Raw genomic sequence first — 72,089 nt, 5'->3', positions numbered from 1 at the left:
TTACTCCGGCATATCGAAGGGGCGTTAACCGGGACTCTACACAGACAGGTTACTCCGGCATGTCGAAGGGTCGTTAACCGGGACTCTACACAGACAGGTTACTCCGGCATATCGAAGGGGCGTTAACCGGGACTCTACACAGACAGGTTACTCCGGCATATCGAAGGGGCGTTAACCGGGGCTCTACACAGACAGGTTACTCCGGCATATCGAAGGGGCGTTAACCGGGACTCTACACAGACAGGTTACTCCGGCATATCGAAGGGGCGTTAACCGGGGCTCTACACAGACAGGTTACTCCGGCATATCGAAGGGGCGTTAACCGGGACTCTACACAGACAGGTTACTCCGGCATATCGAAGGGGCGTTAACCGGGGGTCTAACCTGTTGGAGTAACAGACAGGTGCAATAGCGGGTCTTGTTTTCCATTATAAGAGACCTAGATCCGCCGATATGCTTGCATTTATTGATACTAGGGATAATCAACTTGATGCATATCCATGATTTGTATTGATAAACATTCATTTTGGGTGTATTTCTACAGAGCCTAGTTACGATTAATTTCTGTGGAAAGATCGAATATAAATAACCCCCTCGTTTCCACAGAAATTAAGTTGCGATAACAAACGTACACGCTGTACAGGCTAGCTCTGTGTATTTCAGTTAGGATCTAACCAGAAGTTCTGTCATTCGGAATGTGGACCTTACGTAGCTTTAATAATTTCATTAGGATAAAACTTGGTCTCGTGGTAACGTTCATTTGTTGAATCAATCTTTCTCCACTTTATACATAGTAATATAAGAATATTTATTCCTGTACATGTTGTATATGCAGTATTCTGTATTTTCCAACCTCCTCTCTGTAACGTATGACTGTATTATTTATGAGAATACAGCATTAATTGATTGATTGATTGATTGGAATGAATTTAAAACACAGTATCGATTAATCCGCAAAATGTCATTGGTTCTAGCTTCTCATATCATGAATCATACTTCAGGACAATAAAAAATGTGAATTTAGAAGTGAATCACATTTAAGTACTGTGAACAAGTTCATAGAGAAATAGTAAAATAGTTAATAAATTTAATAAAACTTTCACTCGCACATGTACAACAGTTATATAATTCTGCTATTTAAAAATGCATGACAGCTGGTATATATAAGGAAAGGAACTACATGTATAATAAACTTGCCAGAACTTGTTTCACATCAACAACATGATTTTAAAACATGAATAAACCAGCACTACTTGAGTACAGGTACTTACATGTATAAGATAATTCAAGGAATTCAGATTTTAATAAATTCAATCACAAACTGTATGCTTTACATTTTCTATCTTTTCTCTTTCCCTTATCCTTTCTTTCTCCTTTTTTGTGTAGATCTATATAACAAAACGACGTGCACGTCATGACGTAGTGACGTATAAAGTAAAACAATCAATGAATAATATACGGTTATTGAACTTATATCGGTGAATATTGGCACGAGTTGGCTGTGAAAATGCCGAGCTTGCGAGTGCATTTTGACAGCCAACGAGTGCCAATATTCACCTATATAAGTTCAATAACCCTTTTATTATATAGCTAAAGTATTTGGTTGTTAAGTTATATCCATTTTCACTCAAACTACTCCAAAATAGACGAGAATTCATCAATATTGCCAGTGTGCAATAACAGCATGCATTTCTTAACTGTTCAATATTTAACCCGTCATTAATGCATGAAGCAAACTGATTTTGTAAATGGGGACATCATAATTTATGTACAGTAAAACATAATGCTTAAGTAAATATCAAATACCGGCTCTGTCAAATTTGGAGGACCGTCGTTTGCCAATTTTGCTTGTTTACGTCGTTACGATAACGTCAATATTGAACGCTCATACTCGGAATGTTTCGGACGCATACAATTTACGCAATGTAAAGTTAGCGTTCAATAAATTCTCAGGATATTGAACGCTAACATTCTCTAGATTTTACGCAGATTTTAAATTAGACTATTTATTAGCTATATAATAAATCCTAATTATTATATACTTTCAATTTCATCTCTTCTTTTTTCTTTAAAAGTCACACGATATATGCCCGGAAACATTCCGGCCCGCAAACATTACGTCACAATTAAATTTCTACGCCTTTAATTTTCAAATTTTTCGTGTTTTTCATCCTTTACTCAGTTAAACCGATAAAGTTATTGTTAAAAATAAAATTATTGTTAGTTTCTAAATGAAATTGAAAGTATATAATATAAAGGTTATAGACTTTGTATGGAAAATATGACGACCTCGTTTTTTGTCGCGAACGGACCTCGCAAGCTCGGTCCGTCTACGCGCCAAAAAACTCGGTCGTCATATTTTCCCATACAAAGTCTATAACCTATAATAATCACGAGATAGTTAACGTCTGCTCCGCCACGTGATATGTTTTACTACTACAAGGTAATATCTACATTCACTGAATCTTGCTTTGTACAGATATCTTCGTGCAGTTCCTTCTGTTGATTCAGAGTTTATCATAACCGTATCACCTTAAATAAACACAGCGAGTCTCCCTAATAATCTAAACTATCATCAATGTCCTGTAACGTCGTATGTCGCCACTGGTGAGTCATTTTATACTAATTCAAAAATATTGAACACGGTACACGGAACACATAACTATCCCCATAGTCAAATGTGCATTGACCATAGTTTGGAGACAATATATCGACCATATTAATGAATTATAACAATTGAATTATAGCTTCAAGTATGTACTACTTGTATCACGGATTACAAAATTGAAATCCACGTTTAGGGCTAAAAATATCGACGATATATAATGGTGTTGGATAAAACAGAAACTATCAAGTCAAGCAAATTTAGAACATTTTGATTAATGTAGTTCTTTCCAAACCTGGATAGGTGTAAGTAAGAAAAACATAATGTTTTTCAATCTGATCAAATCAAATCCTATGATCCGCTCATGTAAATCGCTAACATGGGGATGCCTCAATACAGTACCATGTTGTTTTGGAGAGGGTCAAGGTCACAAGGTCAGAGTATGAATTGAAAGGCCTTGGCATAAGATATCTATTTACAAAATATGAAAACTCTACTTTAAAAAGTTCAAGGGATTTTGACTAGGATAGGTTTTCTTAAAAAGTAGATCAAACTCCAAGATCAAGGTTACAAGGTAAAAAAAAAAAAATATAGTCATAAAAACGTCATGTCACAAAGAATTCACATATGAAAGAACAGGGTACGATTGTGTACATAAAAGGGCCCAAAAATTTCTCTGTTTTAAATATGTCTTGAATTAAGCTTGATCTGTGTTTTAAGTAAGTTAAATATATGCCAAGTATTCTATGTAAGTATTTTTATTTGATAACATTAATAACGTCACGAATAAGACTTTTTCCCTTATTATTAGGTTTTTTTTCAAAAAGAGCTTGATAACTGCTACGTTTCATCCAGATTATTGCTTAGGAAAAGGTGTGCCCGTCTGTCGAGCAAAATGAAATTAATATACATATACTATATATTGTGTAGTACTAGAAGATGAAAAATGTATTTGAATATTAATTTGCTCGACTCATGGGCTGTATGTTTTCTGAAAGGAACCCCCCCCCCCCTGAATTTATGAAAGTTTTCATTGATTTTGGCATTATTACAATTTTTTGCTAACTTCATTCTCCTGTCGTACAACACAAAGCGATTTTGGATTAAATTAAACGTAGTTTGAGTTTGCTTATACATTCCTTATTTCAATGCCAGATTTTGAGACTCCTACTGAAATTATTCATTTTCTGGGCCAGATGTCTTCACAAATTGTACCCGCTTCTATGATTTCCTATTGTGACCTATGATTTCCTATTGTGACCCAATCCTAATTCCGGAGGTCATAATTTGAACAAAACTGTGAATCTGCACAACCTGGGAATGTTTGCACACCATTATTTTTCACTTAATTACATACTTAACATACCGATATTATTTAATTACTTCTTACCATGCTATATTTTACTTTTTTTAAACACTATATGGAGCAATCAAAGAAATGCTTAAAATGTAAATACATTCTGTAGGCTTTTTATATTGTAAAAATTAGCTGCAAGGGTCATTCTTAACATCAGGGATTTTCAAACACCACCAAATGGCATGTTTAAATAACTCTACTGGTTGCCTCTTTCAGATTACTTTGTATATTGAAAAGCCATTCTGGTGTATAAAGTTTTACATGGTTTGATACCAGATTATTGAATTTCAAATGTTTTCAAATATGTATCAGAAGTTACTCAGACGCAAACTAGAAATTCTAATTCAAATGTATTGTATGTACCCAGGGAAAAAAACTTAATATTATAGATCTTTCAGTGTTTCGGGGAGCACTATGTGGAATGTATAATAATAATAATAATAATAATGTATTGAGTGAAGATATCAGATATATATTATACTAATTATAGTCCTGTTGTTCTTGAGAAGATTTTTCTTATACCTGCATGTAAAACTTTGTCTCCCTATTGTGGCCACACTCTAACCCTTAGGGTGCATGCTTTCAACAAACTAGGATCTGCTCTATGTCAGGAAACTTTCGTGTAAAGGTGTTGCACGTCTCATGTTCATTTCCCTAAAGATGTTGCATGAAAGATCGATAAAATTAAGTTATTCAAATATATAAAACCAATTGAAACTTATGTCTTGATTCAAACATTTGTGAAAATAAGTTTAAAAGACGTGTATTGACAAAAAATAGCCAAAATGATTCGAGTTTAAATCAAGCAATAAGCAATTTATATGATTTTTAGCGTTAAAATTGAGGGGTATCCCCGAATTTCAGAAAAACTGCCTCTGTGAATTTTTTTTTTAGCATGAACATGTTCTTCAAGTTCTTCACAAAAAAATGGCGCTTTGAAATTTTGTTTCACGAAGGCATCTTTTTTTGTAAATTTCAAAAAATCGAATCGACTTCACTGATATTATTTTCAGCTTCACCTGTGCGTTATTGTTCTTAGAAAAGTGTGGTCTACTGCGTGGTTCAGTGGGTAAGGTTATTGACTTTTATGGGTAACGATGTTTTCTATTTTAAATCGACCAGGTTCGAATCCCTCATTAATACATTTTTTTTTATATTACGTTTTCTATCTAGATTTTTTTTTCTTAATTGAAACACACATCTAGTTTTTATAAATGTTTCATGTCACATCTCTGTGTATTACAACGTGCCGAGTTTGAAATAAGCTTCCAAACTGGACACTGTGTAGTTTGTGAATAGGACTCGCAACAAACACGCCGAATACAGCATCCAATACTTGTGTTTTGATAGTCAAGTTTGTATGTTTTTCTGAGTGAAAGGTGTTGACAAAAAGCGTGCTGCCATTTACGAAAAACCGTTGTGAACTTTGTGAAGCTTTGAAAGAAAAACCGTAAGGTCAAACCGTTTTAAATATAGTTTAAGTGAATAAGATATGTACTCCAGTAGCAAATTGCTATAATGGTGAATCAATGTTTTCAGATGCATGTACGTCGAATTATGTTGAACTTTATTAATGCGTATTAAACTTCCCATTTTTTGTTTTGTGGTCAGACTTATGTACAGTTATCAACTGTTAGTTGTAGAAAAGAATACATACGTGACGAGTATAAGAGCTTTTAGACTGTAGTAGTAGAGAATATTAGAATTTGATACACTCGTAACATGTAACCGTATACATGTACATTGTATTCGATACTCAGAAAAAAAAACACCACAATTTGATTTTCACGATTTCAAATATTACGTTTAGACTACATATATAATGTTTTAACACATAAAATGTATTAGGCTTGTCCTTACTACTGGGGAATCCTACATGTATTTAAATGGCAAATACGCAATAAGAGTATAAATATGGATGAAGGCCAGTTCTACGTCACGAGCTCCGATTTGGAAAAATTCCCGCTTCAGTGCAACACCCCTTTTAAATTTTTCTGGTCCAGTGGTTCTTGAGAATAATATTTTAAAGAATTTTCCTACATATCCCATGTAAAACGTTGAGTTCCTATTGTGGCCGCAACCTATCCCGGGAACGATGATTTAAACAAACTTGATTCTGAATTATTTTAAGAAGCTTTTCCCTTTTCTACACCTCAATGATTCTTGAAAAGAAAATGACCCTATCCTTTTTTTTTTTTCTTTTTTTTTTATTACATTTTCTTGATTATCTCCCCTTTCAAGTGGGCATATTTCTTCCTTTGAACAAATGTTAATCCTCTTTACCCAAGGATGCTTTATATCAAGTTTGATTGCAATTGAACTAGAGGTTCTGAAAAATTTGAAAATGTTTTTAAAAGTTAACGGACGGACAGACATGCAAACAAAATGTGATAAGCCCTCGGCGCAGGTGAGTTAACCCTTTCTCTACCGGCACATTTTAGAGGTTTTTAAAGACTAAATGACAATATTTTACATCGAATAAAATCTGCATGTATCACGATTTGGGATAGGGATATGACATATAATTTTGTTAGGAATTTGACAGGGAATAATTTCTTATAAAGTTTGTCAGGGTATCCCATGACCTCAAAGAGATCTACGGGGTCAAAGGTCATATATGTGCACATTTTTGCAATTTTTTTTGTCTGAAATATATATATATTACGACCCCTCTCACTAGATTAGAGTCAAAAATAGGAAATTCTAAATGTATGAGCTGATGTGCCTTTAAAAATACTACAAACGCATCACAATCAAATTAACCAATTTTATTGACAAACAAATATTTTTGGTTGCTAAGTAACAACACTCGTAGTACAATTTTGACCATAATTTGCCTTTCTACATGCATTTGACACAATTTAAACACAATTACATTGAATGATGATTAGTAAATGTCCCAGTACAGTGTATCAGGAATGATGTCTAGAAATAAGTTTTAAGAGGTTGAATATAAGAACATTTTTGTTAAATATGATGCAAGTACATTTAAATCTAGTGATTGCAAGTAATTTTAAAAATATAATCTTTAAATAAATCTTAATCATTTTAAAAGGTTTTTAACAAAAAATATGATGAAGAGAATTAAGGTCAAAGGTCATAAAATGGAAACTTTGTACTTTATATACATTGTACATATCCATCATTTTATAATAATATGACGTTTTGCCATTATGTTCCACTAAATAGAATAAATATTGCAACATTAAAACAAAGATCTTTATTGTTAATCTAAAATAATTTAATTTTTTGCATTCAAATATATTTGGTTGCTAATCAACAGCAGTTACAGCACCTTATCAAAGAGTACTACTCGTTTTTCCTCTGTAAGTTCAACGCATACGAATGTTCAAGTTGATCTACATTTACTACTTCTTCAATAGTTCGCGTACCTAGAAGAGTAGGATGATGACATCGGCAATATTCCGTGGCTACTCTCTCTCTCTCTCTCTCTCTCTCTCTCTCATCAGGGACCTCTTTCCTACAAACATCAGTCGTCCAATTTGTTTCTTTATTCTTCTTTTAGAAAATAGGCGAGCAAACTACAGGGGGAAGAGGTGGGTGGTGCCCCCCCCCCCGCCCCCCGCACCCCCACCCCCGCTTTTGTAACTCATAATGCTATCCCTCTCCTATAAATTATATAAAAACGACTGAGTCAAATTTCGAAAATTTGTGAATTTGAATTTTATTTTTGTCACGTTATTTCGTCTGATTAAGAGCCTATTTAAAAGTTCTTTGACATACTAAGGTATTTGGAATATGTAACCAGAGCATTAATTTTCGGACAACGAATATAGTTTACAAAAAGTGTCAATATCTGACGTCCAAAATTATTACCTGATGTATCAAAATATCAGAATTGGAAAAAAAAGAAAAATGTTTACACTTTACATTTTTCTCAACTTATGTCTTAAATCAACAATATAATTGGTACTGTGAAATATACAAACTTATATATTACATGTAAATCAACAATATATGCCAAAAATGAGGAACATGGCTATAAAACATAGCTTTGGAAATTCAACTTGTGCAACCTTCAGATGTTAACAAAAATTGATGCATTGAAAATTCTATATATATGTAAGACCTAAATACACATAATCTCCGACTAACTTAACCGATACAGTTAAGTATGTTTATCACAAGTCTGCATATAGAATATACGTATATGAATTTAAGGATATGCCAATTGCAGTTAGAATACGTTTCTAAATATTAGAATATTCCACTATCGTGTCAACAGAACCATTCTGAAGTAGTAGAACAAGGGAACTCTTCCACTTGTGTAGTGCCTGTCCTGAGTGACGTTAATAACGTTACAAGAATGGCGTGACGTTATACAGTAGGTATATAAAGTTAGCATGACTTAGAATGTAAAATTATAGACTTTAGAGATGGAGTAGGATCATGAAATATCATTCATATATTACATATTCTACCTATTATCTGTCAAAATGTGAAAAATTGGTGATAAGCATCTCTTATCATGGGCGCAATCATATGCATTCTGCATTTTGAATGTTAAATTTATTATACATGTACATTTATGATTATCATATATCTTTTACACTTTTTGTTTGATCCATCCGAATCGGGGGAATTCGATTTCTCCGGTTTTCAGTACTTACGATGGTCAAGCGTAAAAATAAACGTGACACCGCAAAAGGAATACTACGGAAGCCGATAGGTGTCAGGGTATAGAATTAATGTTCATTTAACTGGCGGCCGCCACTTAATTTAACTGGCGGCCGCCAGATAAACTAAGTGGCGGACACCACTTAATTTACACATGCTGGCTGCCAATTTCAAAAACAATTTAATTCATATTGCTGAGTGATTATTTTGGAAAGATTTAGAATAGTACGCAATCACATAGCATCGTTTTTCAAATTGTAGGGACAGTCGGGGTGAAATTGCCTTCTACAATTGTTAGCAAGCAGAAAAGGAACCTGAAAAAATACTTTTGCCTAAACTTCGTACTCCTAAATTGGAGGTGGCTCAGGTAGCCATTCAATTCATCAGTTCACTCATTACTCACATTTTCTCACTATGTTTTGATTCTGATATGCTATTGTCATCTGTTGACATCATATTTGACACGTGAACATAATAATCTGAAAGGAAGACATAATCATCTGACATGTCAACATAATCACCTGATAAATCGACAAAAAGATCTGACAAACCCCTTACTCTAACTCAAAGCCTTTAATCAGATCATTACGTCGACTCGTCAGAAACATTATGTTGCTATGTGGATGACATATTTTGGGCATTTTTACCGTTACATTTTTCAACTTTTTATCATTCGACATGTGGTCAAAGTCATCTGACAAGTCGACATGATTAACTGACAACTCGACAGTTGACTGACAACTCGACATCATTATCTGACAAGTGATGGCAAAAATATGACACCATATGGATGAGATAATCACATTGGTCAGTTAATTTGAGGCTATACATCACCAACCCTTGGCGTATCGCGCTAACATATGCACACCGATACAGTCCTGTGTACATCATGGCACACTGGGTTATCGCGCTAACACGTGCACTCCGATACAGTCCTGTGTACATCATGGCACACTGGGTTATCGCGCTAACACGTGCACTCCGATACAGTCCTGTGTACATCATGGCACACTGGGTTATCGCGCTAACACGTGCACTCCGATACAGTCCTGTGTACATCATGGCACACTGGGTTATCGTCCTAACACGTGCACACCAATACAGTCCTGTGTACATCATGGCACACTGGGTTATCGCGCTAACACGTGCACTCCGATAAAGTCCTGTGTATATTATGGCACACTGGGTTATCGCCCTAACACGTGCACTCCGATACAGTCCTGTGTACATCATGGCACACTGGGTTGTTTGATAATATAAAGAAAAACAATTGCGTTTATTTTCAAGAATTACAATGAAATAAGACTAATTGATTCAAAAATGCTGTTTAGCTTCTAACTAGAGTATGATAAACCCGATACTTGTTTTTCCGAGGTTTAGGGGGGGGGGGGGGGGGGGCTAGAATAAAACAAATGCATTCGGCCACTCATCTTCAGAACCCACAGGTTTTCTCTTCGTTACAATAAAGTGGAGAGGACTGGAGGGAAAATTCATGGGTGCTGACGATGTCGATTACTGGACGTATAATTTATATAATCCATTTCATCAATGCATCAAAGGATATTTAAGCAATGAATATCTTACTTCTTTTTTTTTTTTTTTTTTTGAAATTATCATTACTATTTCTTTGATTGTGTTTTATCTTTGTAAATAAACACTAGGTGAGAAACACAATACGTCGTTTTATTATATACTTTCAATTTCATCTCTTCTTTTTTCTTTAAAAGTTTGCGGGCATATATCACACGATATATGCCCGGAAACATTCCGGCCCGCAAACATTACGTCACAATCAAATTTCTACGCCGTTAATTTTCAAATTTTTCATGTTTTTCATCTTTTACTCAGTTAAACCGATAAAGTTATTGTTAAAAATAAGATTATTGTTACTTTCTAAATGAAATTGAAAGTATATAATAAAAAGGTTATAGACATTGTATGGGAAATATGACGACCTCGTTTTTTGTCGCGAACGGACCTCGCAAGCTCGGTCCGTCTACGCGCCGAAAAACTCGGTCGTCATATTTTCCCATACAAAGTCTATAACCTATAATTCTAGACTGGCTAAATAATTTCGCTCTTTTTTTCTTCCTTTTTATTATTTTTATATTTTTCAGTTTCTTAGAAACAGTTAGAATAAACTCAATGTACTAACACCAAAAGAGAACCTCTAGTATAAAGTCCGGTATATCGAACTCTTATCTTCTTTTAAATACTTAATAATGCATAAAAATGAAAGTCTACATCGATTATATAAAATCCAAGGTCACGTGGTCGAGAGTACTAGTACTGTATATGCTACAATATCAAACCAAGACGGTACTTTACGTGACTAAGTGTAACAACTATTGCTACCTCAACTGTAGAGAAACGATATATATTGAAAGAACTCTCTCAATATTAACATTAAATCATCCCTCTCCCGCACTACTTTTTCCCGTTTTGATGAAAGAACAAGGACGATACTGATTGGTTGATTTCCACGAACTACTGGTACATGTACATTAAAGAAACAAGAGGTACTGTGGGCAATGCTCAACAAGAATATCCCCGCTTAACTCAATCTCTAAAAGGGTGTTGTTAATAGGTATAAATTGCTCCTTTCCTGAGTGTAAAAAAGAAAGGGCATGCCAAAACCCTGGGTAGTCTCTTCTCTAGGAGTGCATTTGACCTTTTGATCCCAAAGTTGATAGGGAACATCTTCGTCCCATGTGTAGTCCATATGTATGATATGGTGAGTGTAGGTGGAAAAGAAAACGCTTTACAACCCGGAAACCATTGCGTCTACAGACGGACGGACGGACAACCTGATTCCAATATACCCCCTCCACCTCCACAACTTTGTTGCGGGTGGTATAATCAATGTCAGTTTTGAATGAACAGCAAAGCTTTACGCCAGCTGTTCACATCGTCACGTATTTCTAGAAAAAAATAAGATGAATTTTCTATATTTACATTTGGAATATTCCCGGCCGTAAAATAGACGTATACTTTATAAAGTAAATTGAGCAATATCCACACGCACATCCAATCTAATTAAAATCAGATTCTAGAATATGCTCACAATCGCTACTTCTTGCCCAGAGTATACGGCGCGGATCTAAGAAGTCTGATTTTAATTAGATTGACGTACATCATGCACAGTCATGAGGAAATGGCTATCATTCAAACATCGGAATTATACATAATTGGAAATATCGGATCCGATTCACGTGATCCCACCTCTGGTATATCCTGGGGTCCGTGTTTGCCCAACTCTGAATTTTGTATTGGTTATAGCAGCTATGAGATTGGCCACTGTTTGTTATTGTCACCTTTCATCAGTGAGAGATCTCTGGTACGTGCTAATTTATACAAGTTTCAAAATGTTTGAGCTCTCGACATTCACTTATTGATACAGATGTAATATAGTTCATTCCACTCTGTTCACTGTTGAGTCCCATGACCGTTTTCTTTGGGGGGAAACCCATGCAACAACAAAGGCTTCATGACTTATCAACATTTGACATATACCGGAATTCTTTTGGCAGTTTGTAATTAAAAAGGGGAAAAAATCATAAAACAATAAAATTTGATTGATACAAGCTTAGATCTTTGGCAGAATATAGAATATTTAATCAACTGCGAAAACTTCGAGGTGTATTCCTACATGTACTGTAATCCGAGCAACGTGTCGATTCAACTTGATCACAATAACGCTGTTTCATACTACATTGAAAATAAACATATTGATTAATGTTCGTTATCTTCACCTTTCATGCTTGATGAAGATAACTATTGCAAAGACCAACACGTTCACCTTTTATATTTATACCTGTTTATTGGTGTATGTAAACATCATATTCAATTTCCACTTCTCCTTTGACGGGTCAACATAAATACATTTATTTGCCTATAATAGCTCTAAAACTTCATAGTTATTTTGGATTTCAAACATTTCGGTTGAGCATCACTGAAGAGACATTATTTGTTGAAATGCGCATCTGGTGCATCAAAATTAGTACCGTATAAGTTTTACATTATGACCCCTGGATCGAGGCCTCTGCTGGTGGACTGTTGGTCCCCGAGGGTCTCTACAGCCCAGTAGCTAAGTACTTCGTTACTAGCTTGAAAATACGGATGTACATTTAATTGCTGTTATAAAATTTAGAAATTCATTTCAAAATTAAGGATTATCTCCCTCGTGCATAGCTCTTATCCTTGGACGAATTTGGCTCCACTTTTTTTGGTTATATTTAGCTCTAAAACTCCATAGTTATTTCGGATTTCAAACATTTCGGTTGAGCATCACTGAAGAGACATTATTTGTCGAAATGCGCATCTGGTGCATCAAAATTGGCACCGTATAAGTTTTACATAGTTAACTTTTTAGAGATGGGGTTCATACATACAGATGCAAATCTTAATACGTTAATAACAAAAGGAGGGGGTGGTGAGAATCACTTCCATCGTCTCCGAGTTTTCAATGCCTATGTTGATGTATACCCATGTTTTTGTACTTTTTGTAAATATCCTTATTCAGAAAACAACAATGGGCATTACAAAAGTAAATCTGTTGTAGGGATCAATAAATGCAATTCAAAGTATTGTCGGAAATATGTTTTAAAATTGCTACTTTCATTTTTGAAATAAACACGTGGGTATGAACTGTGCCGCTTTACGCCTGCATACCTCATCAAGCGCGTTGATTTCGTACCAATGCTATAAAATTCAAGAACATCAATGATAAATGTAAAATTCAACCGCTAATGCATTTTCTTTTTTTATCATTTGTGGATGAAACTGCATATTTTCCGATATAAGTTTTTAAGAATAGTGGACGATTTGTCTGTCCTCCAATGAAAAAAAAAAAGTTTTTCATTAGTGAATAATTTATCTTAACGAACGCAAACGCATCCGTTAATGCGAAATTTATCAGTAGTGGTTGCTACAGAGACTCTGCCTGAAGCAGGCATCTCACCAAACACCTGAATCACTACGTATTCTCTTTGGAGAAGTCGAGAGGCATAGCCTACATCGATGTAGGCTATGCCTCTCGACTTCTCTAAAGAGAATAAGTCACTACCATGACTACGCTGTCACCATTTTGAAACGTGCAGAGATCTGAACACGCTCGTCTTTGCTTAACTTGCGTGATCCAGAGAAATCACTAGAAAAGCTAGCTCAAGAGCGAGGCAGTTGATTTTCACTATGTACTGCCCGCTATACTATGTATGTCAATAATTCGATATTCATATATTCAACGATATCGTGCTTCCATGCCATACGCAGGTTTAAATGTACAAGTCCTCCTTTGACTGTACAAGTCAGCACTTCTCGCAAAAGTCCAGTAGGATAACTATATATGCTACATTAATATGATGCGCATGTTTACATAGTTAGAATAAAAGCTTATCGCGAGTAACATTTCTAACAAATGAGTTATTTGTCATGTGACACTTATAATATAATTCTTTTTATATTCAGATGAACGTATTGTAGGAATGTGACTGATTCCTCAGATATCAGAGGAAAACCGATCAAAAAGGGGAGGAAAACACCTCACCCTACCTGGGAAAATATCCCTTTCTGCCACTTTAGATCAAATCCAGAGCGTTTCAGTTTTCGAAAACAGAACAAATCAGAGGATTTCCTCTGAAAACAGGAAAAATCACACCCCTGGTATTGAGATAGAATATCAAGTTCAGTTCTTGTTCAATTCAACTCTCAGACATCTCCAGTCAGCCTTAGTTGTATATGACATGCATTGCACTCATCCTCTTTAAACGTGGTCAAAACAAAATATCGGCCAATCTGAAATTTGAGTTTAAAGGAACAGGCATGTAGCATAGTCGTTTCAGGGGATTGTTGCTTTCTCTGATCATATATAAACCTCCATAATACAAATAGCATAGAATTTCCCTTATTACAAACATTTTTTCTTGATTCATGTTCTAATTCACCCAAGATATTCATGAAATAAAACTCGGAACACGTGATATAGGATAAGCTCGCTTCCGCGAGTGCAACAAAATTTTAATCATACACGTGTACATGTACATAGACATCTGGAGGCTTAATATTCCACTCAACTCAACCTACAACAGAAAAAAGGTGAAATATTAACAAACCACAAATGTGTAACATATTGCAGTGTAGCATACCATTATCTCACCAGGGTGCGCGTAACGCAATCAACTCAAGGGTTTACTTCGATTGGAAAATCCGAGTTTCATATGTAAAAGACACGTCATTCACAAGCACAAACAAATTAGCAACAGAACGGATTTTTTCTATAAGTCATGATTAATCCGAGTTGTATCGCATGTAAACAAAAATGGCGTCACTGAGCACTCAGAGCGAGCCAGCGCGCTGCGATATCTAATGCTTTAGCACGATAAAGAATCCTAAATATGTAAAGTTAGAGGTCTGGGTGAGTGTGTGTGCGCGTGGGTGTTTGTTTGTGTGAGAAAGAGGCCTAACCCCCCCCCCCCCTAATTGATATCGCCGTCTTTGTACATGGGGTCGAATTTCAATATACACGGGTGTAATGAAGGAATTTAGAATTTATATATATATTCAATCTAATCAAAAATTAAATCTTTTGATCCATTCACCTACGATCATAAGTGAATTAGATTGTACAGTACATACATTGTATCAGGTCTGTGTGTGCAATACAATTTATGTTTCTTTTATGAAAGAAAACAAGTATAGAGTATTAGACCCTATCAACTGACGTCACCGACATGAACTAGGTCAAACAAACTTTAAAGCTATTTAAACACGAGATATCACGCAGTGTATACAAGCCGCACAGGACTAGACTGGAGGTCGAAAGAACAGGGAGGCCATGTTGGATTTACAGGTGAGACAAAATTTTATATACACCTTCTGACATTGCTGTGTCATTAATATCAATATTCAAGTGATCAATGAGATAGATCTCTTCACTTAAATTATAATTTCATACTATTCTGAGAAGGGGGAGAGGGTTTCGTACATCGATGCCAAATACATATCAGTCCAATTTAAAAATATTAAAATTAATGTCCGTAGTTTCCTGACAAAATCTTTCATCAAGATTCATCTTTTTATTGACAGTGAACTTCTCGTGTGACCCCGAGCTCAGAAATGCATCCCCGGCGCAGTGCCCAGGACGTCCTACTGTGTGACCTCTGTAAAACTGCCCCCCTACAGAGTCACTGTAAACTTTGTCATATAAATCTCTGTGTTATCTGTGTCGGTAAACATCTCTCCGATTCCTCTAAAGATCACAATGTCGTGCCCTTTATAAAACACATCAAGTCTACCCCTAACTACCCAAAATGTCCGAAACACGCCGAAAAACATTGTGAAATGTTCTGTGAGAAATGTGACATTCCTGTCTGTTCTACCTGCGTCACCTCAGGTGAACATGAAGGTCACAAATTTTCAGATGTTATGAAAAAACTCGGATCTAAAACAGAAAGTTTACAAAAAGATTTAGAGGAACTCGAGACCAGAATTTACCCGCAATATGAAGAAATGGCGTCCGGTGTCCAAACTGAGAAAGCCGAGTTAGAAACGAATTACGGGAAACTGACAACAGCCGCCGATCAACAAGGAGAACTCTTACACCGGGAGATTACCGCCATTGTCAACAAGAGGAAATCCGACATTACGGAGATGAAAAACAAACACCTGGCCGCTCTCAATAAAAATACAGATGAAATTACAAACCGAATTACAGAACTCAGACAGATCATTCAGGACCTGAAGAAAATACTGGACTCCAATGACGTCTCCTTAACCTCATCTTACAAATCTAGGAATTCCGAATTTAGAACATTACCGCCTAAAGTCCGAGTCACATTACCGAGTTTCTCTCCTCAGAAAATAAACAAAGATCAGCTCAATGAAATGTTCGGTTCTCTGTCGCCATTATCCATTAACATAGAACATGGCGACACAATGAAGTCAGCAGAAGCTGTATCGTCTCCTCCAGTCAAACCATTACTTGATGAGCCGCGCCTCACCGCCACCACAGACACTGGGTATAGACCACGCAGTGTTAGCTGTCTGAGTGAAGATCAAGTCTGGACATGCGGGGATAACGAAATCATGGAGCTCCTCAACCTCCGGGGTAAACTACTGACATCAATACAAACCAAGTCAGGGTACGAACCACAGGACATAGCAGTGACACGGGACGGAGATCTTGTTTATACTGACTATAATGATAACACTATAAACTTAGTTAGGAATAAACAGATACAGACCGTGATCACACTACAGGGGTGGTACCCTCTCTTTGTCTGCTGTACCGCCTCTAACCATCTCCTGGTTACCATGGACAGTGATGATGGAGAACAATCCAAAGTCGTGCGTTACTCCGGCTCCACAGAGAAACAAAGCATTCAGTTTGATGATCAGGGTCGTCCTCTCTACTCATCTGGTAACATTAAATACCTCAGTGAGAACAGGAACCTGGATATCTGTGTGGCTGACTGTGAAGCTAGTGCAGTAGTGGTGGTCAATCAGTCAGGAAAACTCCGATTTAGATACACTGGTCATCCCTCTAATACCAAGCAATCATTTGATCCAGTCGGCATCACTACAGACAGCCAGAGTCACATCCTGACAGCAGACTGTGACAATCAGCGTATCCACATCCTAGATCAGGACGGACAGTTCCTCCGCTACATTCACTGTGGTTTACGCGGTCCATGTGGTTTATGTGTGGACATCAGAGACAACCTCTTTGTGGCTAATGTAGATAATAAAGTGAAGAAAATTCAGTATCTATAAACACAGTGTTAATTACAGATCTCACCACGGTGTTAATTACAGCTCTACACAGTGTTAATTACATTTCTAAACACAGTGCAATTTACAGCCTTGTGTTAATTACAGTGCCATGTTAATTACAGTTCTGTGTTAATTACAGTTCCTTGTTAATTACAGCCCTGAGTTTGTGATGTGTAATTAACATGTTCTTGTGTTTGTGTGTGTAAGGATAGAACACTAGTCTCTCACTGCTGTTTAGTAATTATATCTTACAATATCTGTATTATAATTAATGAGACACTGTTAATCTTAGTATACTAATTACATATACTTATCTATTGACACAGTAGTTGTGTACTTGTGTTGGTGTGTGTAAGGATAGAACATTAGTCTCTCACTGCTGTTTAGTAATTATATCTTACAATATCTGTATTATAATTAATGAGACACTGTTAATCTTAGTATACTAATTACATATACTTATCTATTGACACAGTAGTTGTGTACTTGTGTTGGTGTGTGTAAGGATAGAACATTAGTCTCTCACTGCTGTTTAGTAATTATATCTTACAATATCTGTATTATAATTAATGAGACACTGTTAATCTTAGTATACTAATTACATATACTTATCTATTGACACAGTAGTTGTGTACTTGTGTTGGTGTGTGTAAGGATAGAACATTAGTCTCTCACTGCTGTTTAGTAATTATATCTTACAATATCTGTATTATAATTAATGAGACACTGTTAATCTTAGTATACTAATTACATATACTTATCTATTGACACAGTAGTTGTGTACTTGTGTTGGTGTGTGTAAGGATAGAACATTAGTCTCTCACTGCTGTTTAGTAATTATATCTTACAATATCTGTATTATTATAATTAATGAAACATGATTTATCTTAGTATACTAAGGCCAAATAATTAATCAACAGTTTCTCAGGCCCCATCACATCTGTTGAAAATTATCCACGTGGATTTTTATAAAATCTATATTAGTTTATTTAAGTAAATGAGGTAACACTTGTGTTATAGATATTTATGTAAAAGTTTCAGAAACTTTTATAAAATTTAAGGTATCTTTTTGATCAAATCCATTGTTTCATGCTACAGTCAACATAAAAACAAAAGATAACTCATGCCACAGCCAAGTAAAAACAACCAGCCTGCCTCATCAAGATTTTAATTTTTCACCTGAGAAACTACTTATTAATTTTTTGGTCCAATTACAAATTTAATTGTGTTACTAGTTTCTGATTTCTATACAATTCTTTAAACACATGTGAGTCACTGAATACAATTTGATGAAGGTAAATCAGTTATAGTGAAGTACTTAGGAATTATAGTTATAGTCAGTATTTTGTGTGTAGTCTTGAATTATAGTACATTCACAACTGAGTACTTACATGTACGTGTATACTTGTTTTCATGTGATGAACAGCTGATGGAATGTTATTCTGTTTGTTAATTATATCCTTAATTTTGTGTGCTATTTTTTATGTGGATATATGATAGATAAACATGATTTAGAGTTACAATCTTACATTATTACTGAGTACTTACTTAGATTTATAGTATTGTAGCAGTGACCCCAAACATCCTCCATCACAGATCTTCAGATTCAAGGTCACAGTCTTCTGTTTACCACCAACAAGGTCACAACACTCCACAGTTCCTACAAAATCAACACAGACAAAGTGTATTCATGTCAAACTGTATTGTCAAGAATTGTCTGCATTTCAGAACTTTTAAAATTATTTTCAAAAAGTCCAGTCTATTACAGTATCGTATGTTTACATGTTTGTATATGTGACCTTGATCTTGGAGTCTGACCTACTTTTAAGATAACATAAGCAAGGTTATATCTCCAGAACTATTCAATGTGGGGCTTTAACATTTTGTACAGATATAGATTCCTAAGGAAAGACTCTTTGTTTGATATAGTGATGTTTGACCTTGTGGCCTTGACCTTGAAAATTCACACAATTTGTTAACTATTGATTGAAACTAAAACTTGCTCATAACTTTTGAATGTTGAATGATAGAACTTTCATTTAATGCATTTCTTGTGACATCACCTTTATTTGCTACCAGAGTTTTTCAGCTTGTAACCTTGATCTTGACTTACTAGTAAGAAAAGTTAAAGACAATATATACTGTTTTAGGTTTTCATACTTTGTTTATGTACTTCTTATGGCGAGGCCTTCCATTTCATACCATGATCTTTGACCTTGTATCATGGTTATGTAGTGCCCTTTTGGGCTCTATTGGGGTCACAATATGAGTTTATACTTTTTATAGGAACAAGGTTACTATGTGTAGCCATGTCCACCACCATCGACAAAATTGATGCACAAAAGTCCTATAACTCCTGTAAAATTTATAAAATCAAAATTGCTGTGGAATACGATCAACTACATATGGTGAATAACAATCCTAAAAAATTTGAACAAAATCTGTTGAGTGGTTTCTGAGGAGTTGCATCGACAAATTGTTCCTTTAGTAAAGCGTGTACAGATTCAACAAAGTCCCATGAAATTTGTTGAATCAAAATGGCGGCGTAATATGATCAACTACACATGGTGACTAAGAATCCTACAAAAATATGAACAAAATCTGTTCAGCAGTTTCTGAGGAGTTGCGCCCACAAATCTTTCTATAGTGTAGAATGTGCAAATTCAACAAAGTCCCATAACCCCTATAAAATTTGTTAAATCAAAATGTCGACACAACATGATACACTATAAATGATGACTAACAATCCTACAAAATTTGAACAAAATCCATTGAGCAGTTTTCCAGTTGTGTCCACAAAGTCACGTGGGACGGACAGACACCGGTATTTTTTCTTTGTGTTGCGGTGGGCAACAATAAAGATTTACTCCGTGGCCGAGTGGTTAGAGCATCACTCTCAAAATCACACGGCCTCTCACCTCTGTCGGCGTGGGTTCGAATCCCGCTTGCGCCGGTAAGTGAGAAAGTTTCCCAGTTTACTTTCGAAAGGTCGGTGGTCTCTTCCCAGGTACATTGTATCTGGGTTCTCTCTTCCACCAATAAAAACTGGGCGCCACCATATAACTAAAAAATTGTTGAGTGTGGCGGAAAACATCAATCAATCAATTTAAAGATCACAACAGCTGCATAACAGGGGATTCACCTTGATTCAGATAAGCAAAGTGGCCCACAAAACTTTTTTTTATATGTGCATGATGAATTACCTTTCAGAATTGACAATTTAACTTGGTGTGAGAGTGGTTCTGTGCTACTCCTTAGAGCACCTGTCTAGAGATTCTGAGAGCACCTGTCTAGAGATTCTGAGAGCACCTGTCTAGAAATTCTGAGAGTACTTGACTAGAGAGCACCTGTCCAGAGATTCTGAGAGCACCTGACTAGATATTCAGAGAGCACCTGACTAGAGATTCGGAGAGCACCTGACTAGAGAGACACTGGGTTTGAATTCATATCTAGTCCATTGTATTCCCTGTTATGTACCAAATACTAGTAACTATGTCTGCAATATTCATGGGAAATGGAGTCATCATACAGTTCATATGGGACCAATGCCCCCTGCTTTTGGTACACAGAGTAAGACTAACCAGCCATTTATCAAAGTGAAACAAGAGGTACTGTGAGCAATGCTTACTAAGAATACCTCCTGCTTACCCCAATCTCCCAAAGGGTGTTGTTAATGGGTACCTATTTCCTGAGTGTAAAAAAGAAAGCACATGACAAAACCATGGGTAGTCTCTTCTCTAAGAGTGTGCTTAAGCTTTGACCTTTTAACCCCAAAATCAATAGGGAACATCTTCGTCCCATGGGTAATCCATAGGTATGATATGGTGACTAGGTGGAAAGGATAACACTTTAGAGCCCGGATACCATTGCATCTACAGATGGATGGACGGACTTATTATACTCCCTGCAGCAAACCGGGTTGATTCTAATATACCCCCACACCTTTGTTGATAAGTGACTCCCACTGCCCCTTCCCCCTACAATTGTATATTGGTGTTTTACCAGATGTTTATGACATTCTACAGCTTTAGGTTTAAGTCCAGCAGACTGACCTTATGTTTCCCTGGATCTGAGAGAACTTTAAAAATTCTGTACAACCAATCACTTCATCTTGAATTCTTCAATCAATTTGTACAAGAATACATAGTGATGCATTTATAATATGTCCACGCTAATTGTAGAGAGTTAATTACTCATGGTCAATTCATCACTTATAGGTCAATGACCATACTTCTTTTCTCTGTTATTGATGATTTTCTTTTACTTTAACTTTTATCCCCGATACTTTCATAGTCTTTTCAAAAAGAACGATAGAATGTGTCATAGCCATACAAGGGCCATTACTCTGACAAAATTTATCCAACTAAACCCATATAGAACTTAAACGGTGTATTCTGAACACATATCTTAAGTTTGAAAGTCCAAGTGACTGAATTCCTAAAACAATTATTTGACCAAAACCAAAACGAACAATTAAATGTGTCATAGCAATACAATTTCATCCACTCAAGGGCCATTACTCTGACAATATTTATCCGACTAAAACCATGTGTATTCTCATGCCATATCTATGTTTAAAAAGTCCAAGTGGCTCAATTCCTGACCTCCGAAACTTATTCGACCAAAACCAAATACAAACTTGACCTGCATATTCCCATATCAAAAGTATCCATATCCTGAACTTCAATTCAAAATTTCCATGCATGACTGAGGTAATGAACAAAACTGTTCAAGATTTCTAAGTCCAAGGGGCACAACTCTGTCAAAACAATCTGACTGAAACCATGCATAGAGTAACTTGTCAATGACCTGCATGAATTTTATGATATATTCATTTCTGAAATATCAATTCAAAATGTTCATGTATGACAGAGATAACTATAACTGTCCTAACAGGACTGATGCCCCCGCTGTGCAACATTGGATGGTGGGAAATAGTGAATTGTGATCATTTGCATGGGGTATAATGGGTGGAAACTATGAATTATTTAATTTTTTCTAAGTCTAAGGGGCACAACTCTGTTAGAAACCACACAAGCATAACTTAATTTGGGTTTTGTCATAATGTATCTTTATACCAAATTTCAGTGGAATATGTACATCAATAGAAGAGATGATAATTGGAAACTGAATTATGATGAAATGACAGAATGACAGAAGAACGGAATGACATAAACAGGTCAACACTACATGTCCGTGTCATTTCATAGTGGAGGCATAAAAATGGAACATTTTACATGACTTCATTAACAAACCTGACATTTTCTACAGCAAGAGAGCTCTCCAAGTCCTACAATATGCCAGAGTCTCAGGAAATTTATTCTCGTCAATCAGCCAGGCTTCTCCAGTAACCTTTATCCTGCAAAATTTATTCTCATATAAAGGATTGGAAAACCAAATAATGACCTCTCCATACCATTATATAATGTCTTTAGAACACAGACGTCTACAAAATTCCATGTAATCATTTTGAACGTACCATAATGAGACCAAACCACAATGCAAAAACTTTCATAAAACAATATCTGGTCTCTGTATCCATCAAGTGCTATACATCATCAACGAAAATAGTTCTCCACCCTTCAACTCCAAACGTAAAGTTCAGAAAATAGTTCTCCACCCCCTCACCTCCCAACGTAAACTTCATAATAGTTTTCCATCCCCTCACCTCCCAACGCAAAGATCAGAAACCCCCCCCCCCCTCCGCCCCCCACTCACCTCCCAACGTTGTTCCCCTCATCACCTCCATACGTAAAATTCAGAAAATAGTTTTCCACCCCTCACTTCCCAAGATCAAGTGCAGAAAATAGTTCTCCACCCCCTCAACTTCCAATGTAAAGTTCAGAAAATAGTTCTCTACCCCTCAACTTCCAATGTAAAGTTCAGAAAATAGTTCTCTACCCCTCAACTCCCTATGTAAAGTTCAGAAAATAGTTCTACATCCCCTCACCTTAAAATGAAAATTAAGAAAATAGTTCTCCACCCGCTCACCTCCCAACACAAAGTTCAGAAGATAGTTCTCCACCCCCGTAACTTCCAAATTAAGTTCACAAAATAGCTATCTACCCCATACCCTGCCAACATCAAGTTCAGAAAATAAATTGCCAACTCATCACTTCTCAACGTTAAGTTCAGAAATTAGTTCTCCACCCCCTCACCTTAAAAAGCGAATTTCAGAAAATAATCTCCATCCCCTCATCTCCCAAAATTAAGTTAATAAAATAGTTCTCCAACCCCTCACCTCCCAACTCAAAGTTCAGAAAATAGTTCCACACTCTCACCTCCCAACGTTAAGTTCAGAAAATAGTTCTCCATCTCCTCAACTCCCAATGTAAAGTTCAGAAAACAGTTCTCCATTCCTCACCTCAGAACGTAAAGTTCAGAAATTATATCTCCACCCTCCCAACTCCCCATGTAAAGTTCAGAAAATAGATCTACATCCCCTCACCTCCAAACGTAAAATTAAGAAAATAGTTCTCCACCCTCTCAACTTCCAAAGAAAAGTGACGAAAATAGATCTCCACCCCTCATCTCCCAAGGTAAATTTCATAAATAGTTCGCCATCCCCTCGAATCCCAACGTCAAGTTCAGAAAATAGTTCTCCACTCCTCACCTCCGAACATGAAGTTCAGAAAATAGATCACCACCCCCTCCACTCCCAATGTAAAGTTCAGAAAATAGTTCTCGACTCCTCACCTCAGAACGTGAAGTTCATAAAATAATCTCCTTTCCATCATCTCCCAAAATTAAGTTAATAAAATAGTTCTCCAACCCCTCACCTCGCAACACAAAGTTCAGAAAATAGTTCTCCACCCTCTCACCTCCCAACGTTAAGTTCAGAGAATAGTTCTCCACCCCCTCAACTCCCAACGTCAAATTCAAAAAATAGTTCTCCACTCCTCACCTCCGAACATGAAGTTCAGAAAATAGATCTCCTCCCTCTCAACTCCCCATGTAAAAGTTCAGAAAATAGTTCTACATCCCCTCACCTCCAAAATGTAAAATTAATAAAATAGTTCTCCATCCGCTCACCTCCCGACAAACTTCAGAAAATAGCTCTCCACCCCCTAAACCCCAGAACGAAAAATAACGAAAAAAGTCCTCCATCCCTCACCTTTCAACATAAAGCTAAAAAAATGGTTCTCCACCCCTCACCTCCCAATGTAACGTTCAGAAAATAAATTGACAACTCATCACCTCTCAACGTTAAGTTAAGAAATTAGTTCTCAACACCTTCACCTCCCAACATAAAATTCAGAAAATAGTTCTCTACCCCCTCATCTCCAAAAGTCAAGTTACGAAAATAGTTCTCCACTCCTCACCAATCAATGTTAAGTTAAACAATTAGTTCTCCACCCCTTCACCACCAAACGAAAAGTTCAGAAAATAGTTCTCCCAAAGTCAAGTTACGAAAATAGTTCTCAACTCCTTACCTCTCAACGTTAGGTTAAGAAATTAAATCTCCGCCCCCTCACTTCCCAATGTAAACTTCAGAAAATAGTTCTCCACCCCTCACCTACCAACGTAAAGTTCAAAAAATGGTTCTCCATTCCCTCACCTTCAAACATCAAGTTCAGAAAATAAATTGCCAACTCATCACTCCCTCACCTCCCAACGTTAAGTTAAGAAATTAGTTCTTCACCCCCTCATATCCCACCATAAATTTCAGATAATAGTTCTCCACCCCTCACCTCCCAACGTTAAGTTCCAAAAATAGTTCTCCACTCCTTCAACTCCCAATGTAAAATTCAGAAAATAGTTCTCCACCCCCTCACTTTCCAACATCAAATTCAGAAAGTATTCTCCACCCCTCAACTCCCAATGTAAAGTTCAGAAAACAGTTCTACATCCCCTCACCTTCCAAATGTGAAATTAAGAATATAGTTCTCCACCCGCTCACCTCCCGACGCAAAGTTCAGAAAATAGTTCTCCACTCCCTCAACTCCCAATAAAAAGTGACGAAAATAGTTCTCCACCCCTCACCTCCCAACGTAAATTTCATAATAGTTCTCCATCCCCTCATCTCCTAACGCAAAGTTCAGAAAATGGTTCTCTACCCCTCACCTCTCAACGTAAAATTCAGAAAATAGTTCTCCACCCCCTCACCTCCCAACACAAAGTTCAGAAAATAGTTCTCAAACCCCTCACCTCCCAACGCAAAGTTCAGAAAAATAGTTTTCCATCCTCTCACCTCCCAACATCAAGTTCAGAAAATAGTTCTCCACCCCTTCACCACCAAACGAAAAGTTCAGAAAATAGTTCTGCACCCCCTCACCTCACAAAGTCAAGTTACAAAAATAGTTCTCCACTCCTCACCTATCAATGTTAAGTTAAGAAATTAGTTCTCCACGCCCTCACCTCCCAACGTAAAGTTCAGAAAATTGTTCTCCACCCCCTCACCTCCCAAAGTCGAGTTACGAAAATCGTTCTCCACTCCTCACCTCCCAACGTAAAGTTAAAAAATTAGTTCTCCACCCCCTCACTTCCCAAGATAAAGTTCAGAAAACAGTTCTACATCCCCTCACCTTCCAAATGTGAAATTAAGAATATAGTTCTCCACCCGCTCACCTCCCGACGCAAAGTTCAGAAAATAATTCTTCATTCCCTCAACTCCCAACAAAAAGTGACGAAAATAGTTCTCCACCCCTCACCTTCCAACGTAAATTTCATAATAGTTCTCCAACCCCTCACCTCCCAACGCAAAGTTCAGAAAAATAGTTTTCCATCCCCTCACCTCCCAACATCAAGTTCAGAAAATAGTTCTCCACCCCTTCACCACCAAACGAAAAGTTCAGAAAATAGTTCTCCACCCCTTCACCACCAAACGAAAAGTTCAGAAAATAGTTCTCCACCCCCTCACCTCACAAAGTCAAGTTACAAAAATAGTTCTCCACTCCTCACCTCCCAACGTAAAGTTAAAAAATTAGTTCTCCACCCCCTCACTTCCCAAGATAAAGTTCAGAAAATAGTTCTCCATCCCCTAACCTTCCAACGTAAAATTCAGAAAATAATTCTCCAACCCCTCACCTCCCAACGCAAAGTTCAAAAAATAGTTCTCCACCCCTCCCCACACCTCCCAATGCAAAGTTCAGAAAATGGTTCTCCAACCCTTCACCTTAAAAAGTAAATTTCAGAAAATATTTCTCCATTAACTTTAAGTTCAGAAAATAGTTCTCCGCCCCCTCACCTACCAACGCAAAGTTCAGAAAATAGCTATCCACCCTTTCACCATCCAACAAAAAGTTAAGAAAATACTTCTCCATCCCCTCACCTTCAAACGCAAAGTTCAGAAAATAGTTTCACCCTCTCACCTACCAATGTTAAGTTCCAAAAATAGTTCTCCACCCCTTCAACTCCCAATGTAAAATTCAGAAAATAGTTCTCCACCCCCTCACTTTCAAACATCAAATTCAGAAAGTAGTTCTCCACCCCTCAACTCCCAATGTAAAGTTCAGAAAACAGTTCTACATCCCCTCACTTTCCAAACGTGAAATTAAGAATATAGTTCTCCACCCGCTCACCTCCCGACGCAAAGTTCAAGAAATAGTTCTCCACCCCTCACCTCCCAACGTAAATTTCATAATAGTTCTCCATCCCCTCACCTCCTAACGCAAAGCTCAGAAAATGGTTCTCTACCCCTCACCTCTCAATGTGAAATTCAGAAGATAGTTTTCCACCCCCTCACCTCCCAAACTCAAGTTACGAAAATAGTTCTCCACTCCTCACCTCCCAATGTTAAGTTAAGAAATTAGTTCTCAACCCCTCACCACCCAACGTAAAGTTTAGAAAATAGTTCTCCACCCTCTCACCTCCCAGCGTAAAGTTCAGAAAATAGTTCTCCGCCCCCTCACCCACCAAAGCAAAGAGTTCAGAATATAGCTATCCATCCCTTCACCTCCAAACGTAAAGTTCAGAAAAAAAAATGCCAACTCATTACCTTTCAATGTTAAGTGCGGAAAATAGTTCTCGACCCCCTCAAATTAAAACGTGAATTTCAGAAAATAATCTCCATCCCCTCATCTTCCAGAATTAACTTAATAAAATAGTCCTCACCTCCCAACGCAAAGTTCAGAAAATAGTTCTTTACCCCCTCATCTCCCAATGCAAAGTTCAGAAAACAATTCTCCATCCCCCTTACCTTAAAAAGTGAATTGCAGAAAATAGTTCTCCATCCCCTTATCCCCCAACATTAATTTCAGAAAATAGTTCTCCGCCCCCTCACCCACCAAAGCAAAGTTCAGAAAATAGCTATCCACCCCTCACCTCCCAACGTTAAGTTCAGAAAATAGTTCTCCACCCCCTCACCTACCAACAAAGAGTTCAGAATATAGCTATCCATCCCTTCACTTCCAAACGTAAAGTTCTGAAAATAGTTCTCCACCCCCTCACCTCCCAGCGCAAATTTCAGAAAGGGCATCGGACTATCTATTACAATGCAAATGTTAATCCCCTTCTGTGGCCTTAATCAAACTACCTCCCAGGACCACGATTAAAACACACTCAAATCTGCACTACTTGAGGAGGATTACACATCAATCATGGACCTACTGTTCTTGAGAACAACATAATTCTTAAATATTTCTCCCCATAATTCCCATGTAAAACATTGATTTCCTTTTGTGACCCTACCCTACCCCCACAGGACTGGGGTCATGATTTGAAGAAATTTGAATCAGCATTACCAGAGAATGCTTACATAATGTATCAATATGACAAATCATGGCCTTTATAAAAAAAAATAATGTGTAAAATTTTGATCACCTAATCTGTCCCTATCCCATCCCCTAATTCAAACAATTCAGAATTTACCATATGTCAGGAAGGCTTCACAACATCGCTCATCGTTTCTAGCTCAGTGGTTCATATCTCTAGCCCAGTGGTTCATTTTTCTAGCTCAGTGGTTCATGGTTCTAGCTCAGTGGTTCATGTTTCTAGTTCAGTGGTTCATATTTCTAACTCAGTGGTTCATGTTTCTAGCTCAGTGGTTCGTGTTTCTAACTCAGTGGTTCATGTTTCTAACTCAGTGGTTCATGTTTCTAGCCCAGTGGTTCATGTTTCTAGCCCAGTGGTTCATGTTTCTAGCTCAGTGGTTCATGTTTCTAGCCCAGTGGTTCATGTTTCTAGCTCAGTGGTTCATGTTTCTAACTCAGTGGTTCATGTTTCTAACTCAGTGGTTCATGTTTCTTACTCAGTGGTTCATGTTTCTAGCCCAGTGGTTCATGAGAAGATTTTTAAATGACCCCATCCTAGTTTTTGCCATTTCTTATCTCAGTCACTTTTGAAGGAGGCAAGGCCCTTCATTTGAACCCAAGGATATTCTGTACAAAATTTGGTAGAAATCTGGCCCTGTGAATGTAGAGAAGCTGTGTTAAGTTTACAGATGAAAGGACAGACGGAAAACAGAAGAGTGATGATCAGAAAAGTTCGCTTTAACTTACAACTTAAGTGAATTAAAAACATGACAGTTTTACCAGCTCCATACCAAACACTGTCTCCAGATATGGATCAGATTGTAAGGTAACCTCCTTCTCTTTTTAAGGGACAGGAAATGCCCCTGTGGCCAGGGTGCCACCATCACAATTAGGCTCAGGAAGCTGAAAAACCAAAGTGGAAATGAGTGCTGGAATGACCAGGAATTGGACAGGTGAAATTTTGTTCAAGTTAAAAATCGTAAGTATTTTTTTAAAGATAATTTTGGCAGGCAAACTAACTCTATCAGTTTCGTGACAAAATATAAAGGGGGGACTCGCAGGCATAATTGGTCACCTGAGTATTAGTTAAAGGTAACACTAGGATACAAAATCTACGCTAACTTTCTTATATTGGAACCGCAGCTGTGGTCTAGAGGTTAGAGTGCCCCCCCCCCCCCCCCCCTTCAGAAAGTCAGGGTTCAAAACCCGGCCGCAACAGACTTTAAGTCGTTAAAACAGGTAGTGACAGTTCCATCGCCAAACGCTCGGCATCAGTAGTGAATGTCACGGGTCCTCAGAGATGAGCTTAAAAATGGATGTCCCATCTCTCAGTGGGTGTGGCAAGCTAAAGAACCCTCATAAAATTTGAAAACCTTTATCGGTCTTGGTGACATCTCCATATAAGCGTCTCCATGTGAGTGAAAAATTCTCGAGAGATGTTAAACAAGATTCAATCAATCAATCTTATATTGACCCAGCCATAGAGCCTGAATTTGACAAAGGACCAATGTGTTACAGCCTCACTCTGGCTAAGGGGCAATCAATTTTACATTTTGAATTAGAGGACTTTTCATACATCATAACAAAGTGTTCAGAAGGTGGAACCTCCTACATATTATCCAAACAGACGGACATACAGACATTGCTTTCATACCATAATATGTCCCAACTACAGACGGACATACACACAATGCAGTACCATAATACGTCCCATCTACAGACGGACATACAGACATTGATACACCATAATATGTCCCATCTACAGACGGACATACATTGATACACCATAATATGTCCCATCTACAGACGGACATACAGACATTGCTACACCATAATACGTCCCATCTACAGACGGACATACAGACATTGCTACACCATAATATGTCCCATCTACAGACGGACATACAGACATTGATACACCATAATATGTCCCATCTACAGACGGACATACATACATTGATACACCATAATATGTCCCATCTACAGACGGACATACAGACATTGCTGTACCGTAATATGTCCCATTATACAGAGGAATATACAGACAATGCTGTACCATAATACGCCCCATCTACAGACGGGCATACAGATATTGATATACATGTACCATAATATGTCCAATCTACAGACAGACATACAGACATTGCTGTACCGTAATACGTCCCATCTACAGACGAATATACAGACATTACTGTACCATAATACGTCCCATCTACAAACGGACATACAGACATTGCTGTACCATAATATGTCCCATCTACAGATGGACATACAGATATTGCTGTACCATAATATGTCCCATCTATAGACGGACATACAGACATTACTGTACCATAATACGTCCCATCTACAAACGGACATACAGACATTGCTGTACCATAATACGTCCCATCTACAGATGGACATACAGACATTGCTGTACCATAATATGTCCCATCTATAGACAGACATACAGACATTGCTGTACCGAATTACTTTCATCAAAAGACAGGTATATAAAAATGTTCAATTGTTAATGTACGACAGACGACACACGATGGATGCATACCAATAGCAGTACGTCACCAGAGTCACTCAGGTAACCTAAAATTGCATTCCTAGAAAGTCAGGTACACGAAATCTACTCTAAATATGTAGATAATTATAATTTTTGTAAACAGAAATCTACTGTTAAATATTTAGATCATATGTAAACTTAGCTGCAATAATGTAGCCCTCTCTGATTTTTTTTTTTTTTTTTTTTTTTTTTAGGAGAGGGCTACAACTCCTTAGGATCTCCGTAATGGTGCAAATGCGGGAGTGATTCACTCCCGCAACATTTGCGCTCATTCTAAACATTTGCTGACTTTCTTTACGTAAATAAAATGATATTCTATGTTTCTTAGTCAATATATAAATTTACAACCTGCAACTTAAGGTTTGTGAGGCTCTATTCTACCGTTTTCAACAATTTCGATAAATTCCAATTTCTCGATTCATATTTGTGCGCCATGTTTGATGTACTGAAGTATAAACTTCCGATTGTCAAGTCATTTGCATATGCCATATAAGGTAGTATTTACTTCAATGGAAAAGTATGGAGGCGAAAGCTATTTCGTCGGTATTGAAAAGGTTTGAATTTAATATCAAGTTAAAAACCGAACAGCCGAGTGTAAATTCTTTCTGCAACAATATGATTTTCCTTTCTTTGTCGAAGTGGCTCGAGTAACTACATTTTCGCGCTGATTGTCAATGCTTAGGTTTTTCATTAGATCCACCTACGAGATCTCGCGATAACAAGCATGGCGGAGCAGACGAAGAATTTTGCATGATGTACATTGTATTTAATGAAAAACACCTTTATTAGACATGCCCGAGCACAAAGTTGGTACTCCTTTTGGTGTAAACAACATTTGGGACTAATACACAGAGTTTATTATCGGTTATTTATAAAATTATTTTGCACCATTACGGAGATCCTATGGAATTGTAGCCCTATCCCGAAAACGTCAGAATTAAAAAAAATTGGATAGGGCTACATTATTGCAGCTAATGTAAACTGAAATCTGCTGCTAAATATGTAGATATATGTAGATAATATAATTATGTAAACTGAAACCTACTTCTAAATATGTAGATATATGTTGATAATTATATGTAAACTGAAATATACTGCTAAATATGTAGATATATGTTGATAATTATATGTAAACAGAAATCTACTGTTAAATATTTAGATCATATGTAAACTGAAATCTGCTGCTAAATATGTAGATATATGTAGATAATATAATTATGTAAACTGAAACCTACTGCTAAATATGTAGATATATGTTGATAATTATATGTAAACTGAAATATACTGTTAAATATGTAGATAATATATGTAAACTGAAATCTACTGCTAAATATGTAGATATATGTTGATAATTATATGGAAATAAAATTTACTAAAATCTACTGTTAAATATATAGATATATGTAGAGAATTGTATGTAAACTGAAATAATGTGTGCACTACAGTTATAAAACTTACATATATCTTTTGACTTATGACCAAATTTACAACATTCATACATTATGTAGAATAACATCATTAACAAGACTATTAGTGTTGTATCATAATTCACATAGTCTAAGGGAGGTAACTGTAATAGGTCACCAGAGTCATGCTCTTTCCTGAGTCTAAACTTATTACAAGAAAACAAATACTTCTCTGACTCTTCATAGGGTAGATGAGGATTCCCACTGATTGCTACACTCCAGCAATGTTTATAAAAGTGTTCAGCCTCCACTAGCAGGTAATGATGGGCTGGTGAGTTAAGGAAACTTCTGCCCACAAACACATACACGTCCCTAAAAAATTCATTGATAAATTATGATCAAATTAGAATGTGATTGGGGCTGTTCAATGATTGAGTCACAGATGTTGTGAGCTGGTGCATGTCAAGACTCTCAGGAGAAACGAGTGTCTACCTGTAATTATCCCTGTTTAGAGTGATGACATGTACAATAACCCCTGTATTCAAGTATGTCACTCTTACGACTAGCAACACAAACTGTATACTTCTTCAATGAAACTGTCACCTCAAAGCACGGAATAATTAAAATGGTGAAAAAGAATTAACTTAGTTGAATATATGGTCACTTCCTCGATGACGATGACAAAAAGAAGATGATACCGACTGTTGTCTATGAAGAAGACCCCCAGACTTATTTTCATAGTGACCATAGTGCTTAAGAGTAATCTTATTACAGTTTATTTCTAGTCATCATGATCTATTGTTTTAAAATATTAATTAAGCTCTGATTTTATTTATATTATTTCATTTTGATTATGTTTATTACCTATTATTATCCTTCAACATGTTTAATATAAGTAAGACTACTTATCTTTTAAAGTTTCTAAATATATTTTTGTTCCTTAATTATTTGGTAGCAGTTGACTAGGTAGGTAGGTAGGTAGGTAGGTGGGAGGGAGGGAGGTATAATATATATAAATATATATATATATAATGTTAGTTTAACAATATATGTTTTAATTCTAAGAATATTTTGTTAATGAAAGTGTTTTATTTTATTCAATCATGAAATCTAAGCCCGTTGATTTCATAATATGCATTGGTTCAAAGGGGCAGTAAAAGTTCTGAAATGACCAGTAAAAATCTAAGTTGAAAACTGACCAAGTGACCAGGAAATAAAAATAAACAAGAGATGTTTGTAAAACACATATGCCCCCCATGGTGCAAAATAGAAAAGGGTTATACACACACATCATTTAATTGATAGTAGTCATAATCATCAATTCAAAATATTGAGCAGACAATATCTTCCTATGTCCAGAGTGGATTGACTATGTGACCTAAAAATCAATAGGGGTCATCTACTCCTTATGCTGTACCAGTGTACCAAGTTTGGTGTCAATCAAGCAAATAATTCTTAAAATATAGGAGACAATATATTACTATGTCCAGTTCAACAATTGACTTTTGACCTCAAAATCAATATGGGTCATCTTCTCCTGAAGATGTACCAGTGTACCAAATTTGATGTCTGTCAAGCAAAATGGTAATCAAGATATTGAGTGGACAGTGTATTACTATGTCCAGTTTGACCCTTGACCTTTGACCATGTGACCTCAAAATCAATAGGAGTCATCTTCTCCTGAATATACACCACTGTTAGTGATGGGAATCAGTGAGAATTTCATAATCAATGATTGGTTTACTGTACACCTAAATAATTATCGATTATAATCGAACATAGAAAAATTCTATAATAATTAAAGTAATTTAAGTACATAAGTACTAAAAAAGTGTAAATAAATATTTTCTATGCTTATATTTGTTGTTTCTATAGCTGAGAGAGTGTTAAAGTGAATATTTTCTGCGTGTATTTTTTTTCTTCTTTTAATTACATATATAAAAGTCGCCAAAAAACAGATATCGTTTGCTTCAGTTACGGCCTGTATATCAAAGTTAAATGTCATTAACTGACGATGATCCGGCTGAATTAAAATATAATAAGGGCCTAACGTTCAGCAAAGCAAAATGAGGAAAGAAATTCATTTTATTAAAAACAAAATTAAAACAGATAAATCAAAAGAGATTTATTGTCACCAACTGAAAACACGATCCGCATGTGCAGAGTAATAGTGGCCTTTGAAAGCGTTTTTTATATGCGTAATTCCCACATGGCTTTGCTAGTATCAAGATTCTCTTTGATAATCATTAATGGTCCTTCGTTTATATGCCTGAATCAAAGTACGTCTATCTCAGTATCTGACCAAGCGAACATGCTTTATTCCCTGTGTATGGATACTTTCGCATTCGGGTGTGCCACCGTTACAATAAATAAAACATTTATGGAACAGGGGCTTCTTATCCATTTTGTTCTCAATCTATATATAAATATAGGTTGAGAACAAAATGGATAAGAAGCCCCTGTGCATTTAGATTGCTAAATAAGTCACGGTAGGAATATTCTTCAAAAACTAGTCGTTGAGAAAACAAAATCTAAAAACCGAATAATTGGAATACAATTTTCATAATCGAGCGCTTAGAATTTGTCAACAATCGACTGATGTTCGATTATAATAGATGATTGGAACACCACTAACCACTGTACTAAGTTTGATGTCTGTCAAGCAAAGGGTTCTCAAGATATTGAATGGACAGTATATTCCTATGTCCAGTTTGACCCTTGACCTTTGACCATGTGACCTCAAAATCAATAGAGGTCATCTTCTCCTAAAGATGTACCAGTGTACCAAGTTTGATGTCTGTCAAGCAAAGGGTTCTCAAGATATTGAACAGACAGTATATTCCTATGTCCAGCTTGACCCTTGACCATGTGACCTCAAAATCAATAAGGGTCATCTTCTCCTGAAGATGTACCAGTGTACCAAGTTTGACGTCTGTCAAGCAAAGGGTTCTCAAGATATTTAGCGGACATTATATTCCTATGTCCAGACTAGATTGACCCCTGACCTTTGACTTTTTGACCTGAAAAACAATAGGGGTCCTCTTCTAATCATAACCAACCCACATATGAAATATCATTATCATCAAGTGAATGGTTCTCAAGATATTGAGCAGACAACATGTGGTCTACCGACTGACCGACCGACCGACAATATGCCCCTCTTCTTTGAAGGGGGGGGGGGGGGGGCATAATAAAATAATCTAACCCTGTACCTGTTGAGCTGAGGGTTGCCATGTCGTGGGTTGTGCTCTACGGCGTGAAAGGGCAACCTACAGCATGTTCCATACATGCTCAATCGGGTTCAAGTCCTGCGAGCGCGCTGGCCAGTCCATATGTACAATCATCTCCTGCTGAAGGTACTGCTCCACCACCCTGGCGCGATGTGGCCCAATCATACCCTGGGGTCATGTTTTTAATAAACTTGAATCTACACTATGTCAGGAAGCTTTCATGAAAATTTGTACTTTCCTTGCCCAGAGGTTCTCGAGAAGAACATTTTCAAAGATTTTGATCCCCTATTGTGGCCCCACCCCACACAGGGGTCATGGTTTTAACAAACTTGAATCTGCACTATGTCAGAAAGCTTTCATGTCAATATCAGCTTTTCTGTCCTTGTGGTTTTTGATGAGAAGATTTTTAAATAACCCCACCCTATTTTTGCATTTTTGTGATTATCTCCCCTTTGAATGGTGCATGAACCTTGAAAGTCCTTCACCAAAGTATGCTTTTTGCCAAGTTTGGTTGAAATTGGCCCTGTGATTCTGGAGAAGTTGAAAATGTAAAAAGTTTACAGACAGACAGTAGACAACAGGCGATCAGAAAGCTTATTCAGGTGAGCTAATAACTTTGATCAAAGGAAGAGTATAACTAAACTCCGCATTTCTACACATTAATTAAATAAAGGGAAGGTATACAGGACCTGAAGTCAGTATGCTTTCATTGTGATGTGCAGGAGGTTGGAGACAAACAGTGTATGCTTGTCAATATAAAAATATGAGAGGTTAATTACAATTAATGGAAACCATCTCTAGAATCAACTCAAATTTCTCTTTTTGACACCTACTGAGAAACAAAATATATGGATCCTTTAAAGTAAAGAGGTTTTATGTTTTCATGGAAACAGTAAAGAATCAATGTAAAAACATAATGATCATTTAGATCTATACCGGTTTTTAGGATTTTAAATCTTTTTGTTGAATGCACAACATTGTGATGTATTAGGGACTACCAGCTACTTTTACACACAAGCATCATTCTCTCACCAGAGGGCGCGTTACGCACGGAACTCTGGGTAGAGAATGACACAAGCATATTTCATCATGAACACTAGAGATAATAATTATAAGTAAAAATGTTCAGTTTCTTTGTGAAGCAAGTTAACAATAACTTCCGGGGCCATTGATTCGGATTGGTCAATTATTAATTCCTCAGAAATTAATGTCATTCTATCTACTAGGCCTATTAAGAGAGAAATCATGCAAAAATCGTTGTCCGGGACTATCGGGTTTCGGCCGTACTACATTTACCGCGTGCCCCTTATTATAAATTTGGTCAATATAAAATATCTTGTATAGCCTAGATCTGGTATGTATAGGCCTATAGGTAAATAACTAGTAATTCAGTAATACTTAAAGGTACTGTACCTGACAGTCACATTTGTTGAGTACCTGCAACTAGGCCTAAAATAAACTTTCCTTCAGATTCGCCATCCATTTTTCTTTTCACAGCAAGTGTCTTCTGCTTCATAAAGATAGACAACTCTTGTAGAATTTTTAACGTGGAAGGAGTTGTATTTCTTGATAATAAATCAGTGGCGGATCCAGCAAATTATGAAATGGGGTGTTCTACCAAAAAGAGAGGAATCGAAGACGTACACTTGATCCGCTGTATGGTGTCAGACTTCGGTTTTTTATGGGGGTATACATACTCTAGAAGCTATAAATTTGAAATTGTTAAGGAAAGGTATGATCCCCCCCCCCCCCCCCATAAATAGCTATAATAGATGTACATCTACTAATATAAACAGAAAAAATGATATGTAAACTATGCTATAAGGAAATTGTGTCCACATTTATTCGTTTTTTAACATTTTGGAGAATAACGCTAATTCAATAATTCTGCACTTATTATTCTAAAACTTGATGAACATATTAAAAATGACATGTGTTTTAGTTATTGACATGTTTCTTGATAAATAAATGCAATTACAAAAATTTCTTGTTGTTTTAATTTTAAAATAACGACAAATAACTGTTTCCAATGAATTTCATAAAAATCTACATAAGGGTACATGACTTCAGTAATGTCTGTAATGAAAATTAATATGGAAATCCTTAACTAATTTGCATTTTTTCATTACTCTGAATGGTAATTTATTGATTAAAAAAAAAAAAGAGGAAAAAATGCTACCTACACCCCAAAAATCCAGGACTAAGGACCCACCTTAAAGACCCAACTTTAAGTTAACGCCCCCAAATTTTACCTGTGTCGCGATCAATGATAAGCCGCTGGTCAATCAAACTTTTAACAATAGAGCTTAGGTTGATTGACGTTTGCAGAGACCATGGTCTACAGCTACCCGAGAAAGATGTTTTGATAACAATCATGGCTAATGATGACCAGCAGTCTTCAGATCTCGAGGAAAGCCCCAGTATACCTGAGTTTTGATAGCATTGACTCGCACCTAGAATATTTTAATTTCTAACGTCCCCTATACAATGCAATTATCATCGTATTTTCTCTCTCCATCTTTATACATGTATTATAGATTAAACAATCAGAAATCAAACAATAATAATAAAAAAAACCAAAAACAAACATAAGTTATTGGAATATTTTCTATTAATGATTTATTGTGGCTTTATATTTATAAAAACATGAACAATTCTTTATTGGCGCAGCACATCAACATGTATAATGGTTATATTGCCCATGAGTAAAACTGTTACAGTAGTTTTAAAAAATGCTTCTGTTTTGAGATACCACATGGATTATAAGTTACACAATCAGAAATCAAACAATAGTAAAAAAGCATAAATAAGTTATTGAGATATTTCTATTCATAATTTATCACGGCTTTATTATATTTAGAGAGAGAGAGAGAGAGAGAGAGAGAGAGAGAGAGAGAGAGAGAGAGAGAGAGAGAGCAGAGGGGGTGGGTGGGTGGGTTAGACTTCGTGTCAGCTTCTGTTTGGGATACCACCATTACGCAAACACTACAGCTACAGAAACCCTACAGACGGCCCATATTGAGGGGTATCTTGACCATTCTTCAATTGGTTGTACATGTACACAGATCTACTTGAATTTATTCATTCTCTCGAAACATGGATATTTTACCTACTACACCCACGACACCGCGAACTCCCAGGACACCAGGAAGTGCCTGGAAACGCCGGGTAATATTATATATAGGAAAATATTTATATACGATATATAACAATTTAATTAGAAGTTTTAAAAAGCAAAGGTTTAGAAATGGGCTAAACCTGTCATTTGCAATACATAAATATGACCAAGTTTGAAGGTTTACGGGAAATAAAAATGCGGTATGCATGTCGGTAGAAATTTTAATTATTTTTGTTGTTGCACAAATCAAGACACTAAGCATAACTTGTAATAACCTGAGAAATTTCCTGTGTATATCATAAAAATATACACAACAGCCGATCTCTTGGCCAGGTAAATTCCAGGTAAATAACATTGACCATGGATAAGCTCCGCCCACATTCAGTCATCCGTGGAGCAACCGTACGGTGTTTTTTTTGGGTCTTTAAAGACCAAAACAAAAAACAAAAAACACCGTACGGTTGCTCCACGGATCACTGAATGTGGGCGGAGCTTATCCATGGTCAAAGTTATTTACCTGGAATTTACCTGGCCAAGAGATCAGCTGTTGTGTATATTTTTATGATATACACAGGAAATGTCTTAGGTTATTATAAACTATGCTTAGTGTCTTGATTTGTGCAACAACAAAAAAATCATTAAAATTTCTACCTACATGCATACCGCATATCTATTTCCCGTAAACCTTCAAACTTGATCATATTTATGTATTGCAAATATGACAGGTTTAGCCCATTTCTAAACCTTTGCTTTTTAAAACTTTTAATTAAATTGTTATATATCGTATATAAATAATTTCCTAAATATAATATTACCCGGCGTTTCCGGGCACTTCCTGGTGTCCTGGGAGTTCGCGGTGTCGTGGGTGTAGTAGGCAAAATATCCATGTTTCGAGAGAATGAATAAATCCAAGTAGATTTGTGTACAACCAAATGAAGAATGATCAAGATACCCCTCAATATGGGCCGTCTGTAGGGTTTCTGTAGCTGTAGTGTTTGCGTAATGGTGGTATCCCAAACAGAAGCTGACACGAAGTCTAACCCACCCACCCACCCCCTCTGCTCTCTCTCTCTCTCTCTCTCTCTCTCTCTCTCTCTCTCTCTAAATATAATAAAGCCGTGATAAATTATGAATAGAAATATCTCAATAACTTATTTATGCTTTTTTACTATTGTTTGATTTCTGATTGTGTAACTTATAATCCATGTGGTATCTCAAAACAGAAGCATTTTTTAAAACTACTGTAACAGTTTTACTCATGGGCAATATAACCATTATACATGTTGATGTGCTGCGCCAATAAAGAATTGTTCATGTTTTTATAAATATAAAGCCACAATAAATCATTAATAGAAAATATTCCAATAACTTATATTTGTTTCTTTACTGTGGCTTTCCTCGAGATCTGAAGACTGCCGGTCATCATTAGCCATGCTTGTTATCAAAACATCTTTCTCAGGTAGCTGTAGACCATGGTCTCTGCAAACGTCAATCAACCTAAGCTCTATTGTTAAAAGTTTGATTGACCAGCGGCTTATCATTGATCGCGACACAGGTAAAATTTGGGGGCGTTAACTTAAAGTCGGGCGTGATCAGTACTTGGCTTGGTGACCGCTACACGTTACAAATTGATGCATAACATGATCTTTATAGTGTTTTATATGGATAATATTTATTGAAAAAATTCTTTTTGTGTCAGAAGTTTCTGATATAGCAATGTTGTAGGTTGAAAATTTATATATTGACTAAGAAACACAGAAAATCATTTTATTTACGTAAAGAAAGTCAGCAAATGTTTAGAATGATCCAAAATGTTACGGGAGTGAATCATTCCCGCATTTGCACCATTACGGAGATCCTAAGGAGTTGTAGCCCCCCCCCCCCCCCCAAATAAAATCGGGAAAGGGCTACATTATTGCAGCTAGTATTCCAATACCGTGGAATGTGCCGCTTGGGGATTTTGTTGTTATCCACTGTATGAAACAAAACATCAGAATTATAGCTGGACTCTGTTCCATGAAAACATTTTTCTAAAGAAGAGGTATATTACATGTATTTGTTGTTAGTGGATCAGTAATCTGAGAGTAATACGTTGATTCACCTCATCATCTCTGTTATGGTTACAGGCTTTCATTTCCTCTTACACTGTACGTGTGGCGTCGGTGGCCGAGTGGTTAGGCCGTCAGACTCTGGACAGAAAGGTCGTGCGTTCGAGTCCTGGCCATGGCAGGACTAACGTTGTGTCCTTAAGAAAGGCACTTTACATGAATTTCCTCACTCTACTCAATTGTAAAAGGGGTACCTGGCTATAGATATTGTTATTGCTCTAGCGCTTGTAATGACAGCTTGCACTGTATGCTTCCTAGGAGGCTGATAAAGTTCTAGATTGATATAAAATCTGCCGGGGTAATAATATCCATTGATTATTGTAAAGCGCGTTGAGCAGCATACACTGGAAAAGGCGCTAAATAAAACCAATCATTATTATTATTATTATTATCATAGAAGATTTCTTCTTATATATATGTATCAGAATTGTCTTCCTTGTCTTTTCATATAAATATATGTATTATTGTTTAATTTCTTTATTTAGTATACAATATAATATTCATACATTGTAGCACGAGTTCCCTTCTGCATCTCTGATAAGATATTACTTGTGACCCCACCCCCCACCCTCACCCTCAGTAATATTATATAGCCCCTCATTGAACTCCGCTATTGTCTAGAGTCGCTTGAAACTTTGTGCAAGTTGATGGAATTGAAGAAATCTGAAAGACCAAAGGTTGCTTGTGGACAGGACTTCTGGTACCCTCTTATTTTTTTTCAATGCCTCAGGTATTCATCGTACATGTATATATTTTTGTGAATATATTAATTCAACTGATACTATTTTTATAATACAATGTGGTAGTAGTATCACCGATCATAATAAACACAATGCGCATTAAACAATCGGCGCATATACCTGCCTATACCCAAGTACCCATTGAAATAAGTCAAATTGAGTCAAAATGATATGGAACGTGGATAATTACATGCAAAATGTTGCATCATTCAAATTTGTCAATATCAGTATATCACTTAATTCTAGGATAAATAAGACGAAACACCGATATGAATTCTCAATATCTTCGTCAGATACATGTACAAGTATCACTTCAGAATTCTGGAAAAAAAAGTATATGCAACATACAATTTTGTTTAAGACGTAGACAATTTAAAAGTGAAAAGAATTGCCAGGAAATGCTCAGAATACAGGATTTTGCACCATTTACCCGGTACTGACTAAAATCCGGTCTCGGTCCCGGTCTTCGGTCTCGGTCCCGTGACTAAAATCCGGTCTCGGTCCCCGTCCCAGATACTTTTAATCGATACAAACATAATATATCAGGATATTTGAGCCCCATTTCTCAATAACTTAGGTATGACATCTCATGCCTGCATTCTGATAGTAAATTGATCATATTATTTTCTTCTTTCGTAAAATAATATGTGAAAACTCCGGGACCGATGGGACCGAGAAATAAAAACAATGCTAAAAGCCGGTCCCGGTCTCGACATTTTTCCTCAATAGCCGCTTTAATCTACCTTTTCATAAAAAATATAAGGACGTGATAATCAATGGCATCCCTATGTATACATATATTTCTGATTTATTGTGTGTGTAGGTTTTTTATTCCAATATTCTTTATATTTATGTCAGAATCGAACTCAACTATACATGTACGTGATATTTTGTCCCAAATGATCGTGTTACACTACCTTTTCATAAGAAGATAAGGATGTAGAAGGGAAATAATATATATGTACTTATCCTGGTGTATTTGTTTGTAATTTACAGTTAGTTTATTTGTTCATTTATTTTATTTCTTCTATTCCTGTCAAAATCAGTTTTCAAAGATTCATGTTTTGTATTCCAAACCCGATCTCTTTATATGGGTATATATTTTACATATATTTGTAAATAACCAATAAATAATAACAATAAAATATTTCTTCCTTTCTTACTTGATACTTAGTTTTATTTTATTTTTTTCATCTGTGGTTCTTTTAGATACAATGCTTAAAAAAAATCCACCTAATATATTTATAGTATCTATAAAAGTGTGTCATACATAGAGCACATGCTCACCAAAAATGTCAAGATTCTGTATACTTATACAGAAGATACCCTCTGAGTTTAGATGATCTTCAAATAATCTATGGAATGTTTTTACTGTAATATTATGTGGTAACTATATTTATTGTGAATAGCTATATACGTATATATACAAACATATATGTATTAATGATGCTGCACAAAAACTGTTTGTTTCCTATTTTCAAAATATCTTATATTTCAAAGTGCATAAATTTGACATAAATTCACTTTACAAACAATGAAATCTACATTTATAAATATGTAAGACATACATGTAAATTCATTTAAGAAATAAATTTCAGTTTTGAAAATACAAATAGGCCTACTGTTAGCGCTTCATGAAAAGTATGCCTGCGTGAAGCAATTTATACCCTCGTGTATTTTTACTAACCATTCAAAAGTCATGACTAAGGTTAAAGATTTTCAAAAGTAGGTCAAATTTGAAAGGTGAAGAATTGCATGTAAAGAAAGGTCTTGTCACAAGGAGTACACATGTGAAATATGAAAACCTTATCAACATGCATTCAAAAGTTATGTCGAAGGTGCAAGTTTTTACTGACAAACAGACGGATGGACCAAAAAGTATGTAAATGCACCCTGAATATCCGATTACGGAGGTATAACATTTGCTTTTCAAAAGCATTATTCTTGTATTCAGAATCTTTCTGGAAAGGGGCGGGGGAGGGGGTTGTTGACAAGAGTGCACATTAATTTTGTTTCGCTATCAACAACAATTATTCATCATGTTTCTTTAAGGACAATATTTGGTTGTGTTTTTTTTTTCCATTTCACTCATGAACATAATTTTTAAAGTACTTCATACATCGTACATTCTGGACTCATATTTTGCACGTGCACTCTACTTTGTATTATTCTAATATTTACATAGAGACTTTTCTTCCCTGATTATAACAACTAATATAACATCATAATTTAACAAATTAATGCGATTCTCACGATACACTCGTAAATGAGAGAGAGAGAGAGAGAGAGAGAGAGAGAGAGAGAGCAGTAACCCGTATATACATGTACATATACAGAGACCCGGTTCGGAATACACCAACATTGAATTTGAAAATTTTATCAATCGTGTGGTCAGGTGTTACATATATATTATTTCTCTTCTACATCCTTATCTTTTTATGAAAATGTAATATAACGCGTTCATTTGGGAGAAAAAAATCACGTAGTTGAGTTCGATTTTGACATAAAAAGGAAAATTGGAATAAAACACAAACATACAATAAATCAGAAACATACATGTGCATACAAAGGAATGTCATTGAATATAACACTCTTATATTTTTTAATAAAAAGGTAGATTAAAGCGGCTATTTAGGAAAAATAAAAAATATCGAGACCGGGACCGGCTTTTAGCACTGTTTTTACTTCTCGGTCCCACCGGTCCCGGAGTTTTCAAATATTATTTTACGAAAGAAGAAAAAATATGATCAATTTACTATCAGAATGCAGGCATGAGATGTCATACCTAAGTTATTGAGAAATGGGGCTCAAATATCCTGATATATTATGTTTGTATCGAATAAAAGTATCTGGGACGGGGACCGAGACCGGGTTTTAGTCACGGGACCGAGACCGAAGACCGGGACCGAGACCGGGTTTTAGTCAGTACCGTTCCTGAAGCTACGTTTTGCTGTGTAGATTTTGTTTTTCATCTTCCAGTTTTTGAACTTGCAAATGATCTGGTTGTTCCCTTTTCTGTTTGCTTTCCCGATGGGTGGGACCGAGATATATCATCATCCTGTACGATAGTTCGATACCTAGGCGTTCTTTACAGATTGACATAATAACTTCATCTGTGCTCTTGCTTTGGGGGACGTGACAGTTATGGAACCTCAAGGAATTCCTCCTACCGTATTGTTCAAGTTCATCCACAGAATCCTGCAATCTCCAAATCTGCTGTTGTAGATCTTGGTTTACATCATGACATTCATTAAGTTGTTTAGAGAGTTTGTCAATTTGTTTACTCTGAGTATCAACAGTCTTGGTTTGATCTTGTATTGTTTTGTGCAAAATGGCGAAGGCAGATTGTACAGCTTCTGCAATGACTGGTTTTAAACTTTCTGCTATTATTGGTACTAGTTGGTTCATGAAAGTTTGTTTCTTGAATGCATTAGCAATTAATTCAGGAAGACTATACGTTTGTTCGTTTGATTTTATCAGCGGTGGTTGAAGGTCACCCTGGGGATTTGATGACGAGTGTAAATTTTCATTCTCGTTATCGTTCATGCTATTCATTTCACTCAAATCTGGGAGAGACGACGACAAATATCTTCTTCTAATAGATTTTGTCTCCTTTTCTACCGGACTACTGTTTTTACGTTTTGAATTGCGTTTGGATTCCACTTTTTTCCATTCACTAGACTGTTCACTGTGAGGACTACTCATAATGCACCGATTGCAATGTTTAAATCATCTATAATGCACAGATGGAATGAAAGATGATAAATTTAGTTCATGTCACACTCAAACTATAAAAGCATTTCTACTCACACATGTTTTCTGCAAGAAAAAACACGCACAGATATCATTAAACCTGCTTCTTTCTTCCTGACCTGTCTACCCGACCGTCACCTCCGTCGCCATTTTTTTTTAAAGATCTCTGTAGAGCCTATACTACTCTTGTGATATTTGTATTTTGTTTTGTCTGTGATAGTCGGTTTAAATCTCTGTTGAGCTCATGCTATTTTCTGTTACTTGTTCACAGTACCGAGTTTAAATAAAATTTACAAATTACTTCTCTTCTACTCTTTATCCACAAATGAAAGTATACATTAAAAAACTATTAAATGTTCATTACCTTGTAATATCGTGTTTTCTTAACAGTCATAATTTTGTATTTTTCTTTTCTTTTTCCACTATTAAAGCTTTAAAGCTCTCCTCTCTATGTTCAAATTTTACAAAAAACTAAAAAGCTATGATGATGAAAATGGTATTAGGAATCCAATAACTGGAAGATGATAACCTCTATAATACTGGCATACAGGAAAATTGGCAAGGACAAATAATAAAGTTAAGAAATAAGCTAAATCTTCCATCATTGGATATTGATAAAAGCACATTTTACAATTACTTGAAGAATTACTATATTGATAATATTAACATGCAACTGCAAAATACTGAATTCTCTAAACGTGGAAAATTGCTATTTTACAGTAAAATTAGAAAGAACTATGAATTACAAGACTATTTGAAATTTCCAATTGCGAAAGTAGTACGCTCTAGATTAACAAAACTAAGAATATCTGCCCACCCTTTAGAAATTGAAACTGGTAGATATTCAAAACCATGTATTCCAAAAGAATGTCGTTTTTGTCAGTTTTGTAAAACTACTGTTGAAGATGAGTTACATTTTTTATATGACTGCTTCATGTATAAAGATATAAGAATGAAATATTACCCTTTGAACATCTACAATTCAGACGATGATATATCAAAGGAAAACCATTGTAAAGTACTATGCAACCCTGTCAATGTAGTTCATGCTAGAAGGTTTTGTGAATTTTTACATGAATGTTTTGAATTGCGCACCAAAAGTAGAGTGCTATAACTACATTTAATTTATGTAATATGCAATACTAAATTGCATACATAGTCTAATATCACAGGTACATATCAAATATATACTTGTATTTACATATATGTAAATGAACTGTTAGTAATTAGTTTATTGCCATTATATATCTCATATTGTGTAACATGATTGTATGCCAACAAGCTTAGTGAATCAATAAATAATTGAATTAAAGTGTAATCGATGTCGGATGATCCATTCCACCTTGCCCCTAACTAACTGAATTGAGATTTTTATCCGACATCGATCTTTTTTGATCTCGCCACTTACTGGCATGTATAAATGAAAACAGTCAACCCTGCACGGCACATGTGATCATTGATTTTCACATGCCCCCCCCCCCCCCCCCCCCCCCTCGGTCGGAAACTCATGGACGATCGCATTTTATTTACTCCCGAAGTAAAAGAAGCGCGACCGACCGTGGATTTCAGACGTTGCCCGCTCGCATTTCGGAAATCCTGGATCCACCACTGGTTTAGAGTGAGAGATTGGCATATACATTGACCAATAGCTAAAAAATATCATTTCAAAATATTAGTGCACATTTAATAGGCCTATGGTCATGAATATTTTCTTTCAATTCTTAACATCCCCTTGTGCATCGTGTTGGAACATTTTCGGGTTTGACACCCCCCCCCCCACCCCTATTCCGACAGTATTTGCAACTCTGGCTGTAAATCTGTATCAAACTTTTCTCACAATACTCCAGTACAAAATAAACCGTGGGAAATCATGGACTAGCCACATCACTTTTTGGTGAACATTTTCACATGTAAATAACGACATACACGGTGAATCCAAGGGCGGGTCCCGGGGTCAGTTCTGGAAAGGTTTACATCGACATGAAAGCTTCATGACATAGTGCAGATTCAAGGTTGTTTTTAGAATTATGTCTTCTCCCCCCGAAAGGGTGGGGCCACGATAGGAGATAAGTTTCACATACAAAAATATAGGAAACATCTTCTCAATTAAGAACCACTGGTTCAGGAAAGTAGAAATTTACAATACATAACAGCTTCCTGACATAGTGCAGATTCAAGTTTGTTAACATCATGGCCCCCAAGGGTAGGGTGGGGTCACAATACGGGATCCAAGTTTTACATACAAATATATAGGAAAAATCTTCTAAGAACCAATGGACCAAAGAAGTTTACATTTACATGAAAGCCTCCTGATACAGTGCAGATTCAAGTTTGTAAAAATCATGGCCCAGGGGGTAGGTTGGGCCCATCAAAGTTTTACAAACAAATATATGTGGAAAATCTTTAAATATGGGTCAAGGTGACTCAGGTGAGCGATGTGGCCTATTGTTTGTCAGTAGCCTGCCTCGATATAACAAGAGTACCGCAAACGGTACATAATACGCCCGTGAAATGCTTACATAGGGTGTTTTTCTTGTGCTATAATTTGTATAACTTTGCTTCAGGTAGTATCAGCCATCATGAGGCTGTGACAAACTTTCATATGACCAAAGGGTTTTAGCTTAAAAATCGAGATTTCCTCAAAATGGACCAAGTTCAACAACCTGTAATTTTTTTAAAAAAATGGAAGAAAATCAAAATCCTTCCCCAGATGCACAACTTCAATACCCATACAAACACTCCACAAAATAAGATGTTCCTCACTTGAAAACTGTGGGAGGAGTTGGCCGGACAAATTATGTACCCTCCATAGAATATTAATTTCCAAACACACTAAGTTCAACAACCTGTAATCCATCCCACATATACATCTTCAATACCCATACAAACATTCCACAAAATAAGGCTCTCGTTTGAAAACTGTGGGAGGAGTAGGGCGGACAAATTATGTACCCTCCATATAATAATTTTTTCCAAATAAAGGGGCAAAACTCTTGGGAAAAGGGTCGAAATGGATCAAAATTGCAGTATAATCTAGAGTGACCCACAAAGAAGCTACACAGCAAGTTTCAGCATGATATGTGAAAGGGAAATGAAATCATAAAGAGAAAACCCCGAACGGACGGACGGACGTACAGACATCGCTGTACCATAATACGTCCCGTCTAAAGACGGGCGTATAAAAACTGATCATATGCAGAGCAAGGTCTTGCACATCGAATCAGTTGAGAGATACACTGAATGCGGGTGATAATGGATTATTGCTAAATAAATATGGGACGTTGACGATGGAGAAGATGAAGTCATCCTGTTTATCATACAGTCGAGTTGTTAGTTTGCAGTTAATATTTACTTTCAATAAACTATCCACGTATGAAGCAGAAGTGGAGGACTTTGTGGTGTTATATTTCGAGTTTAATGGGATATATTGAATTGACTTCAGAATGGAACGAGAAAGAAGTAGGTACAGTTTCTATAGTCATTTGGCCCAAAATATCAATTATTTCACTTGGAGCTCAAACCCTGACATTCAAATAAGGAATGGATTATCAAACCAAAAATCTGCTCAGTTTGATCAGCACAATGATTTGTGTCATATAACGAGAGCTAGAAGTTGGCATAAAATTGCAGAAATGCCATTTTCAATGAAAATATCCACAATTTCAGGTGGTTTTCCTTTCAGGAAACATACAGCGCATGCGTCGAGCAAATTCATATTGAAGTATGTTTTTCATCTTAAAATAATGCACAATATATATCATTTTCATTTTGCTCGACAAATGCGCACATCTTTTCCTGAGCAATAATCTGTATGACATTTGACAGTTTTCGGGCTTATTTTAAAAAAAAGGCGGGAAATGTCTTATTCATTATGTCATAATGCTATCCAATTAGGAATATCATTATGATTTTGTTGACATATTATACCTGGCATATATTTTACTTTTTTAAAACACTGAATAAGGTTAATTCCAGACACATTTTATAGAGAGAAAAATTTTGGGCCGTTTTGTGGGAGGAGTAGGGCGGACAAATTATGCACCCTCCATATAATAATTATTTCCAAATAAAGGGGCAAAACTCTTAGAAAAAAGGTCGAAATGGATCAAAATTGCAGTATAATCTAGAGTGACCCACAAAGAAGCTACACAGCAAGTTTCAGCATGATATGTGAAAGGGAAATGAAATCATAAAGAGAAAACCCCGAACGGACGGACGGACATACAGACATCGCTGTACCATAATACGTCCCGTCTAAAGACGGGCGTATAAAAACTGATCATATGCAGAGCAAGGTCTTGCACATCAAATCAGTTGAGAGATGCACTGAAAGCGGGTGATAATGGATTATTGCTAAATAAATATGGGAAGTTGACGATGGAGAAGATGAAGTCATCCTGTTTATCATCAAGTCGAGTTGTTAGTTTGCAGTTAACATTTACTTTCAATAAGCTATCCAAGTATGAAGCAGAAGTGGAGGACTTTGTGGTGTTATATTTCGAGTTTAATGGGATATATTGAATTGACTTCAGAATGGAACGAGAAATTACTGGTCTACAACGTAGTTTAATGATGTTTTGTGTTTGGGTTAGGTATCTTCACTGCATCTTGCACAATTCTCGTTTATAACATCGACTAAAGAATTCACAGGTGCCTGTAATGGCCCATGAGCCTGTTGTTAAATTTATTACTTCATGATAACAAAATATATCCGAGCACACAAGTTTACGACCGAAAGGTTTACATAATTTATTGATGAAACTGTTTCCTAATGTATAATATAATCTATTGTTACAAAACAACACATTTAACATATCAGATGAACAAAGATTTGCGACATTAAAATAAATCTATTTGACCATGTACAAACTGATTTCATGAGTCCTGCGAATTCTGTAGAGAGAAAAAAATACCCACTCGTAGTATGCCAGTGGTAACAATTCATAGTCTTTAACTTAACTATGTAATCAGTACACAAAAATATACTACATACTGTCTCAGCACAAGCACAACAGAGAAATACTGTATGTCTAATTAATTTTTTTTTCTGTAATTCATTTATTTTTTGCTAATTAATTTGGCGAACTTAAAATTTAACACAGTCGACATTAATGTAGTACATGTACATGTAATTGGCGTCAACATGATTTAGAGCTTCCAATATGTATAAGAATGGATATACAGAGATTGTTTTTTATTCTAGCACAGACATAAATCAAATCTCTTCCTTCATCCTCAAAGCCGCTAAAGTTTAAATTCCGCTAAAATAAGACAAGTATAGTAGTCCTAGAAAGGAAATTCTTACGTTGACAAAACTTGATTACGAACATGTTAATTTGCACAATGCACTTTTAAAGATGTTTAAGTTCCTGCACATAAATTTTAATGTTAATTTACATATATAGCATGGCTGCAGAAACACACCTCCTTTTTCACTTGAATTAAAACATGAATTTCAAGTGAACAAACATTGTTTCCTTCTGATTAAAACAACTGCTGTCAGAGCAATCCCACAATGCCCTCATTCGTCACACCTCATTGACAATCTGCTGAAGTTCATAGGTCACTGTCATACTTGCACGGGTCACCGACTAAACTGCCGTTTGCCGTGCCCTTTGCTTTTCAATGGTTTATATATTTTGGCTTTGTTTTGTAACTTGTCTCTATGGTAACCAAATCCACCAGGTTTGTTCCTGTTGCTCATACTTGTACCTCCCTTCTTTCCATGAACATCTGAAAAAGAACAAGAGTTCTATCATCTCCTTCCATAATCACTGCTAACATCAAAAAGAAAAGAATTTCATCTGAAGTCCATAGACATCTTGAGATGATTGCCAGGTACTCCTGATATGCCTAACCAACTTTTGGGACCGGCGCCAACATTGTTTGATCCCTCCCTGCCCTAATGTTTATGACCATCAATTGAAAACTGTGTCTTCAAATTCAACAGTATGAATGAATCCCAAAAGTGATTTCACAGTCTGAGAATTTAACTTTTTAAATGGTATAGACAATAGGTCTACGTTATTTTGATGCGGCATAAACCATTGACATTTGGTATAGACCTGACCAAAATTTGACGACAAAAATAACACATATATATTGAGAGAAAAAGTTATTAACCAACTTTATACTCCATTTTCCAATTCTACATTTAATCTTTTGATATGGTTCTCGTTTTCTTTTTTCTTTTTGCTCATCATAATCATTGTCCAGAAAATAGTTTAACTGCGGAATCATATACACACCGTTTGTTTGACCTTCACTTCAAAATTATTTTTCGTAAGTAAAACACATATTATTTTGTTTCGACATTCTTGTAATACTTGGGAAATAAAGAAAAAATAGGATAACTCTAGCTATATTATTGAGGAAAATTTTAGTTTAAAAATCGATCCCAATAAAATTCATCAATGCTGATAAAAAAAAAAGCATCGACACTTGAAGACATACGAATCGTATTTTGGAAAATTTGTCTAGAGCACTAGTCATAATCTTCAAACCACTTAGACGCTTATGTCGTATACTCTAAAATTAAGGGAGGGAAATCCAGGTCACAAAAATAGATTTTGACGATTGTAAGGGAAAATATTTATCTTAAGTGCATTATCACACACGTATCATAATTATTCCTTTGTTTCTTAGAATTTGGCATAGACAATTCGGGATATCTTATTTGCACATGGCATGGCCCGACCTCATTTGGCATAGCCGCGGTCTATCGGTCGACTGTTAAATTCTCAGACTGATTTTAACCAGTGATTAATCTCTAACTTTACCTTAAGAAGTGTAAAAGTGTTATTTATCTGAACCTTTACCCTATAGAAGTGTAAAAGTGTGATTTATCTGAATCTTTACCCTATAGAAGTGTAAAAGTGTGATTAAGTTCTACCTTTACCTTATAGAAGTGTAAACGTGTGATTTATCTAAACCTTTACCCTATAGAAGTGTAAAAGTGTGATTTATCTAAACCTTTACCCTATAGAAGTGTAAAAGTGTGATTTATCTATACCTTTATCCTATAGAAGTGTAAAAGTGTGCTTTATCTATACCTTTACCTTATACAAGTGTAAAAGTGTAATTTATCTAAACCTTTATCCTATAGAAGTGTAAAAGAGCACATTTAGAGGTCCAAAGCCCCTCGCCTATCCCCTATACAAGAGGCCCACAGACCTTATCGGTTACCTCATTATTAGTTAATGGTACGCATGCCCCAAGGGCTATGTAATCCAAACCTGGCCTCTCCCTAAAGTCAAAAAGCCTCTAATACACACACAATCAGTTTATATGATTTACACCCCCTCCCCATATAATTTACAACTAACAATTCCCCCGTTTATATAATTTACAACTAACACCCCATCCCCAACCCGATTTATGTATTTTACCCCCCCCCCTCCTGTTTATATAAATTACAACTAACCCCACCCCGGGTTTATATAATGTACAACTACCCCTCCTCCGGTTCATATAATTTACAATACATATATCAACACTTCGCTGCGAGTTACGTCCCTTTGCGGGTCAGCAAAATGTCAATCGGTGAAAAACCAAGTTTTCCTTTTTAACCTTACCAAATGTAAGATGTTATTACTTTGAATTTTAGCCAATTACCAAGTTTTCATACAAGTTAATGGGTTATCCCAATCTGGAGCATTATTGTAGTTGACTGCAATTGATGGAAAAATAACAGATAGTTAGGAAAATTACAAAGGCCAACGTAGGGAAATATGATTTTATCCGGGAGATGGCAGACAAGGGACGTAACTTTCGCGAAATGTTGATACGTGTATTACCCCCCCCCCCTGCCGTTTTATATAATTTATAATTAACACCCCCCAGGTTTATATAATAACCCCTCCCCCGTTTATATAATTTACAACTTTGGTTGACCATTCCTGTTCTTCATGATAATGCATTAAAAAAAGTTGTCCTTACAAATAAGTCGTTATAGAGATTTTTGATAATTCAAAAAATTTTGCCCCATCCCTACAGGAGTCCTGAAAATTACAATCTACCCCCCCTCCTTCTCCAATCATGCATACCAAATTCTTTTTAAAAAAAATGGATGGATAGTTATTAAGAAGTCAAAATTCTTTAATTGTTAAGGCACAACATAAGACGCACACCAATAACAAAGGTCACCACACTCTCAGTTATGTAAGCTTACCCAAGTCTACGTAGGGCGGGTTATGGAAGCCGAACGACAGTGCCACCTTCTGGAGATCCAAGGTGTTGACATCGTAGATATTTTTAAGACTGTGGGAGGCGAAGGCCCGGATATAAGACTTGTAAGCTTCCTGTGCTGACTTGTGGAGGAAGTAATTCTTCTCTATCAGTTTCTCTAACTACAAATAAGATCACAAGATGTGTATATACAAGGTACAGAGAATTCATGTCCTTCTCTATCAGTTTCTCTTAACTACAAACAAGAGGTACTGTGAGCAATGCTCACTAAGAATACCCCCGCTTACCCCAATCTCCCAAAGGGTGTTGGTAATACGTATAAACTACCTCTTTTCTGAGTGTAAAAAACAAATGGCATGACAAACCTTGGGTATTCTCGTTTGTAGGGAGAAATGGATTATCTAGGAACACAGCATCTCCATGCGATGAAAAAAGCCGTTAAAGAATTTAAATGGAAACCATATTACTACTTCGATGTCCAGTGCACGTGACCTTTGACCTTTTGACCACAAAATCAATAGGGTACATCTTCATCCCATGGGTAGTCCATATGTATGATATGGTGACTGTAGGTGGAAAGGATAACGCTTAGAGCCCGGAAACCATATTGCTACTTCGATGTCCAGTGCACTTGACCTTTGACCTTTTGACCCCAAAATCGATATGGAACATCTTCATCCCATGGGTAGTCCATATATATGATATGGTGACGGTAGGTGGAAAGGATAATGCTTTAGAGCCCGGAAACCATTGCGTCAACAGACGTACGGGCAGACAGAAGGACAACCCGATTCCAGTATACCCCCCCCAACCTGTTGCGGGGGGTTTAATAAGATGACAAGATGTGTATATACAAGGTACAGAGAATCCATGTCCTTCTCTATCAGTTTCTCTAACTACAAATAAGATGACAATATGTGTATATACAAGGTACAGAGAATTCATGTCTTTTCGTAAAACCTCTCCAGCCCATCTTACACACAAAATACACTGCGTTAAATCGTCCTTCTGAAAAACCTCTCACAAGCACATCTCACATTCTGTAAAACTCTCACACGCACATCTCACACACAAAATACACATCATTAAATTGTCTCTCTGCACTTCATCAGAACTTCAGTCAGAAAACATTTTACCCAAGTTGAATTAAATCAACAATGTTCAGTTGCGTCCAACTGTTAATTTGAGTGTCCCAACAATATAATATTGTACACGACAAAGAGTGGCATTAACTGGGTATCTCGTCACAATCAAGCACAAGTTGACCAAACCAAACCAAACCAGGTACAACTTGACCACAAAAACCCGACCAGGCAAAACTCGGCCAAACAAAACCCGACGAGGCACAACCCGATGTAATTACACACCATCATCTGCTCACCTAGTCAGATCACTAGATTCTGTTACTAAAGTACAATGACTTCAAATGTATCTTTGACAATATTTCTGCCAAAATGCTACCCATCACAAACTCTTCATCATTACTAGAGAGTGGGCGCACTTGTTTCAGAAATCCGGGCAACGAGTCGGTTTACTTTTATCACGTGACTTTTTGACTCGGTTTGTCTTGCGAAACGAGTGGGAAATCGGCCGAATATATATCAAAATTGAAAAATAAAAATTATGTATTTTCAAAGAACATCTGCATAACAGATTTCATAAAATGTAACCCATGCAAGTTTAAAAATCAAAATTGATAATCAGTTTTATATTCAAATATTTTGTTTACAAACACTGCAGAATGGGCTGTAACTTCCACAGAGAAGCGGTGTTGATCGTATCATCTAGCATTCGGAAACAAAAATGTCAATAAGCGTACCTATTAACTCACTACTTTATGCTAATTGAAAGTTAAACTGTTTTAATGAATAAAAATGGATAAATAACGAGCAAGAAAATGTTTGTCTATATTTTCCGCCATATTGTTTTCCATGTGCCCGCTCTAAATTTATCGGGCGATCCGGGCTACTTTTCGGTCAACCGGCGGCTTAAAAATACTTGAAACAAGTTACTCGCCCGCTTCCGGAAGTATCAACCGGCTTGACCCGGGCGATGAAACAAGTTCGCCCATTGTTTCTATGAAAAATGCTCCTAATGAAACCTTCTCTCTTTAATGTACTGTATGGTATGAAGGAGAAAGCATGAGGAGGAACATAAAACAATATGAACTCTGATGAGGCACATAGGAGAAGTGTTCACAAACTATTTTACACTGTCCACCCCTCAGATCCACTATAACTTTAAGGACAACAATTGGATCCTCCTGTTCCTACAATATGCACATCTGCAAATGGCATTGAAGTACCGTACAAAATTTCAAGTCTATCGCATCAGTCATATCGGAGGAGAAGCTATTTTAACATCCTCTTCCCCTCTTAGATCTACTATAACTTTTAGGAAAATATTTGGTCCTCTTCTCCCAACAATATGCACATCTATAAATGGCAATGATGCATTGTACAAAGATTTTGTGACAGACGGACTGAAAGTACAAAAAACAATGTCTCCCCCTTTCAGGGGGACACATAATGAAACATAAAGTTTTAATGTTGATACTTGTTTACACTACATTTTCCTCTAATACGCTACTCGTTACACCAAGTTTCAGTTTTATACATCAAAACTATCAGCAGTTATGTTACACTCACCTGAGCCTGTATGTTGGAAATTTTACTCCAGGAGAAATCAAACTCATTCAGCGGGACTTTGGCATGCTTCAGATATCGGAGAAATCCCAACTCCTCAGGGCGTAAAATCAACAGAGCGTGACCGACTCCACCCTCTACTCGTGCTGTTCGACCGACACGATGGATGTACTCCTATGACAGAGAACAAGAAATTCATCACAATAAAGACTATACATTAATCATAAACAGGGACCTCTGATTGTCTCGTAATCATAAACAGGGGCCTCTGATTGTCTCGTAATCATAAACAGGGACCTCTGATTGTCTCGTAATCATAAACAAGGGCCTCTGATTGTCTCGTAATCATAAACAGGGATCTCTGATTGTCTCGTAATCATAAACAGGGACCTCTGATTGTCTCGTAATCATAAACAGGGACCTCTGATTGTCTCGTAATCATAAACAGGGACCTCTGATTGTCTCGAAATCATAAACAGGGGTCTCTGATTGTCTCGTAATCATAAACAGGGGTCTCTGATTGTCTCAGGTAAGTATCTGTAATCATAAACAAGGACCTCTGATTGTCTCGGTTAAAGACCGAGAAAATAAGCACCGGCTTCAAATTTACCTGGCCTGTTAACCCTTGTAAATCAGGATAAATTGAGCTTCTCATTGGATGTTAGAAATTGATGGACATTTAGTTACTAATTTTTGTGTATACCTTATCTATCTTATTTGGCGATCAAAGCGCCAATGCAATCTTTTGATGCTTACCGCGTAATCCAACTGGAGAGGGAATTTTCATGTAGAGATAGTCACACAATAATAGTAGTAAATTTTGCATATAATTACATCAATTATTATAGAATATAGTAGGTTATGCTTAGGAATGGGTACGGTTGATAATAATTATTATGGATTGTTAAGATATGATTTACACGGGCATTGATTCTATGGTAAACAGATTAATTATGAGTAAATACATTGTTTACACTCAGTTGAAAATTTAAAAGCGTAATTTTCCCTTGAAACATGGCGACAAACGTACATGTAACTGCAATCTAATTAAAATTAGATGTTTAAAAAAGCCATACTTTGCATTTATACCATTAGATGCATATATGTTTATTATTGTTATAATCTTGTCGTCAAATTTAATATTCAGTAGTAACTTTCTTCCATCGTTAGATTTATTGATATTTGATATTTCATACATCAAATTTTTTCGAAAAAGAATGGAGACCCCTCTACTGTAGGGCGAGTTTGAATAACAATGTATTGATTTTCCAAACCATCTAGCATTATAAGCAATAGTATTTTTTCAATATAATGCGTTTCCTGTAAAAGAATAATATCAAAATGACTATCTGAAATCCATGTGTTTAATTTCGTACGCTTTTCAGTGGTATTTAGCCCTCTACAATTAACAGAAATAAATCTCAATCTATTCATTTATTGGCTGTTTACTTTCCTGACGTAGACCTGTTGCTGGCTCGGGTTCCGCTCCGTTGCTTAGAATTTAATCTGTTTACCTGCCTCCGTCTCGCCAGATTGTCTAGCATGCGTTCGAGCTTGTTTTGACTGGGCCATCGCTGCATCACGGTATGAATAGTTTCTACATTGTTTAGCCCCGTTCCCCAGTATATGTCCCACGTTGCCTCGGGCAAGATGTTGGTTTTCTTAATTTTGCCAAGCACATAGCGGAATTCTTCACACTGCTTGATTTTGGACTCCAAAATCTCCCTCATAGCTTCATCCCGATAATCCAACCATGCATCGGAGACAAGGACTTGATTTCGAATCCGTTTTGCGTCGAGAGCAGTCTCTGCATTACTTATGGATTCCGCTTTGTTGAGATCACCAGAACGCATTACTTCCACGTGTTGGAAAGCTTTTTCGGCATACGAGTATGTTGCCCCAAAAATCTTCATCTCCGTGGGGAAAAGGTTGGATAACGGGTTATCCTGTCCTGCAAAAGCCACCACGTCCTCCTGCTCTGTCACATATAGCTTGCATTGTTTGGATCCCGGTGAATGTCCTGGCTCCTTGCAGATCCTACAACATGCCTCATACTCACAATTGTTTTTGTAGTGATCGTCCGCCCAGCAGTTAGTACACTGCTTTTTTGTCTCCCTGATGGGTTGACCCTTATGAACGATGGTACATCTTAGACCCGCACAGGTAGTAGTTCTTGGTAGATATTTCCCGTCCATGAGCGACATGTAGACGAACCTGTTACCATTATGGTAATCAGTCATCCTGTGAGAAATGGGGTGTCTGATCTTCTCTAGCTTGATGTCACTTGTGAGATTTGCACCATGTTTTTTTCTAACATTTTTAATATACAACTGTCATCGACAGATACTCGTAGTCCTTTGATAAGCACTCTTATCACTTTCTCATTCGGATTTTCCGTTCCTGCTGAATATGGGTTAGTATCAAAAACCTGGATAGATCTACTTCCCAGTTCACACCAGTGTTCACAAGCTGCATCCTGCTTTCAGGCGCGTTGCACACAGTAAACATCGTTGACTTTAGCAGTGGCTGCTACTGCAATATCATAGTCCGATATATATTTGTTCTTTTCAGTCTGAATATCCATGTTTCTTAAGTACACTGGTTGTTATGTACATCGCATGGCCATATTTGTAGTTGTACACGTCTGTTCGAATACACTTGGATTAAGAACGTTGGATGTGATACTCAGTAATCACAAAATAAACACAGTATAAAACATACAAAAATTCAGAAAAATACTCCAAAAAGACAATCCTGAGTCAGAGTATATACGTTGCACACAAACGGCACAGATTTTATTCCTGCAAATCCCATAGAATTATGCGAAAACTGTCAAAAACGACGGAACAAAAAGAACACAACCGTTCTTTTCTTGCTCGTCACGCTTTTTTAAACGTATGAATATTTGGATAAAAAAAACATGCGGAGTGTCAAGAGAACATGCCCATAGGGGGTGATTTCAATTGTTCTTTAGATGAAAATAAGCAAGACAAAAGTGTTAATATTTTAAATAGTGTCCTAAATAAGTTGGAGCTCATAAACCTGTGGAAAAAATTTAAACCAAATGATAAAGGATATACCTAGTGCAATGATGAAAATATAGCTACGAGTAGAATCGATTACATTTTATCTCAAAGTCTTTTTGTTATCAATGTGAATCTTTTTGTTTACAAAAAATCCCAGGGTCTCATTCAAATGGTGTTAAATTGTCAGATCATTTAAGTGTACAGTTCTGTCTGATTATAAATAAAAAATTAAGAGGACCGGGCTATTGGAAATTTAATGTCTCACTGATAAAAAAAAAAACCCAGGACTTCTTCAAAGAAATGAAAAGATATCTATCAAATTACACTTTCAATGAAGTAGAACCGCATGAATCCAGGGAAACTCTAAAAAGAAACATAAAAATATTCTGTATAGACTTTTCAAAGAAAATAAATAAATCATATAAAAGTAAGTTAGCCTATTTACAATCGGAAATAAAAAAAATGAGGAATTACCTGCGGATAATATTGACATGAATTAAAGACGAAATTTAGAAAATGAATTATCAAAGCTTGCAGATAAAAAAGCAAAAGGTGCACAGGTTAGGTATAGGGCCAATTGGATAGAACAAGGAGAACAGAATACCCCGGACGTCTTAAATTTAGAAAAGAGAAGACAAATAAATAATGTAATTAAAGCTTTAAGAGAAGAAACTGGTGATATCATACTTGATAATGATGACATGCTAAACAATATATGTAATTTTTATACAAAATTATATAGAACAACTAATATACAAACCATGGATGTCAACGGATATTTAAATACTATAGATTTAGAATTTACATTGAAAGATAAGGAGAAAAATGAATTAGAAATATTCCCCTCACATCAGGAATGCTTAGAGGCACTCTTAGATATAAAAAGCAATAAATATCCTGGTCTGGATGGAATACCATGTGAATTTTATCAAACATTCCGGGAAGAAATAAAACAAAATTTCTATTGTGTTTTACAAAGTAATTTTGATTTAAATACAATGTCTTTTACGCAGAGAGTATCACTGATTACATTAATTTATAAGAAATGAGACGAACAAAACCTAGGAACTTATAAACCCATTAGCCTTACCAACACAGACTATAAAATAATAGCTTTTGTATTCGCCAGGCGTTTACAAAAACTGCTAGATGATTTGATATCAATAAATCAAACAGTTTATATGAAAGGAAGAAATATTGCATTAAATGCAAGATTAATTTTGGACATTTTTGATTATTGTGAAGAAAATAATCAAGAACTTATACTTTTATTTTTAGACTTTCAGAAAGCCTTTGATTCATTTGAGTGGAATTGTATGTTTGAAGTACTGAACAGATTTAACTTTGGTGAAATTTTTATTAAATGGATTCATATCTTATATGCAAATCCAATCTTCAGAATAAAAAAATGATGGATGGATATCTAAAACTTGCATGATGCATAGGGGCATAAGTCAGGGATGTCCGGTATCAGCAATCTTGTTTCTCTTTGTGGCTGAAATATTAGAAATTTCAATACGAAACAATCCCAGCATACATGGGTTTCAAAAAGAAGGAATGGAAAAAGACATTAAGATAATACAGCATGCCGATGATTCTACCCTTCCAATGGAAAATGAAAAGTCTTTAAAGAAGGCCCTCAAGGTGATAAGTAATTTTAGTAACATTTCGGGTATGAGATTAAGTATGTCAAAAACAGAATGCATATTAACTGGACCTTTAAAAAACAGATTTAAGAAAATTCATAAGGTTTATGTAAATGTTTCATGTGTAAAAGCATTGGGTGTATATATTGGTCATGATAAAGAAATGTGCCTGACAAATAATTGGTTTTTAATCTTGGAAAACAAGAAACTTAACCATTTTTGGCAAGGTTTGCATAATTAATAGTCTTGCAATATCTAAAATTATATATATAGCTTCGATATTAAACCTACCAGATTCAAACATTATCAAAGAAATTCAAAGACTCATTCACAATTTCATTTGGAATAAGGGAGATAGAATTAAAAGAAATACATTAATCGGAAATATCATTAGTGGAGGCATTGGAGTTGTAGATATCTTATCAAAAATTGAATCTTTAAGAATATCATGGATTAAGAAAATATTAGATTAAAAAATCCATTATACCATTTTGTTAATAGCATATGTTTGAAAAACAATATCACTAATATCAAACAGTATGAGATAATGGATGGATTTCCTTTGTTTTACAAGGAAATGTTCGCATTTTTTAATGAAAGTAAGGGTAGAATCAGGCTAGATTGTTTGAACAATATACTGAGGGAACCATTATGGAGTAATAATATTGTGGTATTTACAAATAAACCTATATTTCTAAAATCATGGCTAAAGAGTGGTCTGATACACCAAAAAAATGATTTGACTGCGGATAACTCCGTTTACCTGATCAGGATATGGGGCTCACGGCGGGTGTGACCGGTCAACAGGGGATGCTTACTCCTCCTAGGCACCTGATCCCACCTCTGGTGTGTCCAGGGGTCCGTGTTTGCCCAACTATCTATTTTGTATTGCTTGTAGGAGTTATGAAATTGATCACTGTTCGTTATCTTCACCTTGCATACGTGAATGACGTGGTGGATGAGAATGGCATTAAGCCGATGGAATGGTTTGCAGATAAATTGATTTGCAAGAAAAACTAGATTTGTGAATATAATATTGTAAAAAATGCCATAAGAAAATTACTACAACCTTATTATGTTCAAAATATAATATATGGGATGCTTACTCCTCGTAGGCACCTGATCCCACCTCTGGTGTGTCCAGGGGTCCGCGTTTGCCCAACTATCTATTTTGTATTCTTGTAGGAGTTATGAGATTGATTACTGTTCGTTATCTTCACCTTGCATGGAAATGTACATATAAAGGATAATTCATACTTTCTACCGGTAAATCATGGAATTGTACATGAGAAAAATTTCTCAAGTAAAACGTTCTATGATATTTATCAGGATAAGAAATTTGTACCTCCTCTACACCCAAATTTTTATTATAAAAGCTTCAATGTTTCAAAACCGTCTTGGAGTGCAATATATAAACAAAAATATGTAATATTTTTATACCCACATTGCTGATTTCAATTACAAGTTGTTGAACAATCTAACCAGCAACCGAGTTATGTTAAAGAAATGAAAAGTTACTGATACGGATTTATGTTCACTACGTATGGAAGAAGAGGAAAATGAGCATCTGGTACTGAAATGTGAAAATGTTTGTGAAATTTGGAAAATTGTTGAGAAAACATTGAATTTTCAAGTTTCATGGATAAACATTGTTCTTTCTTTTTTGTTTTGTTTTTTTAAGTGAGGGGGGTCAATGAGAAAACAGTCTTTTTAAATAATCTTTTATCACTAATTGCATGCAAAATTTACAAATATAAAATGTACTGTAGAATATTAAACAAAAAAAAAAGCAATCTTATGACATTCGAAATCATGTAAAGGGAATCCTTGAATTCAATGTATCTGTATCAAAAGATTAAACTAGGTATCGTTTTTTCGCATATTCTTGATAGTATTGTAAATCAAATTATAGTCTTATATATTTATATTACAAATTGTATTACATGCTATTTATACAATGTACAAATAAAGTAAAGGGAAATGATCTGCCTTCCCTTTTACATGACTACCCAGGGTCAAAATATACTTTTTGGAGTGTGAAAAGGGCCCTTTGGGTAGTTGTCACGAAATAATTTCATATCCTCTAGAAATGATGTACATGTATTTATATTCGTATAACTTTGTTCTCATATGATTATATAATCTTGCATTTCTCTTAGTTATTTTTTTTTCTTCTTCCACATTCTGCGAGGTGTAATAGGGAATATATGTTAATATTTAGGCGGAGCTTAGTCAGGGCCCCATCCCTGGCAGCTTTCCACCTTTATGAGCAGTTTTGGAATATATAAGTCATAACGGGGCGTGGGACGATGATCGGTACATTAGTTGTACATAGCCAGAAAATATACCGCAGTACGCAGGAACTCCCGTCAGAAACTGTACATTTGGCAGTCCATCGTCGGATACCGGTTATCTGACGGAGGAAGTCAAATGGATACAAGAAAACTTAGAATAAAGAATATTCTGCCTAATTTTTCAATGGCTAACGTTCTCATTTATATAAGATAAATTTATTGAGTTTTAATTTTTACATGTTTGATTCATTAGATTTAATTATCAACGTTTCGATTAACTTGCACAAGAAACATGACTACCATGAATTTTTCAATCTTACAAAAACGTACAGGTAATGCAGGTACACAGATAACATCCTGCATATTGGGACGGTATATACAAACTAGCAGGGTTTTCCCGGGCTCGGGACTTCACACCTGCCTTAAATTAGCTCCGCCCCGCACTTAACTTACCTGAGGAAAACCGACCGATTGAAAACCTCGGCATTTAAGTATCTGTAATCATAAACAGGGACCTCTGATTGTCTCACTTATGTATCCGTAATCATAAACAGGGGTCTCTGATTGTCTCACTTAAGTATTCGTGATCATAAAAAAGGGTCTCTGATTGTCTCACTTAAGTATCCGTAATCATAAACAAGGGTCTCTGATTGTCTCACTTAAGTATTCGTGATCATAAACAAGGGTCTCTGATTGTCTCACTTAAGTATTCGTGATCATAAACAAGGGTCTCTGATTGTCTCACTTAAGTATTCGTGATCATAAACAAGGGTCTCTGATTGTCTCACTTAAGTATTCGTGATCATAAACAAGGGCTTCTGATTGTCTTAGTTAGAGTATCCGTAATCATAATCAGGGGTCTCTGATTGTCACAGTTAAATATCCGTAATCATAAACAGGGGCTTCTGGTTGTATCCGTTAAGTATCCGTAATCGTAAACAGGGACGTCTGATTATCTCAGTTATGATATCCGTAATTATAATGAGAGGCCTTTGATTGTCTCAGTTAAGTATCCATAATCATGGACAGGAGTGTATAATAATCACAGTTACGTTATTCGTAATCATAAACAGGGACCTCTGTTTGTCACAGTTAGAGTATCCACAATCATAAATAGGGGTTTCTGAATGTCTCACTTACAGTATCCATAGTCATAAACAATGGCCTCTGATTTTCTCTATTAAGTATCGCAATCTAACCAAATTCAGATCACAAGATACGCTCATAATCCCAACAATGGGATCACCTTTCGCTTGGAATATTCATGAGAACTATCAGCCAGTCAGATTGCGTCACACAGACAATGATGGCTATTTAGGTGGTTCCCGGCAATTCGTAAACAAGTTGCAGTAATGTATCTCCCTAAAAATGCATTCTACATTATAAAATTGCGTATTCTCACATAAGGAATTTTAAACTTTCGCAACAATGCCTAATCTATTCCGCTCACACAAACAACAACAAAAAACCAATATAAGATACACTCAAATTCTATTAATTGTGAGTCACGATTTATGTATGAATAAGGATGGGTACAATTTGAATGGTTTACTGAATTAACGCGAGGAATATAACGCCAGTCGACGTAAATGGTGCATTGTGACGTCACATTTAGCTGCGATGTGTTATCTTTCAAACCACGCAATTGCAGCCCCTTTCCTTGAATTAGGAACACCGACGACTTCATAGGCGACGCGCTAATTGGTTAACATAGAGTTCACATGAACATGATCCCTAGTCGGGTTATGTCAGGTCTTCTTACGCAGAGTACAGTATACGGCGTGGATCTAAATAGTATGATTCCAATTAGATTGTTAAATACCCATAATCATAAAGGTCCTCTGATTGTTTCAGTTACAATATCATAAACGGGGGCCTCTGATTGTCTCAGTTAAGTATCCATAATCATAAACAGGGACCTGTAATTGTCTCGTAATCATCAACAAAGACTTCTGATTGTCTCATCTACAGCATGATAAACGGGGTCTATGATTGTCTCCGTTACAGTATCATAAGCAGGGGTCTATGATTGTCTAAGCTATAGTATCCGTAATCATAAACAGGGGCCTCTGATTGTCTCGTAATCATGAACAGGGGCCTCTGATATTTTCAGTTACAGTATCCATAATCATAAACAGGGACCTATGATTGTCTCAGTTAAGTATCTGTAATCATAAACAGTAGCGTCTTATTGTCACAGCTACACATTATTAAGACCCCTAATGTTGTTATTACAAAATCAGCGATTGGAGCGTTTTCTGTGGGCCGAGATAATAAATACAGATGACTTGCTCGACAGTGTTCTTATGCCTAACAAATTTATACTGATTTGATCTTTGCAGTGAAATTCTCTAATGCATTTTATCACAGTATTAAAGAGTAAATGTAAATATCTAATAGCAATGAATATAACTTCCATATATAGTATAATGCATATCGCCTACTTCATCCCTAACTGCATATTTCAAGGCTTTCGTATATATTCCACGCATTTACTTGAGAAAATTAATGAGATGTTTATCACTAAGTATATTTTTATGGAGTTTTCATTATTTTAATTTGGTCTTTTAACAACAACAGATTCTGAATTTATAGTTCTCCAATTCTGTTCCATATAACACAAATGGTTTTACAGTATGATCAAAATATTGGCATTTGGTCTGCAATTCCAAAACACTTAATCAAATCAAGCTTATATAGATCGTGCTGACAATTAACAATTAACAAATGATCCAGAGACATTCAATATAACTTCTAAATATTTACAGAACAGTGCATGTTCTATTTTGTTATATTTATACACAAAATGTAAGTTTGTTATCTTTGCATTCTTGTAAGAAATTACAATCTTTGTCTTTTTCAAATTAACAGAGAGACAATATTTATCACAAAATACGGACAGCTTAAGCTTGTTCAAACAATTCTGAAGACCCTTTGGGAATACTAATACAAGGTCCTCAGCATAAAGAAGACAACTAAGAGATTTATCATTCCAATACTCTTGATCATTCTACTATTGAACATATCTGGAACCTCATTTATAAGAATTTTGAACAGGTTTGAGCGTGTGTATGTACAGATAAAACGTCTGATTTTCTTATCAAAGGAAACAAGACGACGGTTTTAATAAGTATTATTTGTTATTTGACGTCAAATGTTGGCATAGCTACCCGACACAAACAAGCTTAAAACAAACTTTAAAACTATTTAAACAGGTACCACGTACACCGCACACGTATTTAATCACAGGACTAGACTGAAGGTCGAAAGAACAGGGAGGCCATGTTGGATTTTCAGGTGAGGCAAATAATGTATACAAATTCCAACACCGCAGCACCATTGATATCGATATGAATTGATGATATGTGATTAATGAGATATGTATGTTCACTACGACGATAAATTCATATAATTATGAGTTAAGGTTAGAGGCAACATTTGAATACAGGGTACATATTAGTCCATTTCAAATATTGAAATTAATGAAAGAAGTTTTTATATCTAGCCTTTCCATTGCTTTGACCTTCAAAATTGTTAATTAATACCCTATTTATTTACAGTGAATTTATCGTGTGACCGCAACATCAGAAATGGACCCACGGCACAGTGCGCAGGAAGTCCTACTGTGTGACTCCTGTGAAACTGTCCCCCTACAGAGTCATTGTAAACTTTGTCATATAAATCTCTGTGTTAACTGTGTCGGTAAACACCTTTCGGATTCCTCTATAATACACAATGTCGTGCCATATTTACACAGAAGTTCTACTCCTACCTACCGAAAATGTCCGAAACACGTCGGAAAAAATTGTGAAATGTTCTGTGAGAAATGTGACATTCCTGTCTGTTCTACCTGCGTCACCTCAGGTAAACATGAAGGTCACAGATTATCAGATGTTCTGAAAAAACTTGGATCTAAAACACAAAATTTACAAAAGGATTTAGAGGAACTCGAGACCAGAATTTATCCCCGATGTGAAGAAATGGCGTACGATGTCCAAACAGAGAAAGCCGAGTTAGAAACGAAATACGGGAAACTGACAACAGCCGCCGATCAACAAGGAGAAATCTTACACCGGGAGATCACCGCCATTGTCAACCAACGGAAATCCGACATTGCGGAAATGAAAAACAAACACCTGGCCGCTCTGAATAAAAATACAGATGAAGTTACAAACAGAATTACAGAACTCAGACAGATTATTCAGGACCTGAAGAAAATACTGGCCTCTAATGAAGTCTCCTTAACCTCTACCTACAAATCTAGGAATTCTGAATTTAGAACATTGCCACCTAAAGTCCGAGCTACATTTCCGATTTTCTCTCCTCCGAAAATAAACAAAGATCAGCTCAATGAAATGTTCGGTTCTCTGTCGGCATTATTCATGAACACAGAACATGGCGACACAATGAAATCACCAGAAGCTGTATCGTCTCCTCGAGGCAAACCATTTCTTGATGAACCGCGACTCACCGCCACCATAGACACTGGGTATAGACCACTCAGTGTTAGCTGTCTCAATGAAATACAGGTATGGACACGTGGGGATAACGAAATCATGAAGCTCATCAACCTCCGAGGAAAACTACTGACATCAGAACAAACCGAGTCAGGGGAAACACCACAAGACATAGCAGTGACGCGGGACGGAGATCTTGTTTTCACTGACTATAGAAATAAAACTGTAAATCTAGTGAAGAATAATCAGATACAAACCGTGATCACACTACAGGGATGGGTTCCTCTCTATGTCTGCAGTACCGTCTTTGATGATATCCTGGTTACCATGATCAGTGATGATGGAAAACAATCCAAAGTTGTGCGTTACTCTGGTTCTACAGAGAAACAAACCATTCAGTTTGATGATCAGGGTCATCCTCTGTATTCATTTGATTTTTTACCTAAATACATCAGCGAGAACAATAACTTGGATATCTGTGTAGCTGACAATAAAGCTAGTGCAGTAGTGGTGGTCAATCAGTCAGGAAAACTCCGATTTAGATACACTGGTCATCCCTTTAATACTGAGGAATCATTTGATCCACGCGGTATCACTACAGACAGCCAGAGTCACATCCTGACAGCAGACTATTACAATCACCGTATTCACATCCTAGATCAGGACGGACAGTTCCTCCGTTACATTCACAACTGTGGTTTATATGGTCCATACGGTTTATGTGTGGACATCAGAGACAACCTCTTCGTGGCTAATGGAGATAATAAAGTGAAAATAATTCAATATCTATAACCACAGTGCTAATTTCACATCTTAACACGATGATAGTTTTATATCTAAACACAGCGCAATCTACAGTTTTCTGTTAACTACAGATCTATGCTATTACAGTTCTGTGTTCACTACAAATGCTTGTTAATTACAACCGTGTGTTTGTGGAGTGTAATTTACGTGCATTGAATCTATTGACACACTATTTGTGTTTGTGAAGTGTAATTCACGTGTATTAAATGAAAGGCGAAGATAACGAACAGTGATAAATCTTATAACTCCTATCAGCAATACAAAACAGAGAATTGGGCAAACACGGACCCATGGATATAGCAGAGGTGGGATCGGGTGATCGGGTGCCTAGGAGGAGTAAGCATCCCCGATCGATTGGTCACATCCGCCGTGAGCCCGATATCTTGATCAGGGTTATCCGTAGTCAAAACCAATGTTCAAAGTATGTTCTAACAATCGGTATGAAACACGTCAGAGAGTATTTAACCCAATGATAGATATTATTGGCAAACTGGATCGTTAGAATCTATTGACACAGTAGTTGCGCACAAGTTTTTGTGTGGATAACAGATTGAATGTTGTTTAAAAATTGTATTGTACAATATCTATATTTTGTGAAACATTATTAATTTTAGTATACAAATTACTAATTCATCTGTGTTACTGGTTATTTATATATCTATATACAATCTTTTGAATAAATATAAATCACAAAAGGTAAATCAATGACTGCAATGTATTAATTAAGAAATGTCTATTTACATTTAACTTTGGATTATAACTCATGAAAGGTGAAGATATCAAACAGTTATGAATCTCATAACTCCTATAAGTAATGCAAAATAGAGAGTTGGGCAAACACGGACACCTGGATATAGCAGAGGTGGCATCAGGTGCCTAGGAAGAGAAAGTATTCCCTGTCGACCATCCACACCCATCGTGAGCCCTATATCTTCATCAGGTAGACAGAACCATCCGTAGTCAAAATCAGTGTATCAAGAACAGTTTAACAATTTGGTATGAAACACCCAGACAGAATTTGACCCAATGACATCTACTTCCGAGTACTTACTTGTAAATAACATGTTTTGTCTAAGGAACCACTAGTTGTGCATGATTGCTATTGTTATTTTTTGTATTCATAATGAAAAGGCGAATATAACGATCAGTGATCATTCTCATAAGTCCCAGAAGGAATGTAAAATTAATAGTTGGGCAAACACAGATTCTTGGATATACTAGAGGTTTAATTAGGTGCATAGGAGGAGAAGTCATCACCTGTCGATCAGTCACACCCACTGTCAGCCCTATATATCAATAGGTAACCGAAGTAATCCGCTACAGGCCATCAATAAAACATGGGGAGAAACCAAAAGAATAGCCCAAGACAGAAAAAAGTGGAAAGCTACTCTGGTTGCCCTATGTCCCCCATGGGACGAAGTGGATTAAGTAAGTAAGTAAGAAGTAATCCGTAGTCAAAATCGATGTGTAAAAAACGGCCTAACAACTGTGATGAAATGCGTCAGAAAACATTCGACCCAATGACAGATTGACTAGCAAACTAGATCGTTATAATGACCAGAATTTGTGAAATGCGGACTGTAAACGAGTCTGTTGAAATTCCTGCAACATCATTTCACATGTTAGTAGTCTGTCTAGATTTAAAAACTGATCATACGCAGAACAAACTCTTAGATATCGAATGAACTGACAGACGATGAAGAAGTTGGAGGCATCCTGCTAATCATAAAAATTGAGTTGTTGGTTGCCGTTAATATCTATGTTCAATAAAATATCTAAGTACAAAGTGTATGTGTAATAGTCTGTGGTGTGTTTTATTTCGAGTTCACTGGGATATATCGAATCGATATACGAGTGAAAATAATTACTGTTAATAAATAAAACTTCGATAGATCGAAATGTCGAGTTGAAGGCCACAGCAAGATATTTTTAGTCTTCTCGAGTAGAAGCTTTTGAATAAACCCTGTCTGATAAGAATATAGATTCAGGTCAACTAACAGAGGAGCACAATTCGTACCCATGGGAATTCTAACAAACCGTTAGAAGACCCGATCACCAAAGACTACGAAGACATTGTCAATGAGGAAACCCAGCAGCTTTATAATACCGATTTTCTAATATCAACTTCAGAGTACCTGTGTGTAGAATCAGAGTGGAGATTAACTAAGCAATTTGTTATATCAATACAAATACCAATCAGAGTACAAAAGTTCCTTATTATTGAGTACTTACTTTAAACCATTATTCAGTTTTTTATGATATTCTCCAATAGATGTATCACGTTTCAATGTAAATATTATAGATAAACATGATTTATAGTAGAATCTTACATTATTACTGAGTCCAGTCTTTATCAAAGACCTTCAGTTTCAAGGTCTACATCTTCTATTTACTGTCAGAAAACGTATTTGAATTTTCACAGTTCTACAAAATCAACAGTAGAGATAGAGTGTAATAGTATCAAACAGATATCTTCTTTAAAAAACAAGTCAATTTACAGTGTAGTATATTTAGGTCAAAAATAGGTCTGTTTCTGATTACATCTTGAAAAAAATAGGGTCGTGGTAGGCCTTTTTTTTTTTTTTTTTTTTGCTGTTTTAATTCAATAAAGATTACTCACCATACATTTATGTGTAATGACATATAACATCAAGTGTTCAATATTTGGTAAAATATTAAAATAAACCAAAAACAGACATTTTGACAACTGATTTTACCCTTTTAATCCATGATTGCATGTCTATCTGTGTTGATCTACTTGCAGAAAGCGTGCATGACGTCATTTTTAGAATTTCCGATAATTTGAATATCGAGCCAGAACTCATCAGATTGTTGTTTTTTTTAATAAATTTGAATAACGAAAGTTAGGGTCAGGTGAAAAAATTAAGGTCGGCTGGGTAATAGGAAACATCCTTTTTTTGCCTTACATGACGATGTTTTCATATCTAGAAGTATTGCCAATTACTAATCCAACTGTGTTACTGGTTTTTTATCTATCTATATACAATCTTTTGAACACATATAAATCACAATATGATGAAGGTAAATCAATGTCCGTAATGCATTAATTAAGATTTGTTTTATTTATTTATTAATTTGGATCATAACCACGAAAGATCAAGATAACGAAGAGTGATCAATCTTATAACTCCTATAACCAATACAAATTAGATAGTTGGTCAAACACGGATCCCTGGACAAACCAGTTTGGATCAGGTGCCTAGAAGGAGTACAAATCCCTAGTTGACCGGTCACACCCGCCGTGAACCCTACATCCTGATCAGATAAACAGAGTTATCTGTAGTCAAATTCAGTGTGATAAGAACGGTCTTACAATCGGTCTGAAACACGTCAGACAGCATTTGACCCAATTATAGGTTGTATTGACAACCTAGATCGCTATAACGACCATAGAATGTACGAAATGCTGACTTTAATCGAAATTGTTGAAACCCCTGTACCATCAACTTCTGTGTCAGTAGCTTGTCTCGATTTAAAAACTGACCATACGCAGAACAAGCTCTTGCGTATCGAAAAAGTTGAGAGATATAAACACGATATGCAGGTGATAATGAAATTTTACATAAATATAGGAATTTCACGATGAAATAATCCCCTTTGCCATACAGTTGAGTTGTCAGTTTGCCATTAAGGTTTACTTTCAATAAAACATCCAAGTAAGAAGCAGAAGTGGACGAATCTGTGGTGTCTTTTACTTCGAGCTCACAGGGATATATGGAATCGACATGTGAATAAAAATTATTATTGTTGATAGATATAACGACGTTATTTAATCGACCCATTGATTGGCGTATTAATGGGTCAAATAGAATTAGTTCTGCCCTAGCGATTTTTAATCAATTTGGGTCAAATGCTGTCTGACGTGTTTCATACCGATTGTTAAGCCGTTCTTGGCACACTGATTTGACTGCGGATAACTCCCTTTACCTGATCAGGATATGGGGCTCACGGCGGGTGTGACCGGTCAACAGGGGATGCTTACTCCTCCTAGGCACCTGATCCCACCTCTGGTGTGTCCAGGGGTCCGTGTTTGCCCG

General features: G+C 36.2%; 3 protein-coding genes and 2 long non-coding RNA genes across 8 annotated transcripts; 2 read left to right on the top strand and 3 right to left on the bottom strand.

Moving 5' to 3' along the window:
• Nucleotides 1-14,580: 14,580 nt before the first annotated feature.
• Nucleotides 14,581-15,684, bottom strand: LOC125673748 (uncharacterized). Its single transcript, XR_008801401.1, has 2 exons — nt 14,755-15,684; nt 14,581-14,677 (listed from the first exon to the last, which is right to left on the bottom strand). It is a non-coding gene; the product is annotated as an uncharacterized LOC125673748 (long non-coding RNA).
• Nucleotides 15,685-15,713: 29 nt separating this feature from the next.
• LOC130052980 (uncharacterized) lies at nt 15,714-18,885 on the top strand. Its single transcript, XM_056159347.1, has one exon. The coding sequence runs from the start codon at nt 15,714-15,716 to the stop codon at nt 17,367-17,369; it is 1,656 nt and encodes a 551-aa protein (XP_056015322.1). The 3' UTR covers nt 17,370-18,885.
• A 30-nt stretch (nt 18,886-18,915) lies between these two features.
• LOC125673729 (uncharacterized) lies at nt 18,916-36,854 on the bottom strand. Of its 4 annotated transcripts, XR_008801398.1 has the most exons (6): nt 36,691-36,854; nt 32,252-32,395; nt 28,852-28,963; nt 28,179-28,715; nt 22,625-22,728; nt 18,916-19,029 (listed from the first exon to the last, which is right to left on the bottom strand). XR_008801398.1 is itself a non-coding variant. In XM_056159348.1 (5 exons), exons 1-4 carry the CDS (start codon nt 35,310-35,312, stop codon nt 22,696-22,698), a joined length of 366 nt encoding a protein of 121 aa, XP_056015323.1. In that variant the 5' UTR covers nt 35,313-36,265; the 3' UTR covers nt 18,916-19,029; nt 22,625-22,695. The 4 variants fall into 4 exon arrangements, 1 of the variants encoding a protein (XP_056015323.1); XR_008801399.1 differs by lacking the exon at nt 28,179-28,715; XR_008801400.1 differs by lacking the exons at nt 32,252-32,395; nt 36,691-36,854 and adding an exon at nt 30,609-30,750.
• A 12,851-nt stretch (nt 36,855-49,705) lies between these two features.
• LOC130052981 (uncharacterized) lies at nt 49,706-55,984 on the bottom strand. The gene is made up of 3 exons (XR_008801402.1): nt 55,808-55,984; nt 53,143-53,320; nt 49,706-50,705 (listed from the first exon to the last, which is right to left on the bottom strand). It is a non-coding gene; the product is annotated as an uncharacterized LOC130052981 (long non-coding RNA).
• A 10,032-nt stretch (nt 55,985-66,016) lies between these two features.
• LOC125673689 (E3 ubiquitin-protein ligase TRIM71-like) lies at nt 66,017-68,819 on the top strand. Its single transcript, XM_048910377.2, has 2 exons — nt 66,017-66,067; nt 66,331-68,819. Exon 2 carries the CDS (start codon nt 66,361-66,363, stop codon nt 68,017-68,019), a length of 1,659 nt encoding a protein of 552 aa, XP_048766334.2. The 5' UTR covers nt 66,017-66,067; nt 66,331-66,360; the 3' UTR covers nt 68,020-68,819.
• Nucleotides 68,820-72,089: the final 3,270 nt, after the last annotated feature.

This window comes from Ostrea edulis, chromosome 3 (genome assembly GCF_947568905.1).
Source record: "Ostrea edulis chromosome 3, xbOstEdul1.1, whole genome shotgun sequence".
NCBI classification, from domain to species: Eukaryota; Metazoa; Mollusca; class Bivalvia; order Ostreida; family Ostreidae; genus Ostrea; species Ostrea edulis.
Note: the sequence above shows the minus strand (reverse complement) of the source record. Positions and strands in the feature narration are given on the sequence as shown.

Excerpts from the sequence above, each read along its gene's own strand:
- LOC130052980 (XM_056159347.1), top strand. The coding sequence starts at position 15,714 with ATGCATCCCCGGCGCAGTGCCCAGGACGTCCTACTGTGTGACCTCTGT.
- LOC125673729 (XM_056159348.1), bottom strand. The coding sequence starts at position 35,312 with ATGTATGGAACATGCTGTAGGTTGCCCTTTCACGCCGTAGAGCACAAC. Across the intron at positions 32,396-35,235 it reads GGCAACCCTCAGCTCAACAG|GGACGTGTATGTGTTTGTGG; the intron begins GTACAGGGTTAG and ends TGAATTTTTTAG. Across the intron at positions 22,729-28,851 it reads ATATCTGGAGACAGTGTTTG|GATAAAGGTTACTGGAGAAG; the intron begins GTATGGAGCTGG and ends TAAATTTTGCAG.
- LOC125673689 (XM_048910377.2), top strand. The coding sequence starts at position 66,361 with ATGGACCCACGGCACAGTGCGCAGGAAGTCCTACTGTGTGACTCCTGT.